Source organism: Clinocottus analis, unplaced genomic scaffold (assembly GCF_023055335.1).
Source record: "Clinocottus analis isolate CAN_PGR_092001 unplaced genomic scaffold, fCliAna1.0.p SCAF_14, whole genome shotgun sequence".
NCBI lineage: Eukaryota > Metazoa > Chordata > Actinopteri > Perciformes > Cottidae > Clinocottus > Clinocottus analis.
Genome location: NW_027175865.1, coordinates 18,827,941 through 18,900,029, shown reverse-complemented (window position 1 = coordinate 18,900,029; position 72,089 = coordinate 18,827,941). Strand labels below are relative to the sequence as shown.

Sequence of the window (72,089 nt, the reverse complement as noted above, 5' to 3'; positions counted from 1 at the left end):
TCCGTGTGAAATGTCGTTTAACCCTCGTGTTGTCCTCACTCATTCCTCCCACACCCCGTGTCCTGCGGAGTCAATCTGTCTTCGCTAAAGAGCTTTCGATCAGCGCGAGCACACCAACGAGGCCGACCGCGGGATTACGCCGATGTGAATAATATGTAATTTCATAGTGTCCTTATCCGCACATAACAACTTGTGACACCTCATTTCAATTTGAATCAATTCAGTTCATTTTGAATAGCTCAGAATAACAAATACACATTATTATTATTATTTTCTTTTTTTTGTAAACGCCTCAGAGGGCTTTACAATCTGGACACGTACGAAATGAAGTCACGCGTCTTGGCTAAAGAGCCTTCAATCAGCGCGAGCGCACCAACGAAGCCGACCGCGGGATTACGCAGATGTGAATAAATTGTGTATAAATACAGCGTATAAGTACACCCCTTTCATAGAACGAGAAGCGCGGGCGGGTCGAACGGCTGGAACGCGATCCCGTCCAGGCCGATCGAATGGGCTCTGGCCGCGACCGTGGTGTTACGTGTGCGGGCGCGCGCGCCAGAACCACAGCTCGCAGTGCTACCGGAGAACGAAAGAGCTCGCGGGGGAACTCGAAAGCTTCGTCGGTGGTCTGCGTTTCGAACCGTGATCCTGTGGGGGACACATTTATGCGCGCGCGCGTGTGTGTGTGTGTGTGTGTGTGTGTGTGTGTGTGTGTGTGTGTCTGTGTGTGTGTGTGTGTGTGTCTGTGTGTGTGTGTGTGTGTGTGTGTGTGTGTGTGTGTGTGTGTGTGTGTGTGTGTGTGTGTTCTGTGTTGTTGCTTGTAACACTGGTGATGACTAAATAAATGTAAGAAAAAAACAATACAATGCAACTGTCTTGTCATGTCTTTATTTGTATTATTTATTTATTTTCATTTAGCATACTGGATGACTTGTAATACAACGTAAAACTCGGGTCGAGTTTTACGTTGTATTACAAGTCAATACTTGTAATACAACGTAAAACTCGGGTCGTTTCGACCCGAGGACGAGACCGAGGGCTCACGGGTCATTCTGACGAGAAATGCGGGTCATTTAGACCCCGGGGACGAGGCCGGGAGCTCGGTGATATACGCGGGTCATTCTGACCCCGGGGACGAGGCCGGGAGCTCGACGATAAACGCGGGTCATTTAGACCCCGTGGACGAGGCCGGGGACGAGGCCGGGAGTTCGGCGATATACGCGGGTCAGTCTGACCCCGGGGGACGAGGCCGGGAGCTCATCGATAAACGCGGGTCATTCTGACCCCGGGGACGAGGGCTTTGAGCTCGGCAATATACGCGGGTCAGTCTGACCCGGGGGACGACGGCGAGGGGAGGGCTCGGCGATGAACGCGAGTCATTTTGACCCGCGGGACGAGGCCGAGGGCTCGCTCAAACTCGAGGGTCGAACAAACCCCAGGGCGACGGCGAGGGCTCGGTGGAAAGACGCGGGTCGTTTTGACCCGAGGACGACGGGCCTTAGGGATTCATACGTACATGCATGCATGCATGCATACGTATACACTGGTAGTGGATCATTTTGTGACCCTGAGACCGCGATACACACAAATACATAAACACTCGGACGTGGGTCTTTTTGACCCCGAAGCCAACAGGAGGGTTAAGAGCATAAAAATGAGTAAGCGCAGTTTACTGGCAGTATAGTGATGAAAGCTTCAGGTATTCATGAAAATATCATACAATTTGAACTTCAACTGTTCTGAGACACGATCTTGATGGAAAATTAAAAAAAAAAAAGAATTCTTAAAGATAATGTTGTTTTCAACTCTGTTCAGTCTGAATCGTCGTTTGAGAGCATAAAAATGAGTAAGCACAGTTTACGGCCAGTATAGTGATGAAAGCTTCAGGTATTCATAAAAATATCATACAATTTGTAGTTCCGATGTTCTGAGACACTTTCTTGATAAAACATTTAAAAAAATGAAGTCTTTGAGAAAATCCAGTTTTCAACTCTGTTCAGTCTGAAAAGTCGTTTGAGAGCATAAAAATCAGTATGTGCAGCTTTCGGGCAATATAGTGATGAAAGCTTCAGGTATTCATTAAAATATCGTATAATTTGACTTTGAAATGTTCTGAGAAACTTTCTTGATGGCAAATTTTAAAAAAAAGAATTCTTAAAGAAAACGTTGTTTTCAACTCCGTTCAGTGTGAAACGTCGTTTAAGAGCATAAAAATGAGTAAGCGCAGTTTACTTGCAGTATAGTGATGAAAGCTTCAGGTCTTCATGAAAATATCATACAATTTGTAGTTCCGATGTTCTGAGACACTTTCTTGATGGAACATTTAAAAAAATGAAGTCTTTGAGAAAATCCAGTTTTCAACTCTGTTCAGTCTGAAACTTCGTTTGAGAGCATAAAAATCAATAAATGCAGCTTACGGGCAGTATAGTGATGAAAGCTTCAGGTATTCATGAAAATATCATACAATTTGAAGTTCAAATGTTCTGAGACACAATCTTGATGGAAAATTTAAAAAAAAATGAATTCTTAAATATAATGTTGTTTTCAACTCTGTTCCGTGTGAAACGTCGTTTAAGAGCATAAAAATGAGTAAGCGCAGCTTACGGGCAGTACAGTGATGAAAGCTTCAGGTATTCATGAAAATATCATACAATTTGTAGTTCAAATGTTCTGAGACACGATCTTCATGCCAAATTTAAAAAAAAAAAAGAATTCTTAAAGATAATGTTGTTTTCAACTCTGTTCAGTCTGAATCGTCGTTTGAGAGCATAAAAATGAGTAAGCGTAGCTTACGGGCAGTATAGTGATGAAAGCTTCAGGTCTTCATGACAATATCAAACAATTTGTAGTTCAAATGTTCTGAGACACGATCTTGATGGAAAATTAAAAAAAAAATGAATTCTTAAAGAAAATCCAGTTTTCAACTCTGTTCCGTGTGAAATGTCGTTTAACCCTCGTGTTGTCCTCACTCATTCCTCCCACACCCCGTGTCCTGCGGAGTCAATCTGTCTTCGCTAAAGAGCCTTCGATCAGCGCGAGCACACCAACCAGGCCGACCGCGGGATTACGCCGATGTGAATAATTGTGTATAGATACAGCGTATAAGTACACCCCTTTCATAGTGTCCTTATCCGCACATAACAACTTGTGACACCTCATTTCAATTTGAATCAATTCAGTTCATTTTGAATAGCTCAGAATAACAAATACACATTATTATTATTATTTTCTTTTTTTTTGTAAAAGCCTCAGAGGGCTTTACAATCTGGACACGTACGAAATGACGTCACGCGTCTTGGCTAAAGAGCCTTCGATCAGCGCGAGCGCACCAACGAAGCCGACCGCGGGATTACGCAGATGTGAATAAATTGTGTATAAATACAGCGTATAAGTACACCCCTTTCATAGAACGAGAAGCGCGGGCGGGTCGAACGGCTGGAACGCGATCCCGTCCAGGCCGATCGAATGGGCTCTGGCCGCGACCGTGGTGTTACGTGTGCGGGCGCGCGCGCCAGAACCACAGCTCGCAGTGCTACCGGAGAACGAAAGAGCTCGCGGGGGAACTCGAAAGCTTCGTCGGTGGTCTGCGTTTCGAACCGTGATCCTGTGGGGGACACATTTATGCGCGCGCGCGCGTGTGTGTGTGTGTGTGTGTGTGTGTGTCTGTGTCTGTGTGTGTGTGTGTGTGTCTGTGTGTGTGTGTGTGTGTGTGTGTGTGTGTGTGTGTGTGTGTGTGTGTGTGTGTTCTGTGTTGTTGCTTGTAACACTGGTGATGACTAAATAAATGTAAGAAAAAAACAATACAATGCAACTGTCTTGTCATGTCTTTATTTGTATTATTTATTTATTTTCATTTAGCATACTGGATGACTTGTAATACAACGTAAAACTCGGGTCGAGTTTTACGTTGTATTACAAGTCATCACTTGTAATACAACGTAAAACTCGGGTCGTTTCGACCCGAGGACGAGACCGAGGGCTCACGGGTCATTCTGACGAGAAATGCGGGTCATTTAGACCCCGGGGACGAGGCCGGGAGCTCGGTGATATACGCGGGTCATTCTGACCCCGGGGACGAGGCCGGGAGCTCGACGATAAACGCGGGTCATTTAGACCCCGTGGACGAGGCCGGGGACGAGGCCGGGAGTTCGGCGATATACGCGGGTCAGTCTGACCCCGGGGGACGAGGCCGGGAGCTCATCGATAAACGCGGGTCATTCTGACCCCGGGGACGAGGGCTTTGAGCTCGGCAATATACGCGGGTCAGTCTGACCCGGGGGACGACGGCGAGGGGAGGGCTCGGCGATGAACGCGAGTCATTTTGACCCGCGGGACGAGGCCGAGGGCTCGCTCAAACTCGAGGGTCGAACAAACCCCAGGGCGACGGCGAGGGCTCGGTGGAAAGACGCGGGTCGTTTTGACCCGAGGACGACGGGCCTTAGGGATTCATACGTACATGCATGCATGCATGCATACGTATACACTGGTAGTGGATCATTTTGTGACCCTGAGACCGCGATACACACAAATACATAAACACTCGGACGTGGGCCTTTTTGACCCCGAAGCCAACAGGAGGGTTAAGAGCATAAAAATGAGTAAGCGCAGTTTACTGGCAGTATAGTGATGAAAGCTTCAGGTCTTCATGAAAATATCATACAATTTGTAGTTCCGATGTTCTGAGACACTTTCTTGATTAAACATTTAAAAAAATGAAGTCTTTGAGAAAATCCAGTTTTCAACTCTGTTCAGTCTGAAAAGTCGTTTGAGAGCATAATAATCAATAAGTGCAGCTTACGGGCAGTGTAGTGATGAAAGCTTCAGGTATTCATGAAAATATCATACAATTTGAACTTCAACTGTTCTGAGACACGATCTTGATGGAAAATTTAAAAAAAAAATGAATTCTTAAAGATAATGTTGTTTTCAACTCTGTTCAGTCTGAATCGTCGTTTGAGAGCATAAAAATGAGTAAGCACAGTTTACGGCCAGTATAGTGATGAAAGCTTCAGGTATTCATAAAAATATCATACAATTTGTAGTTCCGATGTTCTGAGACACTTTCTTGATAAAACATTTAAAAAAATGAAGTCTTTGAGAAAATCCAGTTTTCAACTCTGTTCAGTCTGAAAAGTCGTTTGAGAGCATAAACATCAGTATGTGCAGCTTTCGGGCAATATAGTGATGAAAGCTTCAGGTATTCATTAAAATATCGTATAATTTGACTTTGAAATGTTCTGAGAAACTTTCTTGATGGCAAATTTAAAAAAAAAGAATTCTTAAAGAAAACGTTGTTTTCAACTCCGTTCCGTGTGAAACGTCGTTTAAGAGCATAAAAATGAGTAAATGCAGCTTACGGCCAGTATAGTGATGAAAGCTTCAGGTCTTCATGAAAATATCATACAATTTGTAGTTCCGATGTTCTGAGACACTTTCTTGATGGAACATTTAAAAAAATGAAGTCTTTGAGAAAATCCAGTTTTCAACTCTGTTCAGTCTGAAACTTCGTTTGAGAGCATAAAAATCAATAAATGCAGCTTACGGGCAGTATAGTGATGAAAGCTTCAGGTATTCATGAAAATATCATACAATTTGAAGTTCAAATGTTCTGAGACACAATCTTGATGGAAAATTTAAAAAAAAATGAATTCTTAAATATAATGTTGTTTTCAACTCTGTTCCGTGTGAAACGTCGTTTAAGAGCATAAAAATGAGTAAGCGCAGCTTACGGGCAGTACAGTGATGAAAGCTTCAGGTATTCATGAAAATATCATACAATTTGTAGTTCAAATGTTCTGAGACACGATCTTCATGCCAAATTTAAAAAAAAAAAAGAATTCTTAAAGATAATGTTGTTTTCAACTCTGTTCAGTCTGAATCGTCGTTTGAGAGCATAAAAATGAGTAAGCGTAGCTTACGGGCAGTATAGTGATGAAAGCTTCAGGTCTTCATGACAATATCAAACAATTTGTAGTTCAAATGTTCTGAGACACGATCTTGATGGAAAATTAAAAAAAAAATGAATTCTTAAAGAAAATCCAGTTTTCAACTCTGTTCCGTGTGAAATGTCGTTTAACCCTCGTGTTGTCCTCACTCATTCCTCCCACACCCCGTGTCCTGCGGAGTCAATCTGTCTTCGCTAAAGAGCCTTCGATCAGCGCGAGCACACCAACCAGGCCGACCGCGGGATTACGCCGATGTGAATAATTGTGTATAGATACAGCGTATAAGTACACCCCTTTCATAGTGTCCTTATCCGCACATAACAACTTGTGACACCTCATTTCAATTTGAATCAATTCAGTTCATTTTGAATAGCTCAGAATAACAAATACACATTATTATTATTATTTTCTTTTTTTTTGTAAAAGCCTCAGAGGGCTTTACAATCTGGACACGTACGAAATGACGTCACGCGTCTTGGCTAAAGAGCCTTCGATCAGCGCGAGCGCACCAACGAAGCCGACCGCGGGATTACGCAGATGTGAATAAATTGTGTATAAATACAGCGTATAAGTACACCCCTTTCATAGAACGAGAAGCGCGGGCGGGTCGAACGGCTGGAACGCGATCCCGTCCAGGCCGATCGAATGGGCTCTGGCCGCGACCGTGGTGTTACGTGTGCGGGCGCGCGCGCCAGAACCACAGCTCGCAGTGCTACCGGAGAACGAAAGAGCTCGCGGGGGAACTCGAAAGCTTCGTCGGTGGTCTGCGTTTCGAACCGTGATCCTGTGGGGGACACATTTATGCGCGCGTGTGTGTGTGTGTGTGTGTGTGTGTGTGTGTGTGTGTCTGTGTCTGTGTGTGTGTGTGTGTGTGTGTGTTCTGTGTGTGTGTGTGTTCTGTGTTGTTGCTTGTAACACTGGTGATGACTAAATAAATGTAAGAAAAAAACAATACAATGCAACTGTCTTGTCATGTCTTTATTTGTATTATTTATTTATTTTCATTTAGCATACTGGATGACTTGTAATACAACGTAAAACTCGGGTCGAGTTTTACGTTGTATTACAAGTCATCACTTGTAATACAACGTAAAACTCGGGTCGTTTCGACCCGAGGACGAGACCGAGGGCTCACGGGTCATTCTGACGAGAAATGCGGGTCATTTAGACCCCGGGGACGAGGCCGGGAGCTCGGTGATATACGCGGGTCATTCTGACCCCGGGGACGAGGCCGGGAGCTCGACGATAAACGCGGGTCATTTAGACCCCGTGGACGAGGCCGGGGACGAGGCCGGGAGTTCGGCGATAAACGCGGGTCATTTAGACCCCAGGGATGGGGCCAGGAGTTCGGCGATATACGCGGGTCAGTCTGACCCCGGGGGACGAGGCCGGGAGCTCATCGATAAACGCGGGTCATTCTGACCCCGAGGACGAGGGCTGGGAGCTCAGCAATATACGCTGGTCAGTCTGACCCGGGGGACGACGGCGAGGGGAGGGCTCGGCGATGAACGCGAGTCATTTTGACCCGAGGGACGAGGCCGAGGGCTCGCTCAAACTCGAGGGTCGAACAAACCCCAGGGCGACGGCGAGGGCTCGGTGGAAAGACGCGGGTCGTTTTGACCCGAGGACGACGGGCCTTAGGGATTCATACCTACATGCATGCATGCATGCCTACGTACACTGTTAGTGGATCATTTTGTGACCCTGAGACCGCGATACACACCACTATATTACCTGAAAGCTGCACTTATTGATTTTTATGCTCTCAAACGAAGTTTCAGACTGAACAGAGTTGAAAACTGGATTTTCTCAAAGACTTCATTTTTTTAAATGTTCCATCAAGAAAGTGTCTCAGAACATCGGAACTACAAATTGTATGATATTTTCATGAAGACCTGAAGCTTTCATCACTATACTGGCCGTAAGCTGCATTTACTCATTTTTATGCTCTTAAACGACGTTTCACACGGAACAGAGTTGAAAACAACATTTTCTTTAAGAATTCTTTTTTTTTAAATTTGCCATCAAGAAAGTTTCTCAGAACATTTGAACGTCAAATTATACGATATTTTAATGAATACCTGAAGCTTTCATCACTACACTGCCCGTAAGCTGCACTTGTTGATTTTTATGCTCTCAAACGAAGTTTCAGACTGAACAGAGTTGAAAACTGGATTTTCTCAAAGACTTCATTTTTTTAAATGTTCCATCAAGAAAGTGTCTCAGAACATCGGAACTACAAATTGTATGATATTTTCATGAAGACCTGAAGCTTTCATCACTATACTGGCCGTAAGCTGCATTTACTCATTTTTATGCTCTTAACCCTCCTGTTGGCTTCGGGGTCAAAAAGACCCACGTCTGAGTGTTGTGTATCGCGGTCTCAGGGTCACAAAATGATCCACTACCAGTGCATACGTATGCATGCATGCATGTACGTATGAATCCCTAAAGCCCGTCGTCCTCGGGTCAAAACGACCCTCGCCGTCGCCCTGGGGTCTGTTCGACCCTCGAGTTTGAGCGAGCCCTCGGCCTCGTCCCTCGGGTCAAAATGACTCGCGTTCATCGCCGAGCCCTCCCCTCGCCGTCGTCCCCCGGGTCAGTTTGACCCGCGTATATTGCCGAGCTCTCGGCCCTTGTCCCCGGGGTCAGAATGACCCGCATTTATCGATGAGCTCCCGGCCTCGTCCCCCGGGGTCAGACTGACCCGCGTATATCGCCGAACTGGGGTCCCTGGGGTCTAAATGACCCGCGTATATCGCAGATCTCCCGGCCTCGTCCACGGGGTCTAAATGACCCGCGTTTATCGTCGAGCTCCCGGCCTCGTCCCCGGGGTCAGAATGACCCGCATATATCACCGAGCTCCCGGCCTCGTCCCCGGGGTCTAAATGACCCGCATTTCTCGTCAGAATGACCCGTGAGCCCTCGGTCTCGTGAGCCCTCGGTCTCGTTTTACGTTGTATTACAAGTCATCCCGTATGCTAAATGTAAATAAATAAATAAATAAATAAATAAAAGATACAAATAAAGACATGACAAGACAGTTAGACAGTTGCATTGTATTGTTTTTTTCTTACATTTATTTAGTCATCACCAGTGTTACAAGCAACGACACACACGCGCGCGCGCGCATAAATGTGTCCGCCGCAGGATCACGGTTCGAAACGCAGACGACCGATGTAGCGTTCGAGTTCCCCCGCGAGCTCTTTCGTTCTCCGGTAGCACTGCGAGCTGTGGTTCTGGCGCGCGCGCCCGCACACGTAACACCACGGACGCGCGTCCAGCGTCACGTACATCCCGTCCGTAGGCGTCGGCGTAGCGAGATTCCGAGGGGGGCCGGCGCCGGGGGCCGCGACGGCGTTCGGGTGCGCGACGAACCCTCTGCGGAACCTCTCTCGTCCGATCTCGATCTTCAGACGCTCCGCGGTGTCCAGAAACGTGTCGCCGGAGGAGGTGGGGGGGGAGGGGGGGGGGGGGGCAAACGGGCGAACAGACGTTCGGATTCGGTCGCGGCGGCGGCCCGCCCCTCGGGCAAACGCGGAATCGTCAAAGGCCCGGTCCCGGTCCCGGTCGCGGTCCCTCTCTCGATCGACGCTGTCGGACGCGACTCTCCACGCTCTCAGCAGCGGCGGCGGCGCTTGGTCCGCCCTCTGCGGAAACATCACCCGTCGCCTGGTTTCTCGAGCGGGAGCGGAATCGTCCCAGGCCGGCACGGTCGCGGCCAGAGCCCATTCGATCGGCCTGGACGGGATCGCGTTCCAGCCGTTCGGCCCGCCCGCGCTTCTCGTTCTATGAAAGGGGTGTACTTATACGCTGTATTTATACACAATTTATTCACATCTGCGGTCGGCTTCGTTGGTGCGCTCGCGCTGATCGAAGGCTCTTTAGCCAAGACGTCATTTCGTACGTGTGTGCGTCATTTAGTACGTGTCCAGATTGTAAAGCCCTCTGAGGCGTTTACAAAAAAAAAAGAAAATAATAATAATAATGTGTATTTGTTATTCTGAGCTATTCAAAATGAACTGAATTGCTTCAAATTGAAATGAGGTGTCACAAGTTGTTATGTGCGAATAAGGACACTATGAAAGGGGTGTACTTATACGCTGTATTTATACACAATTTATTCACATCGGCGTAATCCCGGGGTCGGCCTCGTTGGTGTGCTCGCGCTGATCAAAGGCTCTTTAGCGAAGACAGATTGACCCCGCAGGACACGGGGTGTGCGAGGAATGAGTGAGGACAACACGAGGGTTAAGAGCATAACAATGAGGGAATGCAGCTTTCGGGCAGTTTTGTGATGAAAACATCAGGTATTTATTAAAATATCATACAACTCGGAGATTCGGTGTTTGTTAAGAGTTGATAAATGTATGGATGCATGTAATTACAATTGTTCAAGGGGAGGCGCTGTTGCGCCTCATATGGCATGAAGTCACGTGACACCACTACCTTATAAGGGAGATGTTCGCTCTCTTCTTCTCTCGGTCTTACCTGACTCTCACGGAAGAGCAGCTTGTCCTAAAATAAACAATGCCGTGCATTGATGGCTGAAGAGACAAACGCCTGAACGTCCGTTCATTCCTAAGAATTAAGATTCCGCTGTGCAGGTAGGCAGAAGGTATAAGCCTACCTGTCAACAGGTTATGGGCCCAGCTAACGGAGAATGATTCTAAAATTTTGACGGACACGTGCGCGGATTGCTAGCAAGACTACGCTAGCAGACAGAAGCAAAGAGCTAGTTTAGCGCCGGTAGTGCCGGGAAGCTAAAGCTTGGCTGAAAAGGAGCTAAACTGAGCTACAAACAGAAAAAGTCATGACAAACAGAGGCAAGAGCAAGTGGCCCACGTTTGACGGGAGAGCAGAGGAGTATGAGCTCTGGGAAGAAAGGATGCTATGCTGCATGCATGGAGCGGGGCTGAAACGCACGATCCTCACAGAGCCCCAAGGACCACTGACGGTTGAAGAACAGGCTGAGGATGATAAACTGAATGCTGACGCCTATTGTGCATTGGCGCCGCTACTTGACAATACGAGCTTGGGACTAATATTCAGAGACACGAAGGACAAGGGCAGAGAGAGTCTCAAAGTGTTAAAAGAACATTACATCGGAAAAGGTAGACCCCGGATTGTCTCCCTGTATATAACAATGACTGCTCTGAAGAAAGCTGACAACGAGACTGTAACTGAATATATTATCCGAGCTGAGCAGATCATTACGGCACTCAGGGGTGCAGGTGAAGCACCGAGTGAGGGACTGATGATGGCGATGGTCATGAGGGGGTTACCGGAGAAGTACAAGCCATTCACACTGATGGTGACACATGGTTCAGCAGACATGACGCTGGGAGAGTTCAAGGCAAAGTTGAGAAATTTCGAGGCTTCAGAAGACTTAGACCCTGTCACGGAAGAGGCGGGAGAAAGGGTGCTGAGGGCCCAAGCTGCGCCAAGGAAAAAGACCGTGCCAGTGGAGATAGTGTGTTGGCGATGCGGAGAAAAGGGCCACAGAAGGAACGACTGCACAGAGAAAGTTTGGTGTAGCTTTTGCAAAAGCAAGGGACACACAGACAAGGCATGCTCAAAGAAGGAGCGTGAACAGAGCACCAGGTGTGCGTGTGTCCAAGATGGCGGCGACGGCGGTGGCTGTAGAGCGGGTCGTGAACAAGATGGCGCCCGGGGAGCTGCGGGAGGAGACCGCACCTTCAGGGCACACACCGAAGATGTTAGCCTCTCAGGCCAACAGCTGCGGACCCAGAGAAAGGGGCTGATCGTGGACACGGGTGCGTCGTCCCACATCATCAACGACAGGAGCAAGTTCAAGAGCTTCGACAGCACCTTCAAGCCAGAGAGGCACAGCATGGAACTGGCAGACGGGAAGCGTACCGTCGGGGTGGCGCAAGGCAGGGGAGACGCACAGGTATGCCTCATAGACAGCGATGGCCGCCGGTGTACAGTGACTTTAAAGAACGCGCTCTACATTCCCTCGTATCCTCAAGAACTCTTCTCAGTGAAGTCTGCTACCTCTCACGGTGCCAAAGTACTCTTCAAAGAAGGTAATGATGTCATAGTGATGCCGGGTGGCACAAGGTATAATATTCATGTATATCAAAGAATGTACTACTTGCAAACCGAGTGTGATATAGACGATGTGTGTCATGTCAGCTATGATATGCAGACATGGCATGAAATAATGGGTCACTGCAATTACGAAGATATTTTGAAACTGCAGGATGTCACAGAAGGCATGCACATCAGAGGTGAAAAGCGTAGGCCTGTTAAAGAATGTGCAGTGTGCATAGAGGGAAAATTTACTCAAACGAGAAACAGATATCCGACTGACAAGGTAAAGACACCACTTGAGCTGGTAAACACAGACCTAACTGGTCCAGTAAACAATGAGTCCATAGATGGTTTTAAGTACATGCAGTCTTTTACAGATGTGTGTACGGGGGCAGTGCTTGTTTACTTCCTGAAAGCAAAAAGTGATACAATTCAGGCCACTGAGAAATACCTGGCAGATGTAGCGCCTTATAGCACTGTGAAATGCATTAGATCAGATAACGGGACAGAGTTCACTAACAGAGGGTTTCAGACGCTACTGAGAAAGAACAAAATCAGACACGAGACTTCCTGTCCTTACTCCCCGCACCAGAACGGGACAGCGGAAAGGGAAGGGCGCACTCTTTTCGAGATGGCCAGATGTAAGCTTATTGACAGTGATCTACCGAAGAGTCTCTGGCATTACGCCATCCAGGAAGCAGCCTATACTAGGAACCGGTGCTTTAACAAACACACTGGCACTACTCCATATACAGCAATGACAGGTAAAAGATGCAATCTAGCCGAGGTACATAAGTTTGGTTCAGTGTGCTATGCCTACCAGCAAGACAGAGGGAAGCTAGATTCTAGATGTGAGAAAGGACTCTTTGTCGGCCATGAGAAGAGCAGTCCTGCCTATCTAGTTTACTACCCCGATAAAGGAAAAGTGCAGAAGCACAGACTGGTAAAGTTTGTCACCAAGACAACATGTGAAAACGAGACTCAGACAGAGGAGCTAGGACTGAACCCCAAAGCAGGTTGTGACAAGAGCATAGATGTTTCACAGCCTAGTGTACTGAGCACAGAGGTACGGGCTGATAGTCCACAGTCAACGTCAGAGGATGATGGCGAAAAGCAACCTAGGATGACGCCACATGCCTCAGACAGTGGGAGATATCCCGTCAGAGAGCGTAAAGCCCCGGGGTATCTGAGAGATTACACTACGGAAGGTACTGATGACGACAGTACACTCATTAGTGTAGATTATTGCTACCGAGCCGTTTGTGGTGTACCTCTGACCTTTAAAGAGGCCATGACATCAACTGAGTCGGGAAAGTGGAAGGAAGCGATGGACGAGGAGATGAAGTCCCTAGAGGACAACCAGACCTTTACCCTGACTAAGTTACCAAAGGGCAGGAAGACAGTGGGAAGAAGGTGGGTATACTCGATTAAGGATGACATTGACGGACACGACCAGTACAAAGCTAGGTTTGTAGCGAAAGGGTACAGTCAGAGAGCGGGAATAGATTATGGCGAGACATTCTCACCAACAGCAAATCTTACAAGTATACGGGTAGTGATGCAGAAGGCAGCTCAAGACGATTTGATCCTGCATCAAATGGACGTGAAAACAGCCTATCTGCACGCACCCATTGATCGAGATATCTACATGGAACAACCTGAAGGTTACGAAAAAGAGGGAGAGAAGCTAGTGTGTAAACTAGAGAAATCAATTTACGGCCTGAAGCAGTCGGGGCGTAATTGGAATGAGATGCTCCACACATGTCTTGTAGATGACGACTTCACTCAGAATCTGACTGACCAGTGCGTCTACACAAAAGAGTCTACAGAGGCAGGAAAGGTAATGGTAGTTATCTGGGTGGATGATCTTATCATTGCAGCCAGCAATACAGAGAGTCTTGAGAAAGTGAAGAACATGTTGTCTACCAGATTTAAAATGAAGGACCTGGGTAGGTTGAAGTATTTTCTGGGCATTGACTTCAGCCAGTCCGATGGCTGTGTAAAAATGTCGCAACAAAGATATGTTGAAAAGATACTGAAACGTTTCGACATGCAGGACTGCAGAACTAGAGAAACACCATGCGACCCAAAGTTAGACTACTCTGAAGACGCGTCTAAAATGTCTGATGTGAAGAAGTACAGAGAGGCTGTTGGCAGTCTCATTTACTTAACGACCTGTACACGTCCTGACATATGTTTTGTGGTGAGCAAGTTATCACAGCATTTTGCCGACCCTACAGATGAACATTGGGTTACGGTGAAACATGTTTTGCGTTATCTCAAGGGTACTGCAGACAAACAGCTTTGTTTCAGAAAGAGCAGAGAGGGTCTAGGTTTACAGGCATATAGTGACGCAGACTGGGCTGCGGACGCTAGCGACAGACGCAGTACCACAGGGTATTGTGTGTGTATGGGTAAAGACAGCTCCTTAGTCTCTTGGAAAACCAAGAAGCAACCCACGGTAGCATTATCCGCATGCGAAGCCGAGTACATGGCCCTAGCTCTAACAATACAGGAGTGTATTTATTTGGAGCAATTACTGGGAGGTATAGATGCCTATGTGTACAAGAAAACGGTCGTTTATGAGGACAACCAGGGGACAATTGCGCTTGCCAGAAACCCTGTATGTAGACAAAGATGTAAGCATGTGGACATTAAATATCACTTCATTAGGTCTACCATAAGGGAAGATAAGATGTCACTTGCCTACTGTCCCACAGACGACATGGTCGCTGATGTTATGACAAAGCCCGCATCCAGACTTAAGCTGAAGAACTTTGCAGGATTTATGTTTGGTGTGTAAAAATGTTGACTTCTGAATATGCCTTTTTTGTTTGTTTTGTTTATGATGTAAAAGTTGTACATTATACATGTCATTCATAAGTGGGAGTGTTAAGAGTTGATAAATGTATGGATGCATGTAATTACAATTGTTCAAGGGGAGGCGCTGTTGCGCCTCATATGGCATGAAGTCACGTGACACCACTACCTTATAAGGGAGATGTTCGCTCTCTTCTTCTCTCGGTCTTACCTGACTCTCACGGAAGAGCAGCTTGTCCTAAAATAAACAATGCCGTGCATTGATGGCTGAAGAGACAAACGCCTGAACGTCCGTTCATTCCTAAGAATTAAGATTCCGCTGTGCAGGTAGGCAGAAGGTATAAGCCTACCTGTCAACAGTGTTCTTGAACACTTTCTTGATGGAAAATTAAAAACATGATTTCTTTAAGAAAATCTTTTTTTTTTTTAAAAACTCTGTTCAGCTTGAAACGTCGTTTGAGAGCACAAAAATGAGGAAATGCAGCTTTCGGGCAGTATAGTCAAGAAACCATCAGGTATTCATTAAATTATCATCTAACTTGTAGGTATGGTGGTCTGAAATGCTTTTTTAATGGAAATAATAAAAAAAAAATCTTTAAGAAAATCTAGTTTCAATTCTGTTCATCTTGAAACGTCGTTTAAGAAAATAAAAAAGATTAAATGCAGCTTTCGAGCAGTATAGTGATTAAAACATCAGGTATTCATTAAAATATCATACAACTTGTAGATTCGGTGTTCTTGAACATTTTCTTTATAGAAAATTTTAAAAAATTATTTCTTTAAGAAAATTTATTTTTCCAACTCTGTCCAGCTTGAAACTTCGTGTAAGACCATAAAAATGAGGAAACGCAGCATTAGGGCAGTACAGTGATGAAAACATCAGATATTCATTAAATTATCATCTAACTTGTAGGTCCGGTATTCTGAAACACTGTCTTGATGGAAAATTTTAAAAAATGGATTCTTCAAGAAAATCTAGTTTTTAACTCTGTTGAGCTTGAAACGTCGTTTCAGAGCATAAAAATCAGGAAACGCCACTTTCAGACTGTACAGTGATGAAATGATCATTAAAATATCATACAACTTGTGTTCTGAGACACTTTCTTTTTATAAAATTAAAAAGAAAAAAGATTTCTTACTCTTTTCAGCCTGAAACGTCATTTAAGAGCATAAAAATGAGGACATGCAGCTTTCAGGCAGTCTAGTGATGAAAGCATCAGGTATTCCTCAAAATATCATACAACTTGTAAGTCTGGTGTTCTAAGACACTTTCTTGATGAAAATAAAAAAAAGAATTCTTTAAGAAAATCTTGTTTTCAACTCTGTTCATTTTTAAACGTCTTTTAAGAGCATAACAATAAAGAAATGCAGCTTTCAGGCAGTATATTGTCTCATTCTGACAACCATACATAAAAGAAAATCTTGAAAATGATCAGGGGTGCCCAAGCTTTTTTACACTACTTAAATTAGCTATTTCCATCATCAGCTCCAGATTTATTTTTTTAACTGCTTCAAAAATTGATGATGGAAGTAGCAGTCACAAGCATTCTCACTGGTAGCTGAAAGGAAAAATGTAAATGAATAATTGATACTTGTTATATCATTTACACAAACAGGTCCTTGGAGTCAAACCAATACTATCAGATGGAGATAGTGATGACAAGGGCAGACAGGAAAAAGGAAATCCAACAGGAAAATGGCTAAACTATACATGGTATACAGTATTCACTCGTACAAAATACCAAAGATCAAACTTTAACAGACACAAGAAAATCTTAACATTAATCGAACATAGACAATTTTTGGAAGGATTGGCCGGTTGACTTAGCAGAAAGTGAGAGGAACATAAATACCATAACTACTGATGTCATCGTCAGGGAAAATGATTGATTCTTCGAAGTACATCAAATGAGAAGCTGAGAAATCTTTTTTTCTATATTTCATCAAGTGGTGTGGTGTTTGCAACATGGACATCTATGATTTTCAGTGATCTCAATCTGCATCATTTCATACAATGAATAGTTTTGTATTGGTTGAAATTGTTTGGTACTGGCTTACATTAGCATATTTTATTTTACAGGAAGAAACAATGATTGGATATACATTTTAAAATACAGAGAATTTGATTTTATTCATCATTTTTCATGCATATATAGGCTTACAATTTCACTTGGGTTTTAAAAGTGTTAAAAAAACATTTGTTAAATTTAATTTGGATTATAAATCTGAATCTTATCATTTGATAAGATATGATAGTAGTCATTTTATTTTTGGAGAGCTCAAACAACAGAAAATGTGTCTGTCAAAAAACCTCCAATCTGAATTCCACCTGCCCAAAACTAACCTTTTTCATGTGAATTCAGAATGTTTTCCATCGTGCTAATGGCGACTTTAAAAGGTTGAGTAGGTATTTAAATAAAAGGAGCTTTGCCTTGACACATGAGGCCCTTCAGGCTAGCAGCTTTCTGTTTAAATGAATATCAATCATGCCTCCCAGGCTGAGCTGTCACCGCAGGGCTGCGATTGGTTCACAGTAGACCAACCTGCAGCAGCCTGTGAAAGCTGCTGTGTCAGTGTCCATTCAGTGACAACAATGACTGTGAATAACTAATGAGCTCTGTCCAGGCTGAATTTGGCTCATGCACTATTCTCGGAGTAGCTTTGAACATGACCAGCAGCCTCCGTGGCCCAAACGCTGGACCAGCGAAGAATAGCAATGCGTTCATGAAGAACAATCAATTGTAGCATTAATACCAAAGAAGATACACTGCAGGAGGATACAAAAACATTTCCATTTGGATTACTTAATTTAAATGTATTTGATTTTTTAGAGGTTCTTAGGTTTTTAGGGAAGCTTTGACATCAAGAAGGTTGGAGTAAAGAAAATCAAAAATGAAACCGAGACTCTTTCTCACCTGCCTGGCAATGCTCTACTGTTTGAGTAAGTACAGTTTAGGTTTTACATTCAATGTGTTTGGTTCAGCTGTTGGAGAGTTCAGATGAGAACTATGAACTTTGCCAAGTCCAGAAAGCAGAGGATGCTGCTTCAGCTCCATCTGTTCTGTTGCTGCTTTGACTTTAAGTAAACTGAAACTGAAATGGTTGGTGCCCAGGTTATTAATCACCCAGATTATAGCCTGAAATCATAATCATTATCATAACAGCTTCCTTTTTATAGATCCTATTGTTCCCCATTGAATCAATAAGTTTCACAAGATCTGTGTTCCAACCGCATCGTTATATCGCCTCTGTAAATTTCTGAAATGGTTGTAAAGTTATGAGAGACAAGCTTCTGCTCTGTTCTCATTTACTAATCAGGTATTATTATTAATAAAGGACTGAATGATCTGTTCCACTCTGTTCAGATGACTGTATGCTATTATCAATATCTATATGGATGTGAATTGTTTTTCATAGATTGCTTGCACAAATATGTACAATATACAAACTTAAAGTGTCTGTAAATATCTGCATATGTTTATATAGCATTAAGTTCCATAACATTTTTTAGATCTGGTAATCTTTATGTACACTTTGACAAAAAGCATTATCACAACATTGCCTTGTCGTCTTGGAAGGAGGGCAAGCTTCAGAGCCACACAGTCAAACTACAAAGTATGAACCTTCAATACAAATGTATAATGCAGTACAAACAGATTTTTGCCTTTAGAACAATATACAAATTAAATGACATTGTGTTCCTTTCTCGGTAAGCAAAAGCCTATTGAATGGACATGTCCTTTGGGTGATTCTCTAAATAACTTCTAAAAATATGTATATTTACTGCTCAAAATATTTCAATCTTGAATGAACATTAAAAGGTTCAAATTGAAGGTCATCTACACACTAACCAAGAAAGTTCATTTTTGCACTCATACATTACTTTTCTGGAGATTTCCACTAAGCAATTTCCACTGAAAGACTGAACAGCAGTTGAAAGCTCCTGAAAATGCCTATAAGTGGATCTGGAGTTCATATTCTATTTGAAACTTGGTCATATTGTTTGCAACAGGGTTTCATTTTTTGAAGTGATGCAGAAAATACTTTTTCTGTGCACAAAAATAATTTCTGTATCCATATTTCATACAAATACATACATTTCAAACATTTATTTAAAAAGCGTTTATATACGATCACATCATGAACTTTATACAATTTAAAATATCCCAGGAGGTTGTCGATTGGGAGACATTTTTTATTTGAGAAAAACAGAGCAGCTTGAAGGGGAGCAGTGCAGACGGTGTCCTTAGCTTGGTGACCTCTCACCTTTGGGACCCCTTCCCAAAGGTTGGAGGGGGGTGGGTCAGCAGATCAGTCCCCGGTCAGCAGATCAGTCTGTGTGGGGTGCACAGACACAATAGCCCCCCAAGTCGTCAGTCTTCAGTGAGCTGACCTTTACACCCTCATCTCCATAACACTGCACTCAGATTTAGACCTCATAACAAATATGTGTGTGGAAGGTAATCCCCCTCCAGCTGCCCATGACCGTGTCCCCAACAACCCTCCCCTGTTTGGGCTCCTCACTCAGACTCACACACGCAGTGAACACGAGGAGGAGGCCAGCAAAAACACCCCTTGGTTTAATCCACAGCTGGGACACAAAGGGCCTGTGGTGGCTGGTGTGTGACAGAAAAAGGCGAACATCTCAATCTGTGGCGAGTTTAGGCTAATACTAAAAGGATTTGAGCCATGTAAAGATGCGGTTATGAGGCAGATGAGACATGGTGTAGGAGCCCCTCATCCAATTGAGACCTGAATACATGAGGCATACTTGATGCAATGATATTCCATTACATTTGTTTTATTTCAGTTCATATGTAAAATCCTTAATGCTTAAATGCTTATGTCAGCTCTATGTCCACAGAGTGATTAAAACATTGGGCGGCTTCTAATTCACCAGTAGTGGTAGTATCCAACTGGTTTAACTGCTAGTTAGGGTTATTGGCTTTATAAGCTTTCCATAGTAAAGCTGTAGGTTATTTTGATTTAATAAAAGCAAATTCAGTGTTCCCATGTAATTGAAAGAAATTGCATAAGACCACGAGCATACGTTTGTAAAAACACAAATTTTCAATCAGAAGTATTTTAGTTAATGTTTAGCTATTTTCTGATACAACTGTTATTGTCCCATTAGATCACAGTTTAATTTGTCCAATAGTGCTTCCCCTGATCTTGCAGTAGCAGCACTCTTGATGAGTCTCTGAGTGTTAGCTTGTGATTTGTAAGGTGTCCTGCCAGGCTTTTTGCTCTTAATGAGATTTCCCTAAAACAAAATTGCAGCATACAGTCAGGTGACACCTCACTGATTAAAATTGCAGGGCAAACAAAGAGGCCTCCTCTGAATCACATTAGAGATTATTGCTTATTGATCTGCCTGACTGGTAGGGAACATGATTCTGGCGAGTCTTTTTAAATCTGCACTGACCATTAGAAATCAACCCCCAAATGCAGATGGGACCTCCGAGGCCCAGGGCCCAATGCCAATATCAGTGTATGCATCGTTAAGCATGTTATCAGTCAGGAGAGATAAGTTGCTCTAAAAAGACCAAGCCTGTAAACAACATTGGTAAAAGAATGGTATTGACCTTAATACCATTGTTTTCTTATAGAAAAGTAGTTACTCTTCATATCGCAAAATAAAAATATTGTAAGTTTTACCTTCTTGAAATAAGATGAAGTTATATTAGAATCTGTTAAGTAGGGCCTAATACCAAAAACATAAAAGTAGTATTGTTTTGGTACTTTAACTTGGGTATTGTATCCCCACAAATATATATCTATATCTATAAAGATAGATATAGATTTATATATATATATATATATATATATATATATATATATATATATATATATATATATATATATATATAGACTGATGTTTGATTGACCATGCTGAGCTTGCTTGATGCAGTTGTTAAATGAAGACATTCCCCTTTTTATATTGTTCAAATAGCACTATGAGTTATGAACACATTCACTCCTCAGATGAACTTAGAAACATTGAACTTGACATACGACATCCAGTAAATGACCATCAGCTGATTTAAACAAAATGCCTTTGCAGAGAGAACTCGCCATCTTTAACAAGGAGTTTTACTCCCATGTGAGGACAAAGGAGGCAATGGGTGTCATGACTCAGCAGTCATTCCCATCTTCCAGCTCAGGCCTTCAACTACACATGTATTCCTTCTGATACGGATATGAGAGAAGAGGCCAGAAAGGGTAATATTAGAACTGATTTGTTAATATTTGTTCATATTTAAATCAGTTATCAAACATTTGCCTTGAATACATAGGATAGGAAGCTCCAACCCAAACCTTAAAGCTTCAACCTTAGCCTCAGCCCGAACCTATATTTCTCAGTTTCATTATCAATCTTGCTCCAATTAATGCAGCCCTCCAACATTTCCTTTCAAACAGAGTTGTTGAAAAGGGAGAGAGGATGAAGGAACATAAATTGGTGAAGGGATTTGTATATTGTGCTCAGGACCCTTCTCTCTTTCTCAGAATTTTTTGTATGGGCGGTAGACAGAAATCTGTGAACTTCAGGGGCCTGAGTCCTCTAAACAATAGCAGTGGAAGGCTTGTGAGAGTGGCTCAGATTGGACACAAGCTGCCCACCCTCATCTACACATCAATCCTCCTCACCTCAGACTGTCTCATGACCCCTGAGGGGCTTGGGGTTACAAGCACAGAGTGCTCATGTGGGGGTAGCTGGACAACCCCCACCCTTTAAAAAATCTTATTATACTCCTTGAAAATAGTCCAATCTCCAATGCTATACACTAAATCATGCCTCATGGGTCCAGCTTGTTGGAGTATATTTAACACTCCCAGTTTGGAATTTTGAAGCTCATGTCTAACATTCTTTTGTCCTGACACACTATTGCTATCTTTCCCGTCTCAATGCAAAGATTGATGTTTCAAACTGGAAACAAGATTTGGGATTAAGCCAATGTCAATGCCAATGTATCAAGGCAGAAATCTCTGAGGTAATCTCAAAACTGTTGATGAGTTACAAGTCGTAACTCAATGTTACATTCAATTTGATACACCTATACAGTCTAATGCAATCCCATACAATAGCCCGTCAATGAATCCCACGTTCATGAAGATAGTCTCATTCAGTTTTTGTTGACTCAATGGTCATTTCTGGAGCTGTACTTTGGGTGGTGTTGTATTGTAGGGTATTTTACAAAACAAAGTTCCTATTTCGTTCACTCAAGCATAAAAACACTCAAACAGTTGAATTAACACATAGTTTAAAGAGACAATATCTAATAATAATAAATAAAACACAAAATGTAACAACCAGTCTTTAGAAGTCATTCTTAATTGTGCACCTGCTTGTAGACATTGTAATGTTTGAGGAAATGCTTGGGGAATAACGAAACACATGAAATGGCCTTCTGAAATGAGGATACTAACAACAGTAACTGTTTTCTGTTAGACTTACAAAAAAGAAAAATAAAGAATAATATACTACAATGCACAGTTACACTCATGACAAAATAACATGTTTCTTTTTTCACATATTTCTTTTTTAAGTATCGAAAAGTAATCAAGTTATGTCACTTTGATATTGAAATCCTTGGATTAGATTACTGAATACATTTTAGCAGCCAATTAGTAATTGTATCCATTTTTTAATAACCATCCCAAACCCTTGTATTGCTGAAAATCAAGAGAAAAGCAGGCACCGAAATAAGAATAATAATATTCTGCATTAATGTTTTAGGAACCACTATCCTCAAAGTGTCCAGTGACAAAGCTTTGTTAATGTTAACCTTACTTACCATAACCCCAGCCTTTTAGGCCTCACAGTTTGCAAGACCATGTATTTGATAACCATGGCTACAAAATGGGATGCAAGTCCCCCTTGGGAGCCCTGGATTTCATTACCAGGCCTAAGGGATGGAAAGCTCAGGGGGGTTGCAGGGTTCTATCAGCCCAGATCCACTTTCAACTGGCGGCATCTGCTGGGTGGGGAGATCTCTCCTTAGAGCGAGGGCAGATGCTGATTTCTTGATGTGACACATCAGTTTCCCTCTCTTCCAGAGATCATGAAGAGAGGGAAAAACTCTGCTGTATGTTCATTTTATCAAAGACCTGTCAACATGAGTCATCAACTTGCTCATATTCAAAAGAATAAGAAGTGGCAAACTTTGTGGTATTTGCGTATGCAATGTCATAATACTTCCGTCATGACCATTTATGGTCGACGGAGAGTTGTTCTGCTCAATATAGCTGCTGTGAATTATTTTTGGATGTGTGCACAACAAACCAAATGATATTGTATTGATGGAGAGGCGAAAATCATAAAGAGATAAAAAATCAATAGAAATATACAATCAGTATACTGATAATAATGTTTACCACATTAGCCAGCAGCGTCAACTGGTCTACAGAGGGGAAATGGACTTCACCAGCAACAGAAATGCTCAAAATGACCAAAGCTTATTCAAACGGCTGCAAACTGCTGTGTGTGTGTGATGTGATGCTTGACGTGGCTGGACAACAATAAATGTTTTGTGGCTCACATCTCAGTTGATTGAAAAGGTATATTTGATTGAACAGATGCAAGACTCCACATTGACATTGACAAGGCATTGTGCAGGTTCAAGTGCAACTGCCATTGTTACTGCTTTGCAGCTTTAGCTACTGCAAGGGTTCAAGGTTATTTGCATATGAGGACATTACCAGCAAAAAAGACTGAAAGTAAATGGGGAAGACTTGGAGTGTCACCAAGGTCACGCAGGGGAGGGGACAAGCCTGAGGAAGAGAGCTCTCGTGGCATGGGAAAGTCACCTCGGAGATGGATCTGAAAGAACGGGAAGGGATGGGAGGTGTGGAGGGGATGCATAAGAAGGGGCAGATGGTGCTCTTGGGTGCGTGGTGGCTGACGGAGTTTTTTACAGAGGTTACTGTGGGTTAGGTGCAAATAAGCATAGTCACAACACTATTGTCACAATTGGCCCCTTCCTTCAATAGAGGGTCTCCTGACTTGACCCCTGCAACCCTTGCCAGTGTTCTTCTCCCCAGCTGGGTATTGTTGTTGCCCTCTCTGGCTGGATGGCTCGCTGGCATCCAGTTTCCAGCTTTCATTGTGGCTGTTCACTTAAAGCGTTATAGGCTACAAAACCAAATGCACCGTCAATCAAATTAGGTGGTTTCTGGTGTTGAGTGAGGTTTTTCAGCCAATTCTGGTGAGGTTCTCTGAGACTTGGTGTCCAACAGAGAAGCCTCCCCTTGTACTTCTGTCTCTGGAACTATGGGAAGTTTGTTGGTTTGAGATCTAAAATTGTTTACTCCTGCAGTTCAATGCTGCTCTTCTGTGTAGAACTCATTATTTGGATTTTTTGACTGGTGTGTCAAGGTATGGATTGAGTCCAAGGACCACCGGAAACAGAAGTTTTAGTTTTTGTTCCCAAGGATGAACGATTGAAAGTGAGCGCTCAGCTTCAATCACTGATGTTAAAAACCTCAAACCAAGACAGAAATCTAGGTGTAGTTATGGATTCAGACCTCAACCTGAAAAGCTATATCAAGACAATTACAAAGTCAGCCTACTATCACCGGAAGAATGTAAAATAATATGCTGGTTTATAAAGCACTCAATGGTTTAGGACCAAAGTATGTTTGTGATCTGCTGCTACCTTATGAACCATCCCAACCCCTCAGGTCGTCTAGTTCTGGTCTACTTCCTGTTCCAACAGTCAGAACTAAACATGGAGAGGCAGCGTTCAGCTTTTCTGCTCCACATATCTGGAACAAGGTCCCTGAAAGCTGCAGGTCTGCTGAGACCCTCAGCTCCTTTAAATCCAGTTTGAAGACTTTTCTGTTTGCTGCTGCCTTTAATTGAACCAGACTCAATTGCTGCATCGCACTACTACATTTTATTTCTTAAACTGCACTGCAACTTTTATTCTTTTTCTTTTTTCTTGGCTGTTTTAATATTTTCTTAACATTTTTTAAATCTGCATTATGTTTTTCTTTTAATGGTTTTATGTGAAGCACTTTGAATCTCCTTGTTGAAATGTGCTATACAAATAAACTTGCCTTGCCTTATGAGCTCTCTAAGGCGACAAGTAAGATGTTTGTGACCTAAAGTCAGAATGAGTTCCGGGTTAAAAATGCTTGATATTATGGTGCATCACCAGTTAAAGCTTTGTAGGTGAGGAGATAAATTGCTCTGGCATTACGCAGACCTTATATGTTCTCAGATTATCCTACCAAACTAACCGAGATTCTTTTAAATTGGTGAAAGTGCTCTTATAGAAGTGGATCAGTAACTCAGGACAATAAACATAAATGTTTATGGTTTTTTTTATGTTTGTACATTGGCTGAGGTTTAATATACAACAAATTATCATTTCAAGGAAGCATATTTGTAGTTGTAGGGCCTTTCTCTCTCTGATAACCTGTCTTTCTCTTCCACCCGTATGCAGGTGGATGCTTGGCCTCGGAGCTGTCTTTCCTGCTGGAGCCTAGTGATGTGATCGCGGTGAGGGAACGCCCGCTAATGCTGGACTGTCGTGTGCAGGGGGAGGAGCCAATTATGGTCACATGGCGTAAAAACGGGGCGTCTTTACCCACCAACCCGCGAGTTCAGGTGCTGGCAAATGGCACCCTGTTCATCAGGAGTTTCCAGAAACGCAGAGAGGGGAGTGATGCAGATATGGGCGAGTACGACTGCGCGGCCCAAAATCGCTATGGCATGCTGGTCAGCCGCAAGGCCAAAGTCCTTTTAGCATGTAAGTTATTGATACTGAAACACAGCACATAACTGTTACATTCAATATACTTGTTGTGGTTATGCCATACCCTGCGCATGCACTTTAAAACCCTTTAGTTGTTACACAGGGATGAGAAGAAACAATGGCCGCGTTTCCCAGATTCGATCGTTCTTAAGGACTTAAGAAGGCTCGAAAGAAGGTTTCGGCTAAGAAGGATCGCTAAGATAGGACTGTTTCCCAGACGCGTTCTTAACTGCCTTCTTAAGATCCTGTCAAAGAATCTTCCTAAGAAGCTTTTAGGGCGAAATATACTCTTGCAACTACAACTGCGGCTGACCACGCAGTTGGATTGACGGACTTGTTTTGATTTATAGTTCCCGTGCGCTTTCCATACGCCAGAACGGCGTAAACCTACCGTAGAGTCAACCTGTACGTTGACGTTCACCGATATCTTCCTTCAGGAATTCATCACGTGTCCTTGTACTCTGTCAAAGACGGGTTATATAAATGCTCATAATTGCGGACCTCTTCAGCCAAACGTTCTTCAACAGGATCCATTGTTCGTGTTTCTGCTATGGCTTTTAAAAACAGCGGTATTATGCCATGAAACGGGAAATGCAAGACTCAGAAAGAATTTGGTTAGCAGACCAATCACAGCCTTGCGGGCTGCGAACGGCTCGCGTAGCTTTGTCGGAAAGTCCGAAATTTTGGGTGACGCACGCAAGCACGCAAAACGGCTGCTGGGACAACGCAAGGGGGTCCTTGCATGTCTTGCATGCTTGCGTCTCTGCGTAAAACCCGAGTATAAATCAGGCTTTAAGGGTGAAATATACTCTTGCAACTACAACTGCGGCCCGCTACGCAGTCGGATTGACAGACTCGTTTTGTTTTATAGTTCCCGTGCCTTTTCCAAACGCCAGAACAGTAGGTGGTGCAACGGCTGTAGAGTCGACCTGCACGCCGACGTTCACCGATATCTCCTTCCAGGAATTCACCGCCATCTGCGTGTCCTTATACTCCGTCAGACGGGTTATATAAATGCTCATATTTACGGACCTCTTCAGCCAAACGTTCTTTAACGGGATCCATTGTTCCTGTTTCTGCTGTGGCTTTTGTTGTGGTTAAAAAGATAGTCCCTTGCAGGCAGAAAAGTCCCAAGCGCTCTTACTGCTACAAGTCCTGTGGTTTGAATCTGACTTGAGATCCCACAAAATACTCGATCAAATGGCACTTAGTGACTCCACGATGCACAGACCGAGACCAGAGACAGGATGAAGGTTTTCTTTACTCCACGTCAACTTTATTCATAACACCAACAGGTTTACAAACAAAATTGGGTTGGCTCCGGAATTTCCTGACAGCGAGCTACTCAGCCGTCAATGCAAACTAACTTGTAAACCCCAAACCATTTGGTAATATTCATGATTTCATGAGCAAGCAAGGAGGAAGGTCCCACCTTCCTCCTCATATTACATAGTTCTCTTCATTTGTTATTGACCAAGTCCCCCAGTTCTTAGACAATAGTGTCTACGTGCACTGTTATGCTGGCCTGTGGCGCGTACTCTGGTTTCCTGCTCAAAACCTTCCTTTGGGTCAGAACTTGGACGCGCCCCAGGTCACAGTGACTGTTTCAAAATACCTGAACTCTTTACCAGAGGAAGTGTGCAGGTTGTAATATGGCTCCATCCTGTTATTCTGACTGGACTTGATAACAACGTGTTCTTTCTTATGGAACGTTCTAAAGGGTCGTGTGCTTCACAAACTCTTAGAAAGGCCTGGCTTCTGCCAAAAATATGTACTGTGCACAGAGGAACATTAGGAAACTGTGTGTGTACTTATGTGTTGTTGTAGCTGTTGCTGGGACGACTCATTGGATTTGATATTAACTCATGTGGATAAAACATTATCTTATATGTATGTATATGGCGGTGACAACATGATTCTTTAAAACATTTTCCTTCAATACTTTTAAAAACAGCAGTATTACGCTATGAAACCGGAAATGCGAGACTCAGAAAGGATGTGGTTAGCAGACCAATCTCAGCATTGTGGGCTGCGAATGGCTCGCGTAGCTTTGTCGGATAGTCAGAAATTTTGGGTAACGCACGCAAGCACGCAAGATGGCTGATGAGACTACGCAAGGTCTTCCGTGCTTGCGTCTCTGTGTAAAACCAGAGTATAAATCAGCCTTTAGACGTGGAGCCTCTCTTGATGAGGTTCCAGCCGAGTTCAATTACACCTGTCAGTTTTATAGGTAATGTAAACTCATATGCAGATACCGAGTGCCACACTGAATTGCATTAATAACATGTCCTTATTATGTTAAAGTGTTGGAATAACGGTTAAATATTTAACTGCAAAGTAGTAATGTGTGATACCTTTTTTGCATTGAATCACACAGGGATGTTTGCTGAAATGTATTAAATGGTCCTACCAAAAAAAGATTACACCAGCCGCCACTGCGAATGTGTGTGTAAACGTAATTAGTGATAGGAATGATGATTCATTTTATTTATGTAGCTACAGGAACACATGGGAAATTCTTTAATTTTATATTGTCATTCGTCTTTTTATGCTATTATTGTTCTTGCGTCAGTGTTCTGCAGCTGTGGGCACACATTCCTCATTACGCATGGTTTTAGTATTGCTTTGAATGTCAGATATAACTTTCCCTGACACGGCTGCAGTGAGCGTTGGTCGCTAAGAAAGATGTTGAGAGTGGGTCAGACTGATCTTACGTTTCCTTCTTAGTAAAAGATTGTCTTAAGCTAAGAACGACTCTGGGAAACACGTCCTTCTTTCAAAACGCTCTTAAGAGCGCTCCTAAGACGCTCTTAGCGCTTAGGAGCGTCTTAACGAATCTGGGAAACGCGGCCAATGTCAGTGGTTATCTTATTCCCTGATGAGCAAATGAGTTGAGTTGGAAATTTGAGAGGAAAATTTGAAAGGAAAGGAGATAGTGATTCAACAACAAACTTTATCTGTGATATGGTAATTATAAAAAAAAGTTTGTGTTATTTAGAGACTACGTTGTATGAACAACGAAATTATTTCCTTTTTTTTGGTTAATGCAATTTCCTTCCATTCATCATCATTATCAAAACATATAAGTTCACTGTAAGTATGTATGTTGTCAGGATTTTAAAAATACTGAGATCATGAGTCCCCTGGCACCCAAACACCAGAACTGTACAAATAGTTACACTATTTGGATTCTAAATCGCTAATTCAATAATATTTTCAGTAAATCTTAATGATTTTTGAGAAAAATAAGTCTTTTTTAAAATGTAAACTTAATTATCTCTGCAACCACAACGTTTATTAACTTCATTTAAAGTGCTACAATACCGTAACCTTGGAAAAAATGTACATATGGTTAAAACAATTAAAGTTACTGTTAGATTAAAGTACTTGCATAACTCTGTAAACTAAATTCCTGATAAGTACCCCTTAACAAATTCGTATTTCACTAACAAACACATCCACATTACAAAACATTAGAAAACAAAACCCCAGAAAGTCTGTTCACCATTATTGTCCTCTTATCAAATGGTAAGGTTATTGGGAGTCTAACAAAGCAATCCATATGCCTCTAAACCCCGGATTGTTTTTTGAAGCCAGAGGCTTCCCTGAATGGCGAATGTTTCTGCATCAAGGTCATAGGGCACTAGAAGAAGCTCCTGAAGATTTAAAGAAGTAGCACGCAAAAAAGTAACGAAAAGGTAACACAAGCTGCTATGGATGGTAAAATAAGTAGCACATTTTTGGTTTGTCTGCAAGTTTTTAAAAGCAATACATTATTTTCACAATATAGTTTTTTAATTTTATGTAACCAGATTTTGACCCGGTGATATTTTTTTGCAGCGTTTTGTTAAATGATGTTTTAGGCAGTCACAGTGAAATCACATTTCACTGCTATTTATAGGGAGCTTTAATTAGCTTCTTTGTACATCCCTTTCTGACTCACATGAATATTAGGATATCCAGTAGCAACGATGGATAAAGATATGAGTTCCAAGTCATTACCTTAAACTTACAGGTTTTTTTTTGTTATGATGAAGATTGTATTTAAAAAATGTAAATAGAATTGTATCATTATTCATCAGGCATTTCAGCCATCCCGGTATTATCCTCAGGCTATAAACCTGCACAGGGAGCAGAGGATATCACCACATGTTGCCCTTTCTCTGTCAAAACATTCCATAGTCTGTGTTATACATGATACTTCATACAGTGAACACCTCTGCATCATACTTAGCAAACCAAGCCCCCTTGTGATCCTTTGTTGTCAGAGAGAACAGGCGCCTTACAAAGCCTTCACCAAAACACCCGACTTCTCATTATGGAAAACCTGTAAATTACTCTGTGTTCAGTCAGATCAATTAGACCAGGGGTTTATAGTTGATCCAGGAAAATTATAGCCATCTCAAGGTGGTCTTACTTGAATGAAAAGTGTTGCCATGGTGATGCTTTCTCATTTGCAGAGGCCTCTCCTGTCTGTTGTATTGATTATGGCCATGAGGTCATTAGGAATCGTGTGTGTGTGTGTGTGTAATACCTTGGAAGTAATAAACTGTTGTATTTCAAACCTTCCGTAGGAATCACGCCACATTGAGCCTTTGATAATACATAACGTGGCAATACTGAGGTTGTGTATGTCATGATAAGTCATTACAGTAACAAATTATATTCCATCCCCAAACTCTGCACTATGCAAGTCTCTAACTTACTGAGCCCCTCTGAGGTCACTTGAAAGAGAGAAAAAGATGTGTGCAATGATGGATTGGTAAACCTTTCTTCTTAAAGTTTTGACTATTTCACAAAACAAAAAAATGGTCAAACAGCTTGGCAGATCATTTACAAAAGGCTGATGGAAAATATATTTACACGTTTGTCCTCTTCAGGAAAGTGGCTTGAAGTTGGAACATCTTGTCTTCTCAGACTTGACAAGCTCTTCCAGAGCCACAGTATAGACATTATAGCTTGACAAAAACATCCAGCAGCCTTGATGGGTAAATTGATTGTGTCATGTCATGTGAGTTTCAAAATAACATTGATATATCAGTGTTTGATCTTTGTGTGGCTTGTTCTTCAGCTCTTCCTAAGTTCCACACCCACCCTGTGTCCATGTCTGTGGATGAGGGAGGCGTCGCTCGGTTCCAGTGTCAAATCAACGGAGTACCTGAGGCCAACATCACCTGGGAGAGAGACAGAGTAGCACTCAACACCACAGACAACAGGTAACATACACACATTGCTGCTCCTTTAACTACTACTGTACAATCTCAAATGTCAACACGCACCAAACACATGTGAGTAAGCTATACATAACTATAACCATCTAACTAGTATACAATTCTGCACCACCTAATTTAAAAAATTTTGGAGGCCGGCATAGAATGGCTGTCTAAAGTTAACGATGTTATCTTTTTGCCCTCCTCAGCAACATAAATTAGCATAACTGGATGTGACACACGGAGACAGTTGTATTATATACCTTTATTCATTACGAGAATAAATACAGAAAATGTTACACTCAAAATAATTGTATTATACATTTATAAAAAGACGAAAAAACAGAGTTAATAACATCCGGGTCCTCCTGCAAGGCTCCCGATCCATCCTTATTGCGAGGTATTAGACGCGAGGCTGCTTGACGACGCAACTGGTGAGCTAGTAACCTACCAGACTTGTCGCCATGTTCGTAGTAGTTGGAACGGGAATGAAGCAACAGGCGCTCCGCCTCATTAGTTGTGATAAGATCCAGCTCAGTTTGTAAGGTCACGCAACGCTTTAAAAGAACGTCAGATGGGGTGGTTGCAAGCTGTTGGTCTACTAATCCTAAATCAGATGAGAGTTTCTGAATAGTTGAGATCCTTAATTTTCTTATGTGTGCAGAGTATGAAATTATCTGACCTCGCAAATATGCTTTTAAGGACTCCCATAGTAGTGCTTTAGAGATAGGTTCCGAATCAGATTGGTTAAGAGCAATAAAATCGTCTATAGTACTAGTAATAAATTTATGAAATTTGTCATCTGATAAGAGTGAGGTGTTAAATTGCCACTACGTGGAATAGCGAAGTCCGGAGGAAATCTGAATATCTATGGACACCGGTGAATGATCTGAGACAATAATTGGGTGATTCGTAACATTTGTCACTTTTGGCATAAGTCTAGCGTCTACAAAGAAATAGTCTATGCGAGAAAAAGTCTGGTGCACATCCGAATAGAAAGAGTATTGCCTACTGCTTGGATTACGAAATCTCCAGGGGTCGACATAGCCACTACTAGTCATGAAATTGCAAAGGGCCCTGGCCATTAGTAATTGGGTTGAGCCAGGTTTAGAACGGTCTAGTTGAGGATCAATAGCACAGTTCATGTCCCCTCCAAAAATCAAAAAACAGTCACTCAAAGAGGGCAGATTTTCAAACAACTTGTTCATAAAACAAGGGTTATCAAAATTTGGTACACATACAGTAACTAATAGGACAGGCACACAAAACAATGTTCCTAAAATTATCAGATATCTGCCATCTCTGTCAGAAATGATATTAGTCAGGGTGAATGGGACCGATTTACCGATCAAGATGGCAACCCCTCTGGCCTTCGAGTTGAAACTAGAATGGAATACCTCAGCCACCCAAATACATTTCAGTCTGACTTGATCTTTGTTCCTCATGTGGGTTTCCTGCAAAAACACAATGTCAGGTTTCAAGCGCTTCAGGTGGGAGAACACCCTGCATCGCTTGACAGCACCCCCTAGACCTTTAATATTCCAACTGATAAATCTTACGTTTGAGCTTGAGACATTAGCCATTCGAAATGTGAATTAAAATAAGAGGTAACCCCACACTCCAGGGACAAGCTAGAAAAGTAGAAGGGAATAATAAAATTAAAATAAAATGCACAAATAAATAAATAAATAAAATAATAAAACAAAAAGAAATTGGCTTATCGAACTCACCCCAAACCCCCCCCCCCCCTCTCCCAGAGCACTTACCACTATCCCATCCCCAAATGATAGTATACCAGTGCTAACTCCACAAGGAGTCATGAACCAAAATAACAAACTCAAGGCTTTGGACCAAAGAGTCATCTTGACCTTGCTCCAACTTGGCTGGAGCTCCTGGAAACATTAAGATAGGGCCTAAGTATTAAACAACACAAGACTCTGAACCTTCTAAGAAATCTGTGCATACATACACATGGTGACTGCTTTTTAGAACAATAGGAGTTATGGTGCCATTTACATCAAAATTAACTGAACATGTCTACAGTAATGGTATCATATTAACTGCAATGGCACCGGCACTCAAACCTGTGCTTCAATAACTATGCAGTAACAAACCCAAGTCTACTTGAGTGTTTTCACAAAAGCTGCGGCGTCCATAGGTGATGTATATTCCCTTGTGACATCCCCTCTGGTGAACCGGAGGTGCGCTGGGTGTAACAGCCCAAACCTTATGTCGGGAATGTCCCTGAGCTGGCGTCGGATGTCATTGAAGGCTGCACGGGCTTTGGCTGTGCGTGCGGTGAAGTCCGGGAAAATGGAGATGGTTGAGTCCTTCACCTTGAACTGCCGCATGGTTCTGGCCCGTCGTAGGATATCGGCACAGTCTTCATAGTAGTGTAAACGTGCTATTATGGGACGAGGGCGCTCGCCCGGTTTCGGCTTAGGCTGTAGGGATCGATGTGCACGGTCCACCACTGGCTCTTTTCCTAAACCGAGAGCATCTTTCAGCAGGGCGGAAACTGTGGACCCGTCAACCGGGCCGTGCTCCTCGGGTAGTCCTATTATCCTGATGTTATTACGGCGAGACCTCGCCTCCAGATCTTCACATCTACTGTCAAGAGTAGCAACTTGGGCTGAAAGTTTGTCCACTTTACTTTTGAGTGAAACCACATCGTCAGTGCATGACAACAGCGAACCCTCCATGTCATTTACAGTTGCCTTAAGTGCACCCACCTCCGACCGGACAGCCAACATGTTAGCATTTAGCTCCGTCTTCACACTCTGTAGCTCGGACTTCACCTGAGCAAAGTTATCCGTCATTGCCGTCTTCAATTCCGTCTTAAAAATGCCTACCATCTTTTCCTGAAGAGCGGCGAGAAGTTCAGCCTTGAAGCCAGCAGAAGTCATGCTCGGGACGGAAGTAGCTTCTTCTGGAGGGGGGGTCTTGGCGAGTGCACTCAGCGGTGGGGTCACAGCACCACCCCGTGGGGGTGCAGTCGGTTGGGAAGGCCTCTTTAGCGTAGCAGCCGTGTTGTTCGTATTTTTCTGTTCTGGAGGCATGTCGACACGTAATGCAGTCACGATGAGCTTGTGGAGTCAAAATGTGAAAATAAAAAAAAGTTCACGAAAAAGGCTTATATATTCATTTGAGAGAGTTTCACAGGAGCTCCCGAAGACGCGTCTTACTCCATCAGTCACTAAGCCGGAAGCCCTCCAGTAAAAACTTAACAAAAATTGAAACCACTGCTGCAGTGTAATCCAGATCTCCACGTCCAGCTGTTTGCTCGGTATGTTCCAATTATATTCCTCAAATATGTTGCCAGAGAAACATTAAAGTGTATTTATAAGTCACTGTGTACAGTTTCTGACTGGCAACCTAACAACACATTCGCACTCCCAACTCCAAATACAAGTCTCTTGGTCAGTGGCCCTGTGTTAATCCAAGATGCTCTTTGTACTTCTCTGGAGTTAGTTTTGTCAGGAACGACATGTCAGTTTCCGCTTGGCTTCCTATTCCATGAAAATATTGTTGTATGTTTTTATATTTTTGGTGTGGGCCTCTATAGGCCTTTTTTGTCAGTATACCACTCAATTTCAATTTTAAAAAATGGTAAAATCAACCTCAAGAGAATCATATAAATATATAAATAAAGGGTTGTTGGCTAATACTGAGGGGTATTAGAACACATCTCTTAAATACATTTGTTTCATTTATTTTTTTCATTTTAATATTATAAACTATAGTAAAATCTATGGTGTTACAGGTAAATTTCAATCTATGTATATTAACTTCAAGAAAAAGACTCAAGTCTTTTTATAACTGGGTCGAAACTGACCCTAACAACACAAAAGTCATAATTTCAACCAGAGCATTTTATAATTTAGTGAAACATTTTGTATTTTGTTGAAATAGAGGTTCCTGACAAAAGCCTTAACAAATTGTATGTGGTTCTTTTATGCATTTAAAACCTAAAACGGGTCTGTGTCAACCCTAACACAGGAGGAAGGTCAAGTATTTCACTTACGAAGAATAACTGTGTAACTGGCATTAGAAAATGATTAGTATTAATAGTAAAGTATATAATAAAACACAATAGTTAAATAAGTCAATGCTAATTTGGTTTCACACAGACCGGGACAAGGTGAAAAGCTCAGTGTCCCATCCACATCCTTTGCCACACTCAACATTTTCTCAGTGGCTCAGATGTCTGCTACTTTGATGTCTTCTCATTAAAAGATAAATTCAACACATTTCCACAACTTTATGTATGGGACATGTACTGTAGACCCATTTCTTAAACATTTTTGTGAGTTTTAACCTTAACACATACCTCTACTCCCTGTCCAGATTTACTCTCTTGCCGATGGGTATTCTCCAGGTGACAGGTGTGCGGCAGGTGGATGCAGGAGTTTTCCGCTGTGTCGCCACTAACTCTGCCAACACTCGCTTCAGCCAAGAGGCCATGCTCAACATCACTGGTAGGTGGACATGTAGCATATAATGCCCATGTAGTTAAAGAAATAACTAGAGTAAACAAGGGTTAGGAGTTTTATTCCCTCCAACCCTAACTATGTTATTCATTCATGCATGTATTAACGTATGGAATGTGTTGATGTTTCTGTACAGGTAATTGTCGTCACTGTTTCTTTTTTTTTTGCCATTTTTTTGCAAGATGTTCCCATACATCAGTGGTCGACTGAAACAAACATTACTTTTATCCCAAAATGGAGGCTTTTACAACTAATTACTTTTTGTGTTGCATCCTCTTCTCAGGTGGAGGTCCAAGAACATACAAGGAGCCAGTCATCCTGTCAGGACCCCAGAATCTGACCATCACCGTCCATCAGACAGCCATCTTAGAGTGCATCGCCACAGGAAACCCAAGGCCCATTGTTTCCTGGAGCAGGCTAGGTATAATTGGAAAATTCTAATAGACTGTCTATTTACTTGATTGGAGAATAATGAATAACTAAGAACAATTAAAAGCATGTTTTAAGTTTTATTTCCACCTCTGTATGTTTCTGTGTGTCTATCAGATGGACGCTCCATTGGAGTGGAGGGTATCCAGGTTCTGGGGACCGGCAACCTGATGATCTCAGATGTTTCCCTGCAGCACTCTGGTGTGTATGTGTGTGCTGCCAATCGGCCGGGCACCAGAATGAGACGTACTGCACTAGGTCGACTCGTTGTACAAGGTAAGGCTATGCAGAGACATAATGCTGAGGTTTTCTTGAGCAAAGCATTTAACTCCATCATTTCTGACCATTGATTCTGTATTGACTAAGTATAGACTGTTAGTTTGAACTAGAAATTGCATTTCCTGCTGAAAATGCGTTGGAATGCAAAAAAGCTGAAGCATAAAGCTGAAATATTTGAAACAAATTTAAAAAAAAAAAAAATCTTCAAGATCTGACGTCGGTCTGCCCTCTATGTATGACATCACGCACTCTGAGCTGCGCAATACACACCCATGTTAAAGAGAGAAAAGGCGGCAAAAAAACATAAAACTAAAATGCAGACAGTTTAAATAGTATAAAATATTTAAAAAATCTGAAATTATAGAAAGATTGCTGAAGGTTTTGTCAACATTTTAAAAGTTAAATGGTGTTTTTAGCTGAATGTATGCAGAAGCTGTAAGCTGTTAAAGTTGATTAAAGTTGAAAAAGATTTGAAGATTTTCCCCATTGGATCCCATTCATTTTAATTTTTATAAAAAGCTTAATAATTCAAAATGTTTAATGGTTAAAAGTATGAAAAGATATTCCGCACGTGTCCTTAAGAAGATGAATATTTTAATAGTTGAACAGCTTCTGTAGCTCAATACATGAAGCGGTTGAAAAGGGCCAAAATACGTACGGAAGAAAGAAAAAGTTGAACTAGAAATTGCATTTCCTGTGGAAAATGCGTTGGAATGCAAAAAGCTGAAGCATAAAGCTGAAATATTTGAAAGAAATTGCTTAATTTAGCTGAACATAGTGAAATATAGTTGAATAAAGCTTAAAAAAGCTAAATATATTTGAATATAACAAAACAGCTGAATATATATGAAAACAGCTGAATGTATATAAAACAGCTGAATATATATCAAAATAGCTGAATATATATGAAAATATTGAAATATAGTTGAATCGAGCTCAAAAAACCTGAATATATTGAAAAATAACAAAACAGCTGAATATATATGAAAATAGTGGAATAAATATATGAACAGATAGAGGAAAAGAGAGAGAGAGAGAGAGAGAGAGAGAGAGAGAGAGAGAGGGACAGAGAGAGGGACAGAGGGACAGAGAGAGAGAGGGACACAGAGACAGAGGGAGGGAGAGAGAAGTCCTGTGCGTGTGTAAGTGTCTGTGTGTCTGTTAAACTGCCCTAATGAGAACACCTGTGGGTTGCTAGATCAAAGGTTGCCATAGTGATGACTTCAAAGGTCTTCAGTTACATAGTGTTAAATGGAGGAACACCTATCCAAAGAATCCCTCAAAAAAGATACTTTAAAAGCTCCTATTGCTTAGATATCGCATATGGAGCATGAGGAAGACTTGGTTAACAGATACTGTGACTGGTGAGTCTGTACGATAAAACATGTGTCTGTACGGGCGATTTACAAATCAGGTACGAGCTTCAGGGGAGACGTGGCTTTGGAGGGAGATTTAACATGGCGGCGGATGGCAGAGCGAGGTGGACTTGCTCTCGCATTCAGTCCGATTTCAAGACGTCTGAATCTGTTGGATTCCTATCGACCACAGTTTATGACAAGATTTCCAACGTTTTGAGCTATAAATTATGCCCACAGAGTACACGGTACGGAGTTTACGGCAAATTAAAAAAACAAAAAAAAACGACAAGATCTGACGTGCTCTGCCCTTTGAGTATGACATCACGCACTCTGAGCTCCGCAATACACACTAATGTTAGAGAGAAAAGGCGGCAAAAAAACATAAAACTGAAACGCAGACAGTTTAAACAGTTTAAAATATTTCAAAAATCTGAAATTATAGAAAGATTGCTAAAGGTTGTGTCAACATTTGAAAAGTTAAATGGTGTTTTTTGCTAAATGTATGCAGAAGCTGTAAGCTGTTAAAGTTTGTTGAAATTGAAAAAGATTTGAAGATTTTCCCCATTGGATCCCATTCATTTTAATTTTCAGAAAAAGCTTAATAATTCATCAAGTTAAATAGTTAAAGATATGAAAAGATATAGCACGTGTCCTTCAGAAGCTGAATGTTTTTATAGTTGAACGGTTTCTGTCGCTGAAAATATGAAGCAGTTGAAACGGGCCAAAATACGTATGGAAGAAATAGAAAAAAAAGTTTAATAAAGATTCGAAGAACAATAGTTGGAATGCTTTCAGCATTTCAACTAATAACTAGAAATTGCATTTCCTGTAGAAAATGCGTTGGAATGCAAAAAGCTGAAGCATAAAGCTGAAATATTTGAAAGAAATTGCTACATTTAGCTGAACATAGTGAAATATAGTTGAATAAAGCTTAAAAAAGCTTAAAAAAGCTAAATATATTTGAAAATAACAAAACAGCTGAATATATATGAAAACAGCTGAATGTATATAAAACAGCTGAATATATATCAAAACAGCTGATGCTTTCAGCATTCCAACTAATAAAGATTCGAAGAACAATAGTTGGAATGCTAAAGCATTCCAACTAATAAAGATTCGAAGGACAATAGTTGGAATGCTAAAGCATTCCAAAAGCATTCCAACTAATAACTTGAAGAAAGATTCAAAGAACAATAGTTGGAATGCTGAAGCATTCCAACTAAATATATATTAACATATTACAATTGTCATATTACCATACTGTAAATGGATAGTCTTATATAGATACATTCTGTCCAGAGAACATGCCAATGTTGCAGCCTTTGTCTGATTTCTAGCCGGCGCTTGATATTTACTGTTGGTAGTGCTGAGGGGAGAGGAAGGAAAGCGTCAATACCAACGCTATTCTCACCTTTGCCCCAGTTCGATTAGTTGGGGTGGAGGATTGGAGCTTTGGCCAGCTGTATATATGTAATGTATTTATTTGTATTTATTATTTCGACCTTTTCCTTCATCCATCGTTGACTTTTTTTATTGTGTCCGACTCTTTGAGCAGATCATTCAACACTTTCCCCTGTCACTATCTCACAGTGAATGGCAGTGCCTAAATGTAAAGGGGGGCAGGGGCCAAGCTCTAATAAATTCTTCATTGTATTGATCAATTTGCTCTCCTTTTGGGTTTGCAGCCAGTGATTTATAAGTGGAAATGTCTTCCTGTGGATCCAAAATGTGATTTTTACAATTGAGCTGTTTGACAAACAGCTCGATTGTAAAAATCACATTTTGGATTCCCAATATAATAAGGTGAGATGAAAATTGTATATCATATCTAATGTAACAACATCATATTGCAGATCATGTGATATTATGTCACAAACAGTAGCACATATGGAATAAAACATGACTTTGTTTGTATATGTTGGAAGTGTGTTTAACATTTATGGACTCCGATAAGTTTCAACAGGATTTAGATCTGTGAAGGAAAAAAGTCAGTGTAGTCTAGAAAGAAAATAAGATTACCTAAATACAATTTGTGTAGAAATGATGGTCAATCAACAATAAGGTCACACAAAGAATCTGAGAGAAAAAGAATAATGACCATCTGAGTTGCACTTCCACTGCAGGTTCAACACTGAAGTGCATACAAAAGCAACAACAGTTACCTTTCCATTTATATAATTTATGCTTTTCTTTACATTAACAAACCTTTGTGTTTATTTTATTGAGGATTTAAAGCCGAATTTACAACCACAGGCTTTTGTAACTGTCACGTCACAGGCTCTAAATCTATGTTAACCTAATTTGAGCAATAGAAAAGGTTTTTTAAATCTAGAAAACATTAAAGCAATTAGACATAATAAAACAATAAGCACATGTTTGATCTTATTCATTTGTCTTTTATAACGCTAAACTCCAGTAAAGTTGTTAATGTGTAGGCGAACACTTTTTTTATCAAGCTGAAGTCCAAACGATGTGTGTGTGTGTGTGTGTTTGTCCACGGTCATGGTCACAATGAAGGGACAAAGAAGACCACATACAAAGAGACAAAAAGTGGAGGAGAGCTAGACGGTCAATGCAGGGTGCAACACGAGGGGGGTTTAAAGGGAATTAATGACCTACGATCCCTGACCTCGACAGGAGGATGCAGGGTGTGTGAAAACAGTTGGGTGTGAGGGAGGAGGTGGCGGAGTCAACACGGACTGATAGAGGTGGAAGAGAAAGAAGGTGTGGTCTCAGGGTAAATTAGGGCGAACAGGATGATGAATGGGTGGAGGGGTCATGGCAACCAGGGTGTCACCTCGGAGAAAGAGACACAATGGATGGACAACGATTTAGGCAAATCCCTCCCTCCCTCTTTCCTCCTCATTTTTCTCAACCTGTTTTGAAGGAGAGATGAGCTGCAGATTTTTTATCATGCAAATTAAGGGCCTCAATGTACTTCTCACATATAATGTGAACATCAGCAAAAAAAAAATCTTCAGTATCATGCTGAGCCACATAACTTAATTACCAAATGTGCATTTGTTTAAGGGGTGTAATGTCAATGCAGTACAATTACAATGTAATTTATGTCAAATCTGGCAGTAAAAAGGTTCGGGGGAGTTACATGAGTGTGAACTGAAATTAAGCAGAGTTAACTGTCCAAATATGGTTGGGTTTAGAAACAAACACTTGATACTCCACCTAATCTCGAAAGAAAATATTGTATTTTTTTAATCAACAGCATTCATCAGACAGCTGTACTGCCCTGTAACACATATGACCATCCTCCATTTTTTCATTCCTGTTGATAAAATAAACTCCGACAATGTTATTAAATCGTCAATAGTCAGTATAAAATTAATCTGTACTTGAGTTTAAACACTCAGTACTGATTCCATCAACTCTAACAACTGCTTACACACTATACTACACACTATACTATTCTCTTCATTGTACATTTAAGAACTACTTTCTAACTTCTTGACTCTTTCTGTAAAACCAAAATAAAATTGGTACCAGATTACATGGTTGTTTCCAATTAACATTCTGAGAAATAGTTAAGAGGTTAAAGGACCTTTAACGTTTAACACATTAAAATACTCTTTGCAGCATAATGCAATAATATTTAGACCTTTAATGTTTCTTGGAGTACCTTTTATTAATTCATATTTAAATACATTCACTGCTCATCCAATTTAAACTGTGCTTTGGTGACATTTTGCACTTTTAGCAGTTTTATGGTTCACACATATTCAAATGTAGTTATTTTCAGAGCCTGTCCAAGCAGTGGACAGATGTCCCCCCAAAAAAGAAAACAAACAAACAGAATCATTGATTAATATAGACAGAGTATGGACCGAACGGTCAGCTGACGATGAGACACTTTCTAACATGATGGTGAACAGATGGATGGGTGGACAGCTACCCCCTGAGAAATAACACACACACACACACACACACACACACACACACACACACACACACACACACACACACACACACACACGCACACACACACACACACGCACACACACACACACACAATGAAGGAAACAATGCCTTAAACATAATTTTGTATTTGATATACTGGTGCAAATTGTCTTGAGATAGCTATTTCATTCTGATTAAACTGCATTACAATACAGAGATACAGTAGAATTACTGTATTAGGGAGGGGCGTAAACGGGCGATGTTTTTAAGATGAAAGAAGATTTTTTTGTGATGTGACGTGTGTGGAGGCTGGAACAGAAGTCATCGGTGCAGAGGGAGAAGTTGTGGTGGCATTTGTTTCGTCATTTGGGACCGAGGATGATGAGGATTTGTTGCTGTTGAGTTTCAGGAAGTTGGCCTGCATCCAGGTCTTTGTATGTGTGAGGCAGTTGCTGATGGTGGAGTAGGTGATGGATTTGGTTGAGATATAGAGCTGTGTGTCGTCGGTATAGCAGTGAAAGTTGAGACCGTGGTAGCGTATGTTGGTGCCAAGAGGAAGCAAGTACGGTATGAAGAGGAAGGGGCCGAACCTTGGGTGACACCTGAAGGGGCTGTGTCAGACTTGGATGTCAATGATCATCCGTTCCGACATGGATTTGCACCGACAATTTGTACATTGTAAACGTAATATACGAGTGCGGCGGTGCTAAGGAAGGCTCCGGTTCTTGTGCGTCCAACCAGGCTAACCACGTCAAGCTGCGACCCCCACTGCAGCCAACAGCTCAGCATTGGTCCAGGCAACAACCAGCAAATAAGCGATATGCAAATGCAGGCAACTTACCAAAGAAGCCTCATTTATGATCCATATATCCATAACAGTCCAACAAAAATGGTATTCTTACGTTAAAATGTTCAATACAAAAAAACAAACAAAAAACATGTGATTTCACCATAAATATCCACAGACTGGTGTTGCATCGCGTTATATCAGCTGGAGATATGAAACTATATCGCCATGTTTCTGGCTGTATCTCGTTTTGAGCACAGACGTATAGGTGTACTCAAAATGGAGGCTGAATTCGAACCTTTCCAATGAATCCTCACTTGAGCCAATAGGAGCTTCAGATCCTGACTGACAAGCTACTTTAGCCAACGAGAGTCAGCGATGAAGAACTGGTTCTGCCTATTCTTCTTCATATGGGACAAGCCTGTCATTTGCTACAGCTCTGATGACAGGCATTTGCTCATGCCGTGCTGCTCATAACGTTTATTTAGCGCTTTAGAAACTCATGGATGTGTTGAAAGCGCTCATACTTATATGATAGTCATTGACTATCATATAAGTATGAGCGCTTTCAACACATCCATGAGTACACGATGCATATCATTACTGTAGAACACGATAAAGGTGAACTCAAGATAACAATACTTATCCCTGCTTCAACTTATTGAATTTCTGATTATGAATAATACATACATACTGATCTGCCCATACAAATATTCAAACTCCTAGTTATATGGTAATCTGAACACACATAGGTTACATGAATACACACATAGTTCATGATACATACATGCATACAGTACATATAGCCTCATAAGTGTATATTGATTCGTATACTACTACCAGCAGGCACATTTAAATAAATATAATCTGAATGATTTGGGTGATGAGGCACTTAAAATTAGCAGATACATTTTATTTAGTTTGACACATTTACTGATATTTCTGCACTGACTAGTGTTACGCGGCTATACGCTGCATTCACAACAGGAAGTGTTGCGAATGTTCGCTACGCTTAAATGTGAAAGCACCATTAGATTTTGTCATGATTATGGACTTAAATTCATCGTATGTAGTCTTAATCAACTTCTGCTCATCAGCAGAGAAACGAGACAGTCATTCTTTGAGTTTATATGTCTTTTTAGAAAGACAACATCATGAATTTGGCGTTCGACTTTTCTCCCTTCTGAAGAGGAGAGGGCACGCACAGTTATCCTGTGAACTGACGTCTGGTTAGAATAAACGAGACCGTTTGTGGGCGGATCCACCTCCGTGGAACCGACATATTCTGTAGTCAATCATCTCGTTAGGTTAAGCTGGAAAATAGGACTTTTGATCGGATTTGTTGAACCACATTTGTGGAATAGGGTCCTGGTCTGTTTTTTTCTGTGATGTGTATCAGTGCATTCTGTTGTCTCCATGGGAGAATTGATACAAATGCTCTGACCAAAAGACAAACTGCAGTGATGAATGTTTCCCTATTAAAATGGGAACCCTCTTGACCCCACCGTAGCTCATGGATGGATGGATGGTTGGGGTGTGGGGGTTCAAAGAGGGTGTTGGGGTCAATAGATTAATGAGATGCCGCGTATGGGCTTAAGTGGGAGGGGCTTTAGGGCTTAAATACAGCTGCCCATATCTCAACATTATGCCTATTGTGCCTCTAGTATTGAACTGGGTGTCAAGATGAGCAGTCAACCCTGTATGTGTGTGTGTGTGTGTGTGTGTGTGTGTGTGTGTGTTCGCGTGCGCGTGTGCGTATTCTAAAGGAACCTGACTATCCTTTGGGGTTGGATAGACATCCACCGCATACTTTCTATGAAACTTTCGTCATATTTCTGAATGATTTAGGGAGGTTTGATTTCAAATATAATATTTACATTACTTATATTTTCCTTTTGTATTTAACAGATGGAAGATTAAACAGAATTCCTGAAAGATATTCCTGTAGCTGTGAAGGATGTTTTTTTTTCAGAACTTTTGATATCCTAACATGCACCGTTGGATTTATTGTTATGGTAGAGACTATAACCCCTAGCTGAGATTGCAATTTTATTGGCCGATTATGTTTTTTTAAAGTTTGACCAGCTGATTGTTTTTTTGCGGTTACGATTTTCTTTCTAAGAACTCGAATTGACAGCAATGCTCGCGACTGATTCAGTTTTCACCCCATTCCCAAAATATAGTTTCACCTGTCATAAAGTCAGTTCTAAATGTTTTTACTCTATGCTGGTTAACAACACAATGATTGTGAAATACATAATGTAATGTTATCTTTATTCGAACAGTTGGATTTAAACTATTTTAGAGCTAGTTTTCGGAACTTAAACAGGTCATATTTCATCTCAACCTGATTCATTCAACTGTTATAATTGACCCAAGACACATTTTTACTGAATAGAGCACGACATAAGGCATGGCAATACAAAATGCATACATCTTTGAAACTGTAAATCGTAAATATATTATTTTAAATAAATGTATCCATTACGGTTCATGGGGAACCTGAGACTGTTATGTAGTTTTATGTTGTGATGGTTCTAATTGTTGTCTGCATCTTGTCTCCCTTGCCTGTCTGCTTCTCCTCAGCTCCTCCTGAGTTTCTGCAGTGGCCACAGTCAGTGTCCAAACCAGCAGGGGGCAGTGCTGTGTTCACTTGTGTGGCCCAGGGCGTCCCGGAGCCTCACCTCATCTGGCTAAAGAATGGCAAGGTCCTGATGCCGGGACACAACGTCAAGTTGACCAATAACAACAGGTGGGTGATTGAAATACAAAAGTCATATATTTACATCACTGTTTGGTAGACTAGTGATGTAAATATAATTTAACAGAAGCTGGGGATAGTCCCTTCAATCTGACAGTATGAGCAGTCACACAGTTGATCTTTAAAATACGTAATTGAACATGTAAACCTTTTAAGCCTTTTGTGAAACGATGGACTAATCAAAAGTTGAATATAATCAAACAGCAGAGTGGGTTACAAGACTATGTAAAACTTTTTGTACATGCTCTAAACACTCTTAACACAATGTTACGAATGTTATGTTACGAATGTTATGTTACGAACGTTACGTTACAAATGACCAAATATCAATATTAATATCATGCAAAAAGTTCAAACACTCGCAGATTTTTGTGTTGTTAGCTTCATGCTTGAGACAAACGGAATAGCTTTGTAGAAAGAAGACAACCTGCAGATTAACGATATACCCTTCAATTTCTTCTCCAACAAAGATCAGCAAAACATAATCCAACACAGCCATGTACAATTAAAAAATTAGAGCGATAGTAGAGAAATATGACTTAGTTTTGCTAAAGACAATTGGCAGTCTTTAAGCGCTGTATCCGCATTGCTAACTGATGACTGACTTCATGACTTCAGTGGGTACAATTTTTATGAGCAAATTGTAGCGAGCGTTTGACAGAAAACGGATTCTGGTTGGCTAACAGTGCTGTCGATCTCATTTTGGTGCTTATAGAGAGATCCTATAGGCTGTCATGATTAAAACAAGATTAGGCTCATATAGGCCGAGAAAAATCTGACTATGTCAAATATTGCATTATAATTTGAGGGCACAGAGCATTATTTGTGTTTTTTTTTAGTGTATGCTACTGCTGTATTTAGATGTATTTAACAGCATTAGTGTTTTTACTATCTTTATTTAGAGGAGTTTTTCCTGATCCTATCCTATGACAGAGATGTTATGTGTACAGATTGTAAAGCCCTCCGAGGTATTTGTGATTTTGGGCTGTATAAAATAAACTGAATTGAATTGCATAGTGATATATAGGGTAATATAGAGCGTGGTACATTCGAAAACTTCAATGGCACACACAAATCCAAAACACACGATTTGTAAATTCACCTGAACGATATTTTGCTGCTTCACTTTATCAAAGTCAAACTTTGCAGAGACTGTTCACACCTTGTGCTGTGATTTGGTAGATGTTTACACCTGCAGCTGCATCATTCCAAAGAGATACTAAGTGTTTTTTTTTCTTTCCGCCGCGTGCCATCTTCATTTACTCTTAATGATAGAAACATTTACTTGACACCTGGTGGTAAAATCATCAATCAGGACATTTATTTGTTGCAAGGAAGGAGCAGAGCCAGTGATACACTGTTTACTAATTGCATATCCAAGTCTGCTCTCCGAATGCGTGCTCTCTGCTCTCCGAAAGCACTAGCTTTTTACATACTTATTATTATCAATAATCAAAGGCTCACGTTATCCCCCAAAGACGTCTTTAGATTGGCCTCAGGATGGTCATATCATAGACAGAGACAAACAGCCCAGGCTATTGACTATCAGGAGACATGCTACGTTCGTGTCTAAGTTATATTCTGAATATAACAGTGAAATAGTAACTGATTAAGTGAAACAGAGAAACTGATTGAGAGTAAAGTTTTTCTTCCAACACTTAACCAGTAACATATATACTGATAAGTACACATGTGGCCAAATCTCACAAGTGTTGTCTTTATTATAACACCAACATTATTGATATAGCCCTTGCAGAGATACACTTGTTTTAGTATGGGTGTGCAATTTTTTGCAATTGGGCTAAAAGTGTCAAACAAATACCATGCATGCACATTGATTATAAAGTTAAGTATCACAGCAACTCAAAGGCAGAGCCAGTTGTAGCACTACAGTGCTGGTGTTGCATTTAATTAGCAGGCACACTGTAGTTATCACTTATGGAGAAAAGAAAGCTCAGGCCATTGTGTTGGTTTCAGAAGCAACATCAAAGTGCCAGCATAGACGTGGCTGATCTGAGCTCCTTGTAGCAGAAGCATTGTCGGATGCAGGCCTTGGTTTTTTTATAAATAGCCCAAACTATGCAAGTCCCCATGCATTACAGAAGAGCTCTTTTTGACCCTGCAGTTCACTATTGTACCACATGGAGCCAGCGCTGCACAGAGAGTTATGATGCTGGTTAGACCAGCTGTTCTAAAACGTTTTGGGGCCAGGGACATTTTCCATGTACCCCCTAAAAATCATATCACATATTAACCATATTCTTGCTGCATTTTAAAAAATTCTCAGATAGCATCAGAAGTATGTCTATTTTAAAACTTTAACCATAATACTTTTGACCTGTTTTATAGTGAGAAACAGAAACACAGCATCAACATGAATGATGTTAAGATAAGAGATAAGGAGACAAGTCCAGAGCAGGACAATTACAGAGGGGGATTTTTTTTTTTTATCAAATTGCGTTCAGATTCAACTTGGCAAGACTAACATAGCCTAATAAATCTAGACCTTTAAACTTTCCAGTCTAAAGCTTATAAGTGCTTAAATAAGGTTTTTATTTTTGCCATTTGTGCTTTAAACTTAAAAATAAATAACTTATTACAGCAACTCACTATCATATCAGAGTTCCTATTGTGCCAAAGCTAATGTGAGTGGGAGTAATAGACACAATATGCTTGTTTTTTTGGTATACATCTACTTCTTTATTTAAATACAGCATGATTTTATAATGTGTCACAGACCCCTGGAGGTCCCAGATCCGACTTTAATAATCACACGGTTGGACCCTGAATGTCTCCTGATGATCAGTGTGTGATCTATGCTTACATCAAATCCAACAAATGATATCCATCAGAATATTTGATTGTCTATTACTGTTTGTATGTATTTTTATTTAATGTATTTTGTATCCCAAATATACTCTATAGCTTTTACAGTATGCAGTCTAGTTACAAATACGTCCTAGATCCATTGTAACCACATATTTTAGTGTTGGTAAGTACTCTGATTATTGATATTGTTCAGTTCATTAAAGAAAATGAATAAGTGATGTGGAAATTGCCTTCTTATAAAACTTAGGATTGACCACACAAGGAATTTTCATTGTATTTGAGAATCAGAATCAGAACCATTTATAATAAGTGAGTTTGCACAAACAAGGAATTTGTTCTGGCAGAACATGCTCAACATTTAACAACAACGCTAACAATGAACATTTAACTACAAAATAAATAATAATAATAATAACTAGAAAATTTCGCAAGAAATTTTGAAAGTGTGGCTACTACTGCCGTAAGACGTCGCAATATATAGCTTTTGTTTCTGACGCCCGTCTCTCCTCCAAAGCACTTGAGTTGGTTTGTGTGTTAAACTGATTGGCTGATATGAAGCACCTGTGTGCTGCCGTCGTCATGGTGACCAAGTGAGCGCCAGCAGACTGATTAGAGGCAGACTGGACTGTGGACTTAAGGAAATAAACTACTGAACGTCCTGAACACACACAAACGTATATGAAATATCATATGACCTTATTAATGATCACACTGTTGACAACTACACAATATAAAACACACGTAAACGTCTTTGTGTGTGTGTGTTTGTGTGTGTGTGTTTGTGTATGTGTTTGTTTGTTTGTGTGTGTGTGTGTGTGTGTTTGTGTATGTGTGTGTGAGACAAACAGACAGAGAGACAGAAGTCATCTGTGTTGTGTGTGCGTGTGTAAGTGTCTGCGTGTCTGTTAAACTGCACTAACGAGAACACCTGTGGGTCGTTAGATCAAAGGTTGCCATGGTGATGACTTCAAAGGGACTTCCTTACGCTGAGCTTAATAGACCTAAATACTGTGGAACTCCTTTCAAACTATTAAAAAAAAAAGGTACTTTAAAAGCCACTATTGCTTCGATATCGCATATTGAGCGTTAGGAAGACCTGATGAACAGATACTGTGACTGGCGAGTCTGTACGATAAAACATGTGTCTGTACGGGCGATTTACAAATCAGGTACGAGCTTCAGGGGAGACGTGGCTTTGGAGGGAGATTTAACATGGTGGCGGATGGCAGAGCGAGGTGGACTTGCTCTCACATTCAGTCCGATTTCAAGACGTCTGAGTCTGTTGGATTCCTATCGACCGCAGTTTATGACAGAAGACAAGATTTCCAACGTTTCTATCCAACAATGGTGTATGAAGAGTGAACATTGTGGGAGTAAAGACAAAATACGTTTTATTTTTTTAACAGTTTCTGTCGCTTCTTCTCACTCTGTTAATTGGCGCGCCACCCTCTACGAACATTTCGTGAAATTTTTTTTATGTTTTTTGCATTTTTCGGGAAAACGTACGGGCGAATCTCTTAGAAAAGTCATACCTCACGATTCCCGCGCAAACCGCACGTTTCGATGTAATTTTTGCGCATGTGCTGGCAACGCTCTGGGAGGAGTAGTGGTTTGACTATAAGAAGAATAATAATAATAACTAGAAAGAGCATTTCCTGCTGAAAATGCGTTGGAATGCAAAAAGCTGAAGCATAAAGCTGAAATATTTGAAAGAAATTGCTGAATGTAGCTGAAAATAGTGAAATAAAGTTGAATAAAGCTTAAAAAAAGCTTAAAGCTGAATATATATGAAAACAGCTGAATGTATATGAAAATACTGGAATATTTATCAAAACAGGTGAATATATATGAAAATAGTGGAATATATATGAACATGTAAAGAAAACTACCTGATGAAAAGTGTTGAAGCCCAAAAGCATTAAACTGAACTGTTGAAAATCCTTGTTGTTTAAATGTATAATTGGAAAAGGTGAAAGGAAAACTGCATCATCTAAACACTGAACATAGTGAAATATTGTTGAATAAAGCTTAAAAAAGCTTTAAAAAAGCTGAATATATTTGAAAATAACAAAACAACTGAATAAAACACCTGAATATGTATGAAAATAGTGGAATATATATGAACATGTAAAGAAAACTACCTGATGAAAAGTGTTGAAGCCCAAAAGCATTAAACTGAACTGTTGAAAATCCTTCTTGTTTAAATGTATAATTGGAAAAGTTGAAAGGAAAAGTGCATCATCCAAATACTGAACATAGTGAAATATTGTTGAATAAAGCTTAAAAAAGCTGAATATATTTGAAAATAACAAAACAACTGAATATATATAAAAAATAGTGGAATATATATGAACATGTAAAGAAAACTACCTGATGAAAAGTGTTGAAGCCCAAAAGCATTAAACTGAACTGTTGAAAATCCTTCTTGTTTAAATGTATAATTGGAAAAGTTGAAAGGAAAAGTGCATCATCTAAATACTGAACATAGTGAAATATTGTTGAATAAAGCTTAAAAAAGCTGAATATATTTGAAAATAACAAAACAACTGAATATATATAAAAATAGTGGAATATATATGAACATGTAAAGAAAACTAACTGATGAAAAGTGTTGAAGCCCAAAAGCATTAAACTGAACTGTTGAAAATCCTTCTTGTTTAAATGTATAATTGGAAAAGTTGAAAGGAAAAGTGCATCATCTAAACACTGAACATAGTAAAATATTGTTGAATAAAGCTTAAAAAAGCTGAATATACTTGAAAATAACAAAACAGCTGAATAGATATGAAAATAGTGGAATATATACATGAACAGATAGAGAAAGGGAGGGAGGGAGACAGAGAGAGAAGTCCTGTGTGTGTGTGCGTGTGTAAGTGTCTGTGTGTCTGTTAAACTGCCCTCATGTCAGAGGTTGCCATGGTGATGAATTCAAATATCGGCAGTTACAATTACTAACTGCCGATGATTATATGGAGTCAATGCTGGGAAACACCTATCCAAAAATCACCCAAAAAACATACTTAAAAAGCCCCGATTGCTTCAATATCGCATATGAAGCGTTAGGAAGACTTGATGAACAGATACTGTGACTGGTGAGTCTGTACGATAAAACATGTGTCTGTACGGGCGATTTACAAATCAGGTACGAGCTTCAGGGGAGACGTGGCTTTGGAGGGAGATTTAACATTGAAGCGGATGGCAGAGCGAGGTGGACTTGCTCTCACATTCAGTCCGATTACGAGACGTCTGAATGTGTTGGATTCCTATCGACCGCAGTTTATGACAGAAGACAAGATTTCCAACGTTTTGAGCTATAAATTATGCCCAAAGAGTACACGGTACGGAGTTTACGGCAAATTAAAAAAAAAAAAATCTTCAAGATCTGACGTGGGTCTGCCCTCTAAGTATGACATCACGTGCACTGAGCTCCGCAACACACACTCATGCAAAAGAGAGAAAAGGCGGCAAAAAAACATAAAACTAAAACGCTGACAATTATGACAGTATAAAATATATCAATAAGTGGAGATATGCGGTAATAGCTGAAAGTTTTGGCAACATTTTAAACTTGGAATGGTGTCTCTAGCTGAAAGCATGGCAGAGCCTTAGGCTTTTGGAGCTGAAGAAGTTTTAAAACGTTTTTCATTGGAAACCATTCATTTTTATTTTTATAAAAAGTTTAATAATTTAAATATTTGAAAAAATATGAAAAATGTAAAAGCGTAGAATAATAGCTGAACGTTTTGTCAACATTTGAAATTTGAAATTGTGTCTCTAGCTGAACGTATGAAGAACCTGCAAACGTTTGAAGTTGAAGATGATTTGAAGATTTCCCCATTGGGTCCCATTTTAAAAAAAATCATAAAAAGTTTAATAATTTAAAAATTTGAAAAGTCTGAAATTTGAAAAGGAAGTTGCACACGTGTGCTTAAGAAGCTGAATATTTGAATAATTGAACTTTTTTCTGTAGCTGAAAATATGAAGGAGCTGAAGAGGTCCAAAATACGTACGGAAGAAATAGAAGAATAATAATAACTAGAAATTGCATTTCCTGTGGAAAATGCGTTGGAATGCAAAAAGCTGAAGCATAAAGCTGAAATATTTGAAAGAAATTGCTGAATGTAGCTGAAAATAGTGAAATAAAGTTGAATAAAGCTTAAAAAAAGCTTAAAGCTGAATATATATGAAAACAGCTGAATGTATATGAAAATACTGGAATATTTATCAAAACAGGTGAATATATATATGAAAATAGTGGAATATATATGAACATGTAAAGAAAACTACCTGATGAAAAGTGTTGAAGCCCAAAAGCATTAAACTGAACTGTTGAAAATCCTTGTTGTTTAAATGTATAATTGGAAAAGGTGAAAGGAAAACTGCATCATCTAAACACTGAACATAGTGAAATATTGTTGAATAAAGCTTAAAAAAGCTTTAAAAAAGCTGAATATATTTGAAAATAACAAAACAACTGAATAAAACACCTGAATATGTATGAAAATAGTGGAATATATATGAACATGTAAAGAAAACTACCTGATGAAAAGTGTTGAAGCCCAAAAGCATTAAACTGAACTGTTGAAAATCCTTCTTGTTTAAATGTATAATTGGAAAAGTTGAAAGGAAAAGTGCATCATCTAAATACTGAACATAGTGAAATATTGTTGAATAAAGCTTAAAAAAGCTGAATATATTTGAAAATAACAAAACAACTGAATATATATAAAAATAGTGGAATATATATGAACATGTAAAGAAAACTACCTGATGAAAAGTGTTGAAGCCCAAAAGCATTAAACTGAACTGTTGAAAATCCTTCTTGTTTAAATGTATAATTGGAAAAGTTGAAAGGAAAAGTGCATCATCTAAATACTGAACATAGTGAAATATTGTTGAATAAAGCTTAAAAAAGCTGAATATATTTGAAAATAACAAAACAACTGAATATATATAAAAATAGTGGAATATATATGAACATGTAAAGAAAACTAACTGATGAAAAGTGTTGAAGCCCAAAAGCATTAAACTGAACTGTTGAAAATCCTTCTTGTTTAAATGTATAATTGGAAAAGTTGAATGGAAAAGTGCATCATCTAAACACTGAACATAGTAAAATATTGTTGAATAAAGCTTAAAAAAGCTGAATATATTTGAAAATAACAAAACAGCTGAATAGATATGAAAATAGTGGAATATATATATGAACAGATAGAGAAAGGGAGGGAGGGAGACAGAGAGAGAAGTCCTGTGTGTGTGTGCGTGTGTAAGTGTCTGTGTGTCTGTTGAACTGCCCTCATGTCAGAGGTTGCCATGGTGATGAATTCAAATATCGGCAGTTACAATTACTAACTGCCGATGATTATATGGAGTCAATGCTGGCAAACACCTATCCAAAAATCACCCAAAAAACATACTTAAAAAGCCCCGATTGCTTAGATATCGCATATGAAGCGTTAGGAAGACTTGATGAACAGATACTGTGACTGGTGAGTCTGTACGATAAAACATGTGTCTGTACGGGCGATTTACAAATCAGGTACGAGCTTCAGGGGAGACGTGGCTTTGGAGGGAGATTTAACATTGAAGCGGATGGCAGAGCGAGGTGGACTTGCTCTCACATTCAGTCCGATTACGAGACGTCTGAATGTGTTGGATTCCTATCGACCGCAGTTTATGACAGAAGACAAGATTTCCAACGTTTTGAGCTATAAATTATGCCCAAAGAGTACACGGTACGGAGTTTACGGCAAATTTAAAAAAAAAAAATCTTCAAGATCTGACGTGGGTCTGCCCTCTAAGTATGACATCACGTGCACTGAGGTCCGCAACACACACTCATGCAAAAGAGAGAAAAGGCGGCAAAAAAACATAAAACTAAAACGCTGACAATTATGACAGTATAAAATATATCAATAAGTGGAGATATGCGGCAATACCTGAAAGTTTTGGCAACATTTTAAACTTGGAATGGTGTCTCTAGCTGAAAGCATGGCAGAGCCTTAGGCTTTTGGAGCTGAAGAAGTTTTAAAACGTTTTTCATTGGAAACCATTCATTTTTATTTTTATAAAAAGTTTAATAATTTAAATATTTGAAAAAATATGAAAAATGTAAAAGCGTAGAATAATAGCTGAACGTTTTGTCAACATTTGAAATTTGAAATTGTGTCTCTAGCTGAACGTATGAAGAACCTGCAAACGTTTGAAGTTGAAGATGATTTGAAGATTTCCCCATTGGGTCCCATTTTAAAAAAAATCATAAAAAGTTTAATAATTTAAAAATTTGAAAAGTCTGAAATTTGAAAAGGAAGTTGCACACGTGTGCTTAAGAAGCTGAATATTTGAATAATTGAACTTTTTTCTGTAGCTGAAAATATGAAGGAGCTGAAGAGGTCCAAAATACGTACGGAAGAAATAGAAGAATAATAATAACTAGAAATTGCATTTCCTGTGGAAAATGCGTTGGAATGCAAAAAGCTGAAGCATAAAGCTGAAATATTTGAAAGAAATTGCTGAATGTAGCTGAAAATAGTGAAATAAAGTTGAATAAAGCTTAAAAAAAGCTTAAAGCTGAATATATATGAAAACAGCTGAATGTATATGAAAATACTGGAATATTTATCAAAACAGGTGAATATATATATGAAAATAGTGGAATATATATGAACATGTAAAGAAAACTACCTGATGAAAAGTGTTGAAGCCCAAAAGCATTAAACTGAACTGTTGAAAATCCTTGTTGTTTAAATGTATAATTGGAAAAGGTGAAAGGAAAACTGCATCATCTAAACACTGAACATAGTGAAATATTGTTGAATAAAGCTTAAAAAAGCTTTAAAAAAGCTGAATATATTTGAAAATAACAAAACAACTGAATAAAACACCTGAATATGTATGAAAATAGTGGAATATATATGAACATGTAAAGAAAACTACCTGATGAAAAGTGTTGAAGCCCAAAAGCATTAAACTGAACTGTTGAAAATCCTTCTTGTTTAAATGTATAATTGGAAAAGTTGAAAGGAAAAGTGCATCATCTAAATACTGAACATAGTGAAATATTGTTGAATAAAGCTTAAAAAAGCTGAATATATTTGAAAATAACAAAACAACTGAATATATATAAAAATAGTGGAATATATATGAACATGTAAAGAAAACTACCTGATGAAAAGTGTTGAAGCCCAAAAGCATTAAACTGAACTGTTGAAAATCCTTCTTGTTTAAATGTATAATTGGAAAAGTTGAAAGGAAAAGTGCATCATCTAAATACTGAACATAGTGAAATATTGTTGAATAAAGCTTAAAAAAGCTGAATATATTTGAAAATAACAAAACAACTGAATATATATAAAAATAGTGGAATATATATGAACATGTAAAGAAAACTAACTGATGAAAAGTGTTGAAGCCCAAAAGCATTAAACTGAACTGTTGAAAATCCTTCTTGTTTAAATGTATAATTGGAAAAGTTGAATGGAAAAGTGCATCATCTAAACACTGAACATAGTAAAATATTGTTGAATAAAGCTTAAAAAAGCTGAATATATTTGAAAATAACAAAACAGCTGAATAGATATGAAAATAGTGGAATATATATATGAACAGATAGAGAAAGGGAGGGAGGGAGACAGAGAGAGAAGTCCTGTGTGTGTGTGCGTGTGTAAGTGTCTGTGTGTCTGTTGAACTGCCCTCATGTCAGAGGTTGCCATGGTGATGAATTCAAATATCGGCAGTTACAATTACTAACTGCCGATGATTATATGGAGTCAATGCTGGCAAACACCTATCCAAAAATCACCCAAAAAACATACTTAAAAAGCCCCGATTGCTTAGATATCGCATATGAAGCGTTAGGAAGACTTGATGAACAGATACTGTGACTGGTGAGTCTGTACGATAAAACATGTGTCTGTACGGGCGATTTACAAATCAGGTACGAGCTTCAGGGGAGACGTGGCTTTGGAGGGAGATTTAACATTGAAGCGGATGGCAGAGCGAGGTGGACTTGCTCTCACATTCAGTCCGATTACGAGACGTCTGAATGTGTTGGATTCCTATCGACCGCAGTTTATGACAGAAGACAAGATTTCCAACGTTTTGAGCTATAAATTATGCCCAAAGAGTACACGGTACGGAGTTTACGGCAAATTTAAAAAAAAAAAATCTTCAAGATCTGACGTGGGTCTGCCCTCTAAGTATGACATCACGTGCACTGAGGTCCGCAACACACACTCATGCAAAAGAGAGAAAAGGCGGCAAAAAAACATAAAACTAAAACGCTGACAATTATGACAGTATAAAATATATCAATAAGTGGAGATATGCGGCAATACCTGAAAGTTTTGGCAACATTTTAAACTTGGAATGGTGTCTCTAGCTGAAAGCATGGCAGAGCCTTAGGCTTTTGGAGCTGAAGAAGTTTTAAAACGTTTTTCATTGGAAACCATTCATTTTTATTTTTATAAAAAGTTTAATAATTTAAATATTTGAAAAAATATGAAAAATGTAAAAGCGTAGAATAATAGCTGAACGTTTTGTCAACATTTGAAATTTGAAATTGTGTCTCTAGCTGAACGTATGAAGAACCTGCAAACGTTTGAAGTTGAAGATGATTTGAAGATTTCCCCATTGGGTCCCATTTTAAAAAAAATCATAAAAAGTTTAATAATTTAAAAATTTGAAAAGTCTGAAATTTGAAAAGGAAGTTGCACACGTGTGCTTAAGAAGCTGAATATTTGAATAATTGAACTTTTTTCTGTAGCTGAAAATATGAAGGAGCTGAAGAGGTCCAAAATACGTACGGAAGAAATAGAATAATAACTAGAAAGAGCATTTCCTGCTGAAAATGCGTTGGAATGCAAAAAGCTGAAGCATAAAGCTGAAATATTTGAAAGAAATTGCTGAATGTAGCTGAAAATAGTGAAATAAAGTTGAATAAAGCTTAAAAAAAGCTTAAAGCTGAATATATATGAAAACAGCTGAATGTATATGAAAATACTGGAATATTTATCAAAACAGGTGAATATATATGAAAATAGTGGAATATATATGAACATGTAAAGAAAACTACCTGATGAAAAGTGTTGAAGCCCAAAAGCATTAAACTGAACTGTTGAAAATCCTTGTTGTTTAAATGTATAATTGGAAAAGGTGAAAGGAAAACTGCATCATCTAAACACTGAACATAGTGAAATATTGTTGAATAAAGCTTAAAAAAGCTTTAAAAAAGCTGAATATATTTGAAAATAACAAAACAACTGAATAAAACACCTGAATATGTATGAAAATAGTGGAATATATATGAACATGTAAAGAAAACTACCTGATGAAAAGTGTTGAAGCCCAAAAGCATTAAACTGAACTGTTGAAAATCCTTCTTGTTTAAATGTATAATTGGAAAAGTTGAAAGGAAAAGTGCATCATCTAAATACTGAACATAGTGAAATATTGTTGAATAAAGCTTAAAAAAGCTGAATATATTTGAAAATAACAAAACAACTGAATATATATAAAAATAGTGGAATATATATGAACATGTAAAGAAAACTAACTGATGAAAAGTGTTGAAGCCCAAAAGCATTAAACTGAACTGTTGGAAATCCTTCTTGTTTAAATGTATAATTGGAAAAGTTGAAAGGAAAAGTGCATCATCTAAATACTGAACATAGTGAAATATTGTTGAATAAAGCTTAAAAAAGCTGAATATACTTGAAAATAACAAAACAGCTGAATAGATATGAAAATAGTGGAATATATATATGAACAGATAGAGAAAGGGAGGGTGGGAGACAGAGAGAGAAGTCCTGTGTGTGTGTGCGTGTGTAAGTGTCTGTGTGTCTGTTGAACTGCCCTCATGTCAGAGGTTGCCATGGTGATGAATTCAAATATCGGCAGTTACAATTACTAACTGCCGATGATTATATGGAGTCAATGCTGGGAAACACCTATCCAAAAATCACCCAAAAAACATACTTAAAAAGCCCCGATTGCTTCAATATCGCATATGAAGCGTTAGGAAGACTTGATGAACAGATACTGTGACTGGTGAGTCTGTACGATAAAACATGTGTCTGTACGGGCGATTTACAAATCAGGTACGAGCTTCAGGGGAGACGTGGCTTTGGAGGGAGATTTAACATTGAAGCGGATGGCAGAGCGAGGTGGACTTGCTCTCACATTCAGTCCGATTACGAGACGTCTGAATGTGTTGGATTCCTATCGACCGCAGTTTATGACAGAAGACAAGATTTCCAACGTTTTGAGCTATAAATTATGCCCAAAGAGTACACGGTACGGAGTTTACGGCAAATTTAAAAAAAAAAAATCTTCAAGATCTGACGTGGGTCTGCCCTCTAAGTATGACATCACGTGCACTGAGGTCCGCAACACACACTCATGCAAAAGAGAGAAAAGGCGGCAAAAAAACATAAAACTAAAACGCTGACAATTATGACAGTATAAAATATATCAATAAGTGGAGATATGCGGTAATAGCTGACAGTTTTGGCAACATTTTAAACTTGGAATGGTGTCTCTAGCTGAAAGCATGGCAGAGCCTTAGGCTTTTGGAGCTGAAGAAGTTTTAAAACGTTTTTCATTGGAAACCATTCATTTTTATTTTTATAAAAAGTTTAATAATTTAAATATTTGAAAAAATATGAAAAATGTAAAAGCGTAGAATAATAGCTGAACGTTTTGTCAACATTTGAAATTTGAAATTGTGTCTCTAGCTGAACGTATGAAGAACCTGCAAACGTTTGAAGTTGAAGATGATTTGAAGATTTCCCCATTGGGTCCCATTTTAAAAAAAATCATAAAAAGTTTAATAATTTAAAAATTTGAAAAGTCTGAAATTTGAAAAGGAAGTTGCACACGTGTGCTTAAGAAGCTGAATATTTGAATAATTGAACTTTTTTCTGTAGCTGAAAATATGAAGGAGCTGAAGAGGTCCAAAATACGTACGGAAGAAATAGAATAATAAGTTTTTTAAAGATTCGAAGAACAATAGTTGGAATGCTCGAAGCATTCCAACTAACTAGAAAATTGCATTTCCTGTGGAAAATGCGTTGGAATGCAAAAAGCTGAAGCATAAAGCTGAAATATTTGAAAGAAATTGCTGAATGTAGCTGAAAATAGTGAAATATAGTTGAATAAAGCTTAAGTGTCTGTTAAACTGCCCTCATTCCAAGGGTTGCCATGGTGATGAATTCAAACATCGGCAGTTACAATTAAAACAGGTGAATCTATATGAAAATAGAGGAATATATATGAACATGTAAAGAAAACTACCTGATGAAAAGTGTTGAAGCCCAAAAGCATTAAACTGAACTGTTGAAAATCCTTCTTGTTTAAATGTATAATTGGAAAAGTTGAAAGGAAAACTGCATCGTCTAATTACTGAACATAGTGAAATTTTGTTGAATAAAGCTTAAAAAAGCTTTAAAAAAGCTGAATATATTTGAAAATAACAAAACAACTGAATATATATGAAAATAGTGGAATATATATGAACATGTAAAGAAAACAACCTGATGAAAAATGTTGAAGCCCAAAAGCATTAAACTGAACTGTTGAAAATCCTTCTTGTTTAAATGTATAATTGGAAAAGTTGAAAGGAAAACTGCATCATCTAAATACTGAACATAGTGAAATATTGTTGAATAAAGCTTAAAAAAGCTGAATATATTTGAAAATAACAAAACAGCTGAATAGATATGAAAATAGTGGAATATATATATGAACAGATAGAGAAAGGGAGGGAGGGAGACAGAGAGAGAAGTCCTGTGTGTGTGTGCGTGTGTAAGTGTCTGTGTGTCTGTTGAACTGCCCTCATGTCAGAGGTTGCCATGGTGATGAATTCAAACATCGGCAGTTACAATTACTAACTGCCGATGATTATATGGAGTCAATGCTGGGAAACACCTATCCAAAAATCACCCAAAAAACATACTTAAAAAGCCCCAATTGCTTAGATATCGCATATGAAGCGTTAGGAAGACCTGATGAACAGATACTGTGACTGGCGAGTCTGTACGATAAAACATGTGTCTGTACGGGCGATTTACAAATCAGGTACGAGCTTCAGGGGAGACGTGGCTTTGGAGGGAGATTTAACATTGAAGCGGATGGCAGAGCGAGGTGGACTTGCTCTCACATTCAGTCCGATTACGAGACGTCTGAATGTGTTGGATTCCTATCGACCGCAGTTTATGACAGAAGACAAGATTTCCAACGTTTTGAGCTATAAATTATGCCCAAAGAGTACACGGTACGGAGTTTACGGCAAATTTAAAAAAAAAAAATCTTCAAGATCTGACGTGGGTCTGCCCTCTAACATGACATCACGTGCTCTGAGCTCCGCAACACACACTCATGCAAAAGAGAGAAAAGGCGGCAAAAAAACATAAAACTAAAACGCTGACAATTATGACAGTATAAAATATATCAATAAGTGGAGATATACGGTAATAGCTGAAAGTTTTGGCAACATTTTAAACTTGGAATGGTGTCTCTAGCTGAAAGCATGGCAGAGCCTTAGGCTTTTGGAGCTGAAGAAGTTTAAGCGGATTTTAAAACGTTTTTCCATTGGAAACCATTCATTTTTATTTTCATAAAAAGTTTAATAATTTAAATATTTGAAAAAATATGAAAAATGTAAAAGCGTAGAATAATAGCTGAACGTTTTGTCAACATTTGAAATTTGAAATTGTGTCTCTAGCTGAACGTATGAAGAACCTGTAAACGTTTGAAGTTGAAGATGATTTGAAGATTTCCCCATTGGGTCCCATTTTAAAAAAAATCATAAAAAGTTTAATAATTTAAAAATTTGAAAAGTCTGAAATTTGAAAAGGAAGTTGCACACGTGTGCTTAAGAAGCTGAATATTTGAATAATTGAACTTTTTTCTGTAGCTGAAAATATGAAGGAGTTGAAGAAGTCCAAAATACGTACGGAAGAAATAGAAGAATAATAATAATAAGTTTTTTAAAGATTCGAAGAACAATAGTTGGAATGCTCGAAGCATTCCAACTAATAATAAGTTTTTTAAAGATTCGAAGAACAATAGTTGGAATGCTCGAAGCATTCCAACTAATAAGTTTTTTAAAGATTCGAAGAACAATAGTTGGAATGCTCGAAGCATTCCAACTAATAAGCCTGCAGGAGAACATGAAGTGTGCTTCCAGCATGGGGTCTATGACCCCATGCGGCTGAAGCCACACTTAATAAATATATATATATATATATGATTTTTTGCCATTTATATATATATATATTAGAGCTGTGAAAAACAACGCGTTAATGAATTGGGATTAAATTACAGGATTACTGCCTTAATTTTTTTACGCATGCGCAGAATGAGCTTCCAATATACCTATTTAACTATTTCCGCTCTAACGCAGTCAGACGTAGATGTCAGATGTTCACTCGTGAAGACGTTGTTGTTTCACCAGCACATCCAGCTAAAGCTGAATTATACTTCTACAGATTACTTCTGCAGATTGGGATTGACGGACTCGTTTTGATTTTTAGTTCCCCTGCGTTTTCCATACGCCAGAACAGCAGGTGGCGCAACGACCGTTTAAGACTCGACCTGCACACCGACGTTCACGATATCTCCCTCCAGGAATTTACCTCTATCTGCGTGTCCTTATACTCCGTCAGATGGGTTATATAAATGCTCATATTTGTGGACCTCTTCAGCCAAACCGTCTTCAACGGGATCCATTGTTTGTGTTTCTGCTGTGGCTTTTAAAAACAGTGGTATTACGCTATGAAACCGGAAATGCGAGAATCAGAAAGGATGTGGTTAGCGGACCAATCACAGCCTTGTGGGCTTGCGTAGCTTTGACGGATAGTCAGAAATTTGGGGTGACGCACGCAAGCACGCAAAATGGCCGATTTGACCACGCAAGGTCGGCCATGCATGTCTTACGTACTTGCGTCTCTGCGTAAAACCCGAGTATAAATCAGCCTTTAACATCTCAACGCGCAGCATGTTGGTCGGCAAAGGGGCGTTCAAGAGGAATGCGTCAAACCAGCCTCACTGAACAACAAAGACCCCTCACTAAGTCTGCCTGAGACAAGCTGAGTAGCACAGTTGCGGAATTAATATTGTTGAGGATGAGGGGTTCACCAAAGGTTTGCGAGTGGCAACGGGCAAGCATTAAAGCACCGCAAAGACACACAATCATGACACAAATCCACGCGCTGTATAAAGCTGGATAGAACAAAACGGAAAATGACTTGGCTGCTACGGATCATGTGGCGCTGACAGGATCAATTCTGTGAGTAATGAGAATTACCTGGTGACCAGACGTCCTCTTTTTACTGGACATGTCCTCTTTTCCAGACCTAAATATGCGTCCGGCAGGGATTCCAAAAACGTCCGGGATTTTGCCTCGTGTGATATGTTTCTCTGGGTCTTTCACAAACTAGTTATTACGCCCTTAAAAGTTTTGAAACGGTATCTTACGATCCACCTTCTTGCGCGAGCTCTGACTGTAGAGAGAACTGTCATTGGTCGACAGATCTCAGGGTTGCCGGATGCACGATATTGATCCTCCAAATACAACCATGTTGAGCCTTTGGTACGATACTACGCCATCACCAATCTAGCAACACTGAGCACCTCGTCACCTCCACTCGAGACGAATATCCTGTTACGCTCTGAAGAAACTAGTTCGGCATAAAACATCGCCGCATCAATAATCAACTGGAATTTCAGCGACAAACTTTTTTTTTGGTAGTTTAGCATTGTAGCAGACCCTAGCCGGATATTGGTAATAGGTACTGATGATTTTCGACTCAGCTTGATTGATGAATATAAGTTTTATTCATCTCTCCCGTTTCTGTCAGTCCTTCCAAAATCAACGTAAGAGCTACAAAACACAAAACAAAAATTAGCTCTTAAAAATGTCAAAAAGTTTCCTAACATTAACATCATAATACATACATTAAATCACACAAGTTAACTAAAACAGTCACACAACATATAATAAAACCAAAATAAATCGTAAAGTACCTTGTTCCCATTCCAGCTAGGCGCTTTGCCGTTAATACATTGTCCTTTTAAATTCATACAAAGTTACTTTTACGACACTCCGTCATTTTTGACGCGCTTCAAAAATGGAATCAAGTTACAACCGTTACATGTACTTCCGGTATCGCCAGAAGGCCTTCAAAATAAAAGCACCCGAAAAATACAACGACACTTACAAATAAAAGCTTTTAAAAAAATAACCACCCTATTAAATAACCTGTTCAGGGTCAGTTACAAGCATGACGTTTCTATGAGCTAAAGATCGCGGAGATGCTCGACTGTGGAGCGGGATGAAACGGTAACGGGGTTCACCTCACGGCCTATAGTTGCATTGTTTACAACAGCAGCCCAATGTATAAATAACAATGTGAAACCTGTGATTAATCTGATTAAAAATGTTAATCATTTCACAGCCCTAATATATATATATATATATATATATATATATATATATATATATATATATATATATATATATATATATATACTAGGTTGAGGGTTAGATTTGAGTATTAAGTAGCCATTGTAATAACACTGACTAGCTGTAGTAGAAGTAGTAGTAGTGCAAGTGGTAGTAGTATTAGTTGCAGTAGAGCATGTGAAGTTGCAGCAGTAGTATTAGGTTTAGTTATACAACTAACTCCATGTTTTGCACTGTGGTCTGGTAGATAGGACGAGCAGTGAATTGATGCAGCTGTTTGTTGTTGTCTGTGCAGCACTCTGGCTCTGACCCGTATCAGTTCAGAGGATGAGGCCATCTACCAGTGCATCGCAGAGAACAGCGCCGGCACCAACCAAGCCAGCGCTCGTCTTGCTGTGGCCATGCAGGCTAAAGACTTGCCGGCCACCCCCCAGGGCCTTGCTGCTAGCGCGCTGTCCACCAACACCCTGCAGATCACATGGAGTCAGCCATCGGACACCATCACTGACAGCATCATCGGATATGTCCTGCACATCCGCAAGATAGGAGGTAAGTGTCACACACACACACACACACACACACACACACACACACACACACACACACACACACACACACACACACACACACACACTCATAATGCAGCAAGAGTCTCTGAGAAAGATGTCATAAAAATGTTTATTTAAAATATTAACTCAATCTGTGTGTGTGTCTGTGGGTGATTCAGAACCTGACAGTCTGGAGCTGCAGGAAGCCATCAGTAAAAGTACCTTCAAGCATGATGTGACCAACCTGGAAGCAGCCACCACCTACTCCCTCTCCCTGAAGGCCTACTCTCCTCACGGAGCCAGCCAGCAGTCCCACACCGTAGTGACTACAACACTTGGGGGCGGTAAGAGCATGAAGCACTGAAGGAACCGTGAGAGGTTCATTCCTGCTCTGCTTCCTTATTCATGTTGAGCATTCACTTTTACATCACAGCGAATCATATTGGTCATAATCCAAAAGATGAGAGAAAAACAAAACATTATTTATGTCTTTACGTTTTTCCCTGATCTGTGCTTTTTCATACTTTGTCGTCTTTGTTGTGCTAAATCCACTTCCTGTCAGCTGCTGCTCAACCAAAGTTCTCATTATCTTTGTTTCTGTCTAGTCTACATCAGTTTGTTTCTTTCTGTCTCCGCTCTATGTCCAGTGCCGACCTCTCCCACCTTCTTCACCAAGGTGGTGAACTCCAGCGCCGTGCAGGTGCTCTGGGAGCTCCCCAGTAAGGCCGGCAAGGCTGAGGGCTTCAGGCTGTCCTACCGCAGGGTCCCCAATGCCGAATTTCAGAGGCCCATACAGCTGCCCTCTCAGATCAACGCCCACACCATCTCTAAGCTGGGTGAGTCTGTGTGGAGATGTCTTCACCCCATCTCAGTGTACATGGTGACACCTCCAGACGTAATGCCTGTAACCATAACAACACACGTATCTTCCCAATCTACAAGTAAAACCTCTCCCTAAAAATTTATTTACAAAATTAGAAAAGAATCTGTCACATAGATTATGTGCTGTGTGCATAATTAAAAGTCATAGTCCTAATTAGAGCTTCTTTTTTCCAATTTGACATATACCTACTATCTAAAGGTCAATCTTTTTTGCAGGTAAGTCCTGCTTTTTTCCACTTTTTGTGTACACTTATAAGCATGATCATGATAATGTATGACTACAAGTCAGGATAAGTGCTTATTGTTTGCTTTAGGTAACGTGGGAAACATAAAAACAATTATAGTTATTTCTAATTAGTGGCAAATACATAGATTTTATTCCAAACAATCTTGAGAAAACTATTAGAAACAATAGATATGGGAAATAAAGTAGGCTATGAGCACTTTAAAATAATCAATACACTATCTTACTTCTTAAGGTGCACTCTATGAAACCAAGTAAAAATAAGTCCTGACTTTGAGAAAACATCTCCCTGTTAAGCTGCGGTTGAATACTAGAAGGCAGTGACGTGCAGTAAGGGTTGGAGTTGGGGAGGCACTGACTCACAAGTGAGATTTACAAACATATAGGATGCCAATAGAATAGGATGGGAGAATAGGAGCGTTTGAATATGTTTCACGTGAGTGTCAGCTGCAACTGACAACCCGACTTAGAGAAGACTGGACCTGGCGTGACGGGGGCCGTTACCGTCCCGGACCCGGTGCGACACGGGTCGTTACCAGCACCTTTGGGCATTGGGTCTATAGACCGGCCCCATCATCGGCCTCACACCGCCCATTTTCTTTTCCCTCCGCGGAGTTTAGAAATTCAAATATGCTTGAATTCAGCGGGAATACGAGTAAACAATAACACAAGCACACGATTATAAACTTATTTGTAATAAACGATAAAACTAACATAAGCGTATAAGCAACGTATTCGTAACACGTCAAACACGTAATCAGGGAGAGAATACGTTTCTGTATTAGTTCTGGGGATTTGTAGGAGACAGGGTTGGTATATTGCAGTATATCTTACTTTTACTGGCAAGTAATCCTCAAATCCTCCATTTTCAGGGCGAGAAATTACAGCTGCCAGCTAAACTCTAGCGTTGCATTTCTTATTGTGGTCGTGGAGGTTTTTAGTTGGAATGCTTCAGCATTCCAACTAATGCTTCAGCATTCCAACAGCATGGAATGCTTCAGCATTCCAACTATTGTTCTTCAAATCTTTTAAAAACTTAAACTTCTTCTTATTCTATTTCTTCCGTACGTATTTTGGACCTCTTCAGCTCCTCCATATTTAATATTCAGCTTCTTAAGGACACGATTGCAACTTCCTTTTCAAATTTCAGACTTTTCAAATTTTTGAATTATTAAGCTTTTCATGATATTTTTTATAATGGGACCCAATGAGGAAATCTTCAAATCATCTTCAACTTCAAACGTTTACAGGTTCTTCATACGTTCAGCTAGAGAGACAATTTCAAATTTCAAATGTTGACAAAACGTTCAACTATTATTCTACGCTTTTAAATTTTTCATATTTTTTCAAATATTCAAATAATTAAGCTTTTTATGAAAATAAAAATGAGTGGTTTCCAATGAAAAATATTTTAAAATCCGCTTAAACTTCTTCAACTGCAAAAGGTAAACATAACATGCTCTGCCATGCTTTCAGCTAAAGACACCATTCCAAGTTTAAAATGTTGACAAAACGTTCAGGTATTACCACATATCTCCCTTATTGATATCTTTTATACAGTCATAATTGTCTGCGTTTTAGTTTTTTGTTTTTTTGCCACCTTTTTTCTCTTTTACATTGGTGTGTATTGGGCCACTTAGAGCGCATTATGTCAAACTCAGAGTGCACAAAGAAGTCAGATCTTGTAGAATTTTCTTTTTTTTAATTTGCCATTAACTCCGTACCGTATACTCTTTGGGCATAATTTATAGCTCAAAACGTTGGAAATCTTGTCTACTGTCATAAACTGCAGTTGATAGGAATCCAACAGATTCAGACATCTTGTAATTGGACTGAATGTGAGAGGAAGTCCACCTCGCTCTGCCATCCGCCGCCATGTTAAATCTCCCTCCAAAGCCACGTCTCCCCTGAAGCTCATACCTGATTTGTAAATCGCCCGTACAGACTCATGTTTTATCGTACAGACTCACCAGTCACAGTATCTGTTAATCAAGTCATCCTAACGCGATATTGAAGCAATAGGGGCTTTTAAAGTATGTTTTTTGGGTGATTTTTCGATAGGTGTTCCCCAGCATTTACTCTATGTAACTGCCGATAACTGCCGATGTTTGGATTCATCACCATGGCAACCTTTGACATGAGGGCAGTTTAACAGACACTTACACACGCACACACGCACAGGACTTCTGTCTCTGTCTCTCCCTCTCTCCCTCTCTCTCTCTCTCTCTCTCTCTCTCTCTCTCTCTCTCTCTATCTCTCTCGCCCTCCCTTCTTCTCTCCCTCCCTCCCTCCCTCTCTCCATCTGTTCATACATATATTCCACTATTTTCATATATATTCAATTGTTTTCATATATGTTTTGTTATTTTCAAATATATTCATCTTTTTCTTAAGCTTTTTTAAGCTTTATTCAACTATATTTCACTATGTTCAGTATTTAGATGATGCAGTTTTCCTTTCAACTTTTCCAATTACACATTTAAACAACAAGGATTTTCAACAGTTCAGTTTAATGCTTTTAGGCTTCAACACTTTTCATCAGGTAGTTTTCTATATATGTTCATATATATTTCACTACTTTCATATATATTCAGCTGTTTTGATAAATATTCCACTATTTTAATATATATATTCAGCTGTTTTCATATATATTCAGCTGCTTTGTTATTTTCATATATATTCAGCTTTTTAAAGCTTTTTTTTTAAGCTTTATTCAACTATATTTCACTATGTTCAGCTATATTCATCAATTTCTTTAAAATATTTCAGCTTTATGCTTCAGCTTTTTGCATTCCAACGCATTTTCCACAGGAAATGCAATTTCTAGTTTTTCTTCTTTTACACACTTTTAGAGTTCACCGGACAGCGGGCTCACTATCGCCCCCTTCCTTGAGGCACAGGTACTGGCTGCTTCACGGCGAGCAATTTCTCCGTGGATTCATGTCAGATCAATAAGACGTAAATAATATTACACACATATGTGAAATACATGACTGAACACCATGGAAATTAGGACGTATAATAAAGGTATCCTTAACCATTATATTGGAAACATACACAGAAATGGGAACAAGCACGCGCCATTTGCACGCGCTCAGTCCAGTTTGTGAGTGATTGCGCAATCTGAGGTGAGGCACAACTCGTCTGTGCCTCACCTCTCGTCTCGGTTGTATTGTGAACAGGAAATACAGAATTTCCCCGATTTTGACGATAAAAATGGTCAAAATACATTAGGAACCACACCAAAATCATAGACGAGAGGACAAATATTAATACTTATGTTATTTTATTATTTCCTTTCTTTTTCTTCTCATGATGACAGGGGAGGCACAGCCTCACCTGCCTCCCCTAACTGCACGTCACTACAAGAAGGTTATTGACAGACGGGGCCTCCAGGTGTACTTGAACAAGTCTGTCTGTCAACCTGACAGCTGATGTCCAAACTGAGGAGAATTCACTGAACACACATTCACAACAGTAGTGCTGCGAATGATAATCATGTTTCATGTGTCGCATGAATAGTCATGCGACTTTATTACAGAGGAACTAGTACCTCTTGAGTTCATCATCTAACAGCCCTGGATGTAATTGCAGTTAGAAGTGTGGCCCCATGGATCAATCATAATGAATTAGTCACAACAGGCAGCGTACGGTTGGGGTTTTAAGAAATAGATGCTAACGATCATGTCTGTCGAATAGGCGGTTCCACTGATTGAATCAGTTCGATTCACAGCATGAAAAACAATCAGCAATAGTCTGAATGGATTATCTTGATATAACAAGACGTTGTAAGATCCAGAAAGCCAAGAAGATATGACCTAGAGAACAATTAAATGTAATGCAGGAACGAGCCGATGTGGTGTAAAACGGACGCAGTTAGGATTTGTCGGATTGTCACGTTTCTTAGTACAATGTCAAGATTTCCAATAATGAACTGTAGAGGACTCAATAATAGTCTGCAGTTTCTCCAGTATTCCAACTGATTTTATAGCCGTGTGTAGATTTGTAGGGAGCTGAATAGATTGTGCTGAAAAAAACTAAACAATCATTTCCTTTTTAAAACATTGTTTCAAACTCCTCTGTTTCAGAATCTAGTGCAGTGTATGAAATCAAGCTGGTGGCCTACAATGGAAACGGAGAGAGTGACTGCTTCAAGAGATTGGTGTCGCTGGCAGAGGAAGGCGTGAGGGACCAAGCCACTGGTCAGTTTGATCCTGGACCGTGTCCAAGAACCGCTTTCAGCCGGTTCTCTGATAAAACCTGTGAATGTTGTGAAAGAGTGCACAACACCAGAAAGGTCACATCTGAATGAGTAATTCTGTATTTTTCAACATTTGACGGTCTATAATGAGAGTTCTGTTGAAAGAACATAATCTAGGTCTCCAAAGTAGAACTGCTGATCATCTCCATAATTCTGAGCTCATCCTCAAAAAAAAAAACATTGAAGTATAAGATAATTGATCTTTTGTCATATTATACCTGGGCAAAATCAAAAATACATTCATGGTATAGGATGAATATATCTTAAAACATGTTGGCTGATAGACAGATAGCTCTCATACTGAAATGGCTGCAGGAAAACATCCAAAGGACCACCAGATGGCAAACATCAATTAAATGAATTGTATGAAGTGTTTGACCCTTGTCTTAGGACTATAATAGCAGCAATATGTTGAACACTACTGAAAAAAATAACCATTTCTATGTATCTCTGTCTTTTCCATTCTGATGGAAGGATGTTCTTCATTAATGCTGGCTTTGTTTCCAGAAGGGAATAGTCTATGTCAGTGCAGAGATGGAGAGGCCTCTCTTGGCAGCATTGTCATTGGCATCCATATAGGCACCGCCTGTATCATCTTCTGCGTTCTCTTCCTCATGTTTGGTTACCGTCGCAGGTAAGTGCCAATGCACTGTTCATCCTTTTTTACATGTTTATTAGTATTAACCCAATGAACTAAGTATCACGTGTACTGTCACGATGCAAACATGGACCAGGCATCTTCATTGATTCATTGGACTTGCTGTTGGAAATTCGGCACTGTTAGAAAAATTCACCCAACATCTTGGAGTAAAATCATTAAAACAAGTACATGTATTCTTCTTCGAAGGAGCAGAGACAGAGATACAATGTGTTACTTTACTATTTGCATATCCAAGTCTGCTCATCGTGACCCACTAACAAAAACCCTCATGACGTCTTCGGCCTAATCGTGAACCTTCCCCCACCCGTCATCCCATAGAGTGGTTTTCAAGAAATGGTCATATGATAACCAAGAACCTGCATGATCTTTTAGACAGAAACCTACAGATTCCCCAGTCTCATGGCTATCAGGACACGTGCCAAGATTGTGTTAAAGATTAAACAGAGACAGTTCAATGAGAAGTCTAAATATAACAGTGAAACAGTAACTAATTAAGATTAAATACGTTTTTCTTCTAACATGCACCTTTATGAATTATTCTTTAGCTATGCTAATGTAAAGTTGTGCAGAATGCATATTCATAGTTGGAATCTCTTTGCAGTCTGTTTTGCAGTAAAGGGACTCAGGACAGCTGGTCTATACCGAGGGACAACACAGGACACAATGGTGCGCTTAAAGATGGAGCAAACCGGCCCGGTGGGGAGCTAACACCCCAGGTACTTACTCAGGTTATGCTGGTCACAGTTTTGTTTCGACTTTCGAAAATAATGTAAAGTACAATTTAGAAGGCAGGACTCAGATTCACAGCCTGATATAATTTAAAAAACAACACACAATTTCATACTCTAATGATCATAGAATTGTGGTTTTAATTGTTTCAATGAGGACATTTTTGCCCTTAAGGGTCTGAGTGTCTGTATTTTGGCTACACAGATTATTATAGATTATAAGAACTAAAGTTGAACTGTCTAATCTCGAAGAAAAAATGAATTATTTCAGATGCATTCGCACATCAAAGTGATTGTACCACGGACTTAAGGTTAAAAATATATTTTAAATGATAGTAATAATAGCTGAGACAAATAGAGCTCCTATAAACACAGACTTTACGGTAAGTAGAACTAGGCTTCACAGATGAATGCAAGAATTGTTTAATAGTCTCATTGTGACATGGGTAACTCCAGTGGCACTTTGATGCATTGCTTGTGCATGTCATAAATAATGCCATATTTCTATGATATCTGATTCCTTGTTCTCTCTTGTCTCCTTCCTGTCATGCTCTTCCTGTGAGCAGATGGTCTGTCCAGCGCAGTACCAGGTTGTCATTGAGCAGCACATGTCTGGTTTGCCTGGCACAGACACTGGCTAACACTGTTCACTATTATCAACACCCACATTCCCGTCCTCCCCGCAGTCTGCTACTCACTTAGGGAACCAATGCCTCCCATTAATGAGCACCTTTTGTGCCCTTTGATAGGCATCAGTCATATGTTTAGTCTACCCAAAACCTACTGCTAGTAACCTGAAAGTAGCTTACACAAAACTGACAGACTGCTTACAGAGCTAGGGTACATCCTGTTCTTTGCCCCCTCACCCCACCCTCATCCTCCACCCCTACCTCAAACCAAAGCGTATTGCCTTTATTGCCTGCGCACATGCATATGTGCATGTAGAAAAAGCCTTCTCAAGAGCATTGCCACACTAGATGTAGTGTACACCACTATTAGTCATCGCTTTTCCAGTAGGATTCTGTTCCATAACCAAAATATTATATTCCTCAGATCTCCTCTGGTAAACTGACTTCTGAAGATGTGCACTGCGATCTTAAAACCCCAAATGAAGACATTTATAGTGACAGAACTCTTGACTTTGCCTTCAGTTCCTCTGCAATAAGAAAGGGAAAAAAACACAGTGGCCTTTACGAACGCCTTATGAAGGTGATATGAATTGATTGTCTATCACCGTATGAGCCATTTAGAGGAACCATGTAAACAGGCATTCTTCACTCCTCAGCCAAAAGCTGCACTCTTCCAAAGAAAGCTACCTCAGTCTAACAGGAGCTATAGTTGAGGCCAATTTTAGCCTGATTATGCTGCTCTTGCTAGCCTACCTCAACCAAAAAATAGGGAACCTCTTTCCCTTAAGCACCTATTTCCTTGACCACTGCTAGTGAACTGTGCCAGTCACCAACCATAGGTGAACCTAGCCAGTCCGGCAAGTGCTCACCAGGACCACAACCAGGGAAAGCAAAACCGTGGCAGAGCCTGAATTAAGCCTTACTGTACCGGAGATCGACAAGAGCCTTAACAACCTCCTGTTCAAGCCAGGTAACCTTTTGTTTCTGTCAACATGTCCGGTTTGGCTGTAAATCTTCAACTTTTCTGATCTGACAT

General features: G+C 39.8%; 1 protein-coding gene across 1 annotated transcript; it reads left to right on the top strand.

Annotated features, from left to right (window-relative positions):
* The first annotated feature begins 17,708 nt into the window (after positions 1-17,708).
* si:ch211-57n23.4 (immunoglobulin superfamily DCC subclass member 3) lies at positions 17,709-71,112 on the top strand. Its single transcript, XM_068576020.1, has 14 exons — positions 17,709-17,763; positions 25,271-25,576; positions 30,654-30,798; positions 35,140-35,270; positions 35,566-35,703; positions 35,829-35,987; positions 44,634-44,799; positions 63,396-63,649; positions 63,828-63,992; positions 64,296-64,484; positions 68,863-68,976; positions 69,543-69,669; positions 70,298-70,412; positions 70,991-71,112. The coding sequence occupies exons 1-14, from the start codon at positions 17,715-17,717 to the stop codon at positions 71,063-71,065; spliced, it is 2,133 nt and encodes a 710-aa protein (XP_068432121.1). The 5' UTR covers positions 17,709-17,714; the 3' UTR covers positions 71,066-71,112.
* The last annotated feature ends 977 nt before the right edge of the window (positions 71,113-72,089 follow it).

Bases quoted from the DNA above. Each gene is read 5' to 3' on its own strand.
- si:ch211-57n23.4 (XM_068576020.1), top strand. From the start codon at position 17,715: ATGAAACCGAGACTCTTTCTCACCTGCCTGGCAATGCTCTACTGTTTG. The intron at 63,650-63,827 runs GTAAGTGTCACA...TGGGTGATTCAG, and splicing joins GCACATCCGCAAGATAGGAG to AACCTGACAGTCTGGAGCTG. The intron at 68,977-69,542 runs GTCAGTTTGATC...CTTTGTTTCCAG, and splicing joins CGTGAGGGACCAAGCCACTG to AAGGGAATAGTCTATGTCAG.